At 44.1% G+C, this 72089-nt stretch overlaps 3 protein-coding genes across 3 annotated transcripts; 2 read left to right on the top strand and 1 right to left on the bottom strand.

Annotated features, from left to right (window-relative positions):
* Positions 1 to 17816: 17816 nt before the first annotated feature.
* Positions 17817 to 19764, top strand: LOC123154781 (uncharacterized membrane protein YMR155W-like). The gene has a single exon (XM_044573416.1). It carries the CDS (start codon positions 17828 to 17830, stop codon positions 19640 to 19642), a length of 1815 nt encoding a protein of 604 aa, XP_044429351.1. The 5' UTR covers positions 17817 to 17827; the 3' UTR covers positions 19643 to 19764.
* A 4979-nt stretch (positions 19765 to 24743) lies between these two features.
* On the top strand, positions 24744 to 26696 carry LOC123154833 (protein DETOXIFICATION 16-like). The gene is made up of 7 exons (XM_044573461.1): positions 24744 to 25531; positions 25603 to 25689; positions 25784 to 25840; positions 25934 to 26172; positions 26268 to 26386; positions 26480 to 26564; positions 26644 to 26696. The coding sequence occupies exons 1-7, from the start codon at positions 24744 to 24746 to the stop codon at positions 26694 to 26696; spliced, it is 1428 nt and encodes a 475-aa protein (XP_044429396.1).
* Positions 26697 to 27676: 980 nt separating this feature from the next.
* On the bottom strand, positions 27677 to 38115 carry LOC123154779 (villin-3). The gene is made up of 24 exons (XM_044573415.1): positions 37885 to 38115; positions 35601 to 35720; positions 35188 to 35287; positions 34720 to 34788; positions 34384 to 34626; positions 34096 to 34273; positions 33886 to 34018; positions 33592 to 33754; positions 33098 to 33245; positions 32891 to 32991; positions 32597 to 32752; positions 32122 to 32190; positions 31967 to 32035; positions 31725 to 31862; positions 31475 to 31603; positions 29929 to 30076; positions 29793 to 29803; positions 29568 to 29708; positions 29353 to 29481; positions 29196 to 29261; positions 28493 to 28817; positions 28179 to 28408; positions 27909 to 28089; positions 27677 to 27804 (listed from the first exon to the last, which is right to left on the bottom strand). The coding sequence occupies exons 2-23, from the start codon at positions 35654 to 35656 to the stop codon at positions 27976 to 27978; spliced, it is 2916 nt and encodes a 971-aa protein (XP_044429350.1). The 5' UTR covers positions 35657 to 35720; positions 37885 to 38115; the 3' UTR covers positions 27677 to 27804; positions 27909 to 27975.
* Between the last annotated feature and the right edge of the window lie 33974 nt (positions 38116 to 72089).

Raw genomic sequence — 72089 nt, 5'->3', positions numbered from 1 at the left:
GAGTATCAGCTTTTGGTCCAACGCTGCTGAATACGTCAGGGGCAGGCGGACGATCGATAATATAAGGTACATACGGACGGACGAAACCAAAGACGGACGAAATTACGATAGTAAGAAGCAATAGCCCTTTTATTAGAGGTATAGATATAGATAGATATAGATATAGATATAGATAGAAGGATCTAGGTTAGGGTGTGTGTACATGGCTAGGGGGTTAGCAAGGCGCAGGTAGAGGGGGGAGCTATGCCCAGGGTGCAGGTGATAGGAGGGACCTATGCCCCACCGAGGAGAGGTGGGTAGGGTAGGGGTGGGAGGTATGCCCGGCCGAGGGGAAAGGTAGGGCAGGGTTGGGGGGCTGGGAGGTATGCCCAGCCGGGGAGAGGCGGGACGGGGTAGGGGTGGGAGGTATGCCTGGCCGGGGAGAGGCGAGGCGGGGTAGGGGAGCGGCAATAGGGGGGTGTATGCCTGGATGCGTGGGACGGCAATAGGGGGGAGCTATGCCTCCCAGGAAAATGAGTTTCAAAAATTCCTCTTATATAAAAGAAGGAAAAGAGAGGATATGATTGTGGAAAAGATAATTATAAAATATGATTATGGGAAATGAAGCAGAGTTAACAGAACTGAGATCACACCTATTTTCATTTTCTTTTTGACATGAAATCGCCGGCCTCCAAACGAAGTATATTCTCGCATAGTATATCGCCAGGCCGGGGGTAGGGGCAGGAGGACGGGATGCCTGGCCGGAGAGCCGGGCTGGGGGTAGGGGTAGGAGGGGGGCTATGCCTTGCTGGAATGTATGTTCACTTCCAGCAATGGATCGTTGTCTTCTCCTTGTATGCAACTCGCTGATTCTTGAGAGGGAGCAAAGACAGACTCTGACCGGAATGTGTCCAGTGTATTTGGTATCTTGAGGAAAAATAAGAGTGCGAGTCTAGAGAACCTCGTTTTGAACAGACCATCATTTGCCCAAAAGGTTTAGAACAGGCCATCATTTTCCCTCGTTTTGAACCTCGTCTTTCCATAGTTATCTCTAGTTAAAGATGGCAGCAGGGTGGCAATGAATTGATGACAATGGGCACCATATAATCTGCAAGGACTTTCTCGTATGGTGTCATTTGTGTAGCACTGCAGAGATGCTTGTGTATTTAATTTGTCTGCTGGCCTTGCACAAATCCAAGAAATGCAGCTGCTGCTACTGCCATGGGGCCAGGAGAAGTTTCCTACAGCAATTCTGTTTTCAGATTTGATTATAGAGATGGGAAGGTACAGTTTCTGCTCATAGAAGTCTCTTTTCGTATTTGAATATTTGACCTGGATAATCAATCTCATGTACATAGTGGATTCCTGCAAGAGCAGTACAGAAATAGTGGATGAAATGATGCTGTGTTTGACCTGGTGGACAATCAACATCGATATTGTTTAATATTTGACCTGTGTTTGCTGTATGTAGAAAGAAATAGTGCCCGATAACTTCTCCTTTATATAACTGTAGGTGCTTGAGCAGTAGAGATTCCTTGAGTTGGAAAGAGAGCAATAGCAACGTAAATAGACCCACTTGGAACTCTCTAGGGCATGTACAATGGTTGATAAAATAGTCTTATATTATAAAGTCTTGCATATAAGATGACAGAAAAACATGTTAATGGATCATCTTTTAGTCTTATCTTCAATAACTAGTTATTCCTAAAAACGTGGTGATAAAAAAGGTTTTCGTCGAACTGAGGTTATGGTGACATTGAAATGGCACACGGACAGTAACCAAGAACCACCAAAAGTCTATAAATCGAACCAGCATCAACACCTCAAATCAGCTCCTCAAGCCCCAGTCCTGAATCAGCTCAGCAGAGAGATGCTCTGCTTTAGTAGTAGTAATAAGCTGAATAAGCTTATTTATTGCACGCAGTGCCACAAAATTCATGTTGTGTATGATGTTAAGCCTGATCATTGAAAAAAGAACATGAACATCACCTTCTAACTTCTCAAGATCAGAGGGGGCGAGATTAGCTTCTGGTATCACTATCACACATCCAAAATCAACAGGGAAGAAAACCTTCCGGTATCACTATCATACAATCGATGCACACACATACATGTGGTTGGAAACGGTGGCGGAGACGACGCACCGTGAGTAGAGAATATGTAAGCGTAAAACAACCTTCGGTGGTTGCCTCCTGATCACCATCCCAAATACATTGGGTATCTACAATAATCTGCATCGACACAGCCCGGAAAAACAATCCAAAATGTAGCTATCTATTGCTTGTACAAAATTAACCTTTGTTATAAGCATGACTTTCCAAATTAATTTTATCCAACACCACAGTACATTGAGTACACAGTCCCCAAACACGCACAAAACATATGGAGAATACATGCTCGAGAGTGATGCAAAATTTAAAGTCGGGGAGCTCATCTGGTTCTTGCCACCCAATACGACGGAAGCAACGTCCATCGCGTCGGAAACTGCTGGCCATGGCCAAGGAAAGTGGAGACACCGGCCGGGAGTGTCCCCTGAGAAAACAACCATCCTCTTAACCGCAAATTGACATATTGTAAAACAGATGCATTATGCGTAATACTTTAGTCTGCTAGAGAAAAGGAACAAAACGAAGTGAACATAACCCCACGTATTGTCAATGTTGTTTATTCTGTGGTGTGTGCGGACGCCATGCTTAGCAAGACAACAAAATGGAATGACTTCAGCACCGTTGATCCTGGAGGGTGCTTTGCTGAAACAGAGATCCTGGGGCGGGGGCACGTATGCATGTAGCCATATGATTGAGCCAAGATTCTTAAAGTGATTTGTGATTAGAGCTTACTAGTCGTCCACCCGTGCATTCGCACGGGCTAGTATGAAATGGAGAGGACTATATAAATATGTCTTGGAAGTATGGAGTTATATCGATAGGTATTCTATGGAATATTTGCTTCAATAGTTAATGGATTGGACGATATATGTATGCATTGCAACTTGTTTTTGTATTCTCATCTATGAGTTGTCTTCTATTTATTTATTTTAAGCATTACTCATTGGAGGTTATTGCTTCATCTATGCCACATGAGTTGTTAGAGTTTTTTTTTTGGGTTGCCACATGTACCATTGCAATGGATATTTCATCTGATTAGTAATTTCAGACATGGCTATCTTTGGAATTGATACATATAACACCAAAAGCATATTTCCATGATGAGATTGACGCGTTAGGGGTCAGAGTGCTAGATAAGCTATGTGCGGATTTAGCACCACACAATCATGACTCTGACGAAGATGATGTTCCCTTACAGACTGAGGATAGTAATATTTGTGAACCCGGTTATGAGGACCGGGCGACAGAACCTAGTAAACCTAAGCGTAAGTGGAATCGGAAGATCTATCCAGATTCCGCCGTTCGTAGGAGTGCTAGGATTCGAACCACTAAAAAATTCCATGATAAATTATGAGAGGAATATTTTGGAATAGCAGAGGTCTGAAGGACTTGGCTAAAAGAAGATTCCTTGCTGAGGCAGCTTTAGAGCAGAGGTTAGATTTTGTTGCTCTATCGGAGACGGGTAGAGATAACTTTGCACCCCAGTTCCTCTCTTCGTTGGTGGGTGATATTGACTTTGATTGGCATTGCCTCCCTCCGCGTGGAAGGTCGGGTGGTATCTTACTGGGTGTGAGATGCGATTCGCTTGAAGTCCGAAGTGTAGTGATGGGCGACTTCGCGGTGAAGTTTCGAGTCAGGTCTAGGATAGATGGTTTTAACTGGGCTTTGGTGGCGGTATATGGTGCTGCACAGCCCGAGCTTAAAGCGGAGTTTCTGGCGGACCTGGTTCGTATCTGTGGGGCAGAACAACTTCCAATTTTAGTTGGAGGTGATTTCAATATCATCAGGAGGAGAGACGAGAAGAACAATGACAATTTTGACGGCAGATGGTCGTTCATGTTCAATACTATTATTGAAAGCTTGGATCTGAAAGAGATAGAGCTTTCCGGTAGAAAGTTCACCTGGGCTAATGCTTTGCCACACCCAACCTATGAAAAGCTTGATCGAGTGCTTGCGAGCGTGGAGTGGGAACAAAAGTTTCCTCTGGTTACGGTGCAAGCTCTTTCAAGGGGCATATCTGATCATACCCCATTGTTCGTCGACTCAGGGGAGCCGAACCATGTGGGTAACAAGAACACCTTCTCCTTCGAGATGTCATGGTTTGAACGTGAGGGGTTTTTGGATTTGATCACCCGGGAGTGGGCTAGAGGTCTTGGAGGCAAGACTGCGTTAGAGCGTTGGCAGAATAAAATTAGGCATTTAAGGAGTTTCTTACGGGGCTGGGCTAAGAACCTCAGTGGTGTGTATAAGATGAAAAAGGATAGACTCCTTGCTCTTATACAGGCCCTGGACATACAGGCCGAATCCAATATCCTAGCGCCAACTAAGCTTCAGGCTAAAAATGAGGCGGAGAAGAGGCTGAAAGAACTGCTCCGCGAAGAAGAATTAAAGTGGGCTTTGCGTGCTAAAGTATGCAAAGTAGTCCACGGGGACGCGAATACTCAGTTCTTCCATTTGATAGCCAATGGCAAGCAAAGAAAGAAGTGTATCTTTCAGCTTGAGCAAGACGAGGGTACCATTTTAGGTCAGGACAACCTAAAAGCATATATTACCGACTATTATAAGCAGTTGTTTGGACCTCCGAAGGATAATTGTGTGTCCCTCGATGAGTCCAGGACTGAGGATGTGCCTCAGCTTTCGGCTGCCGATAATAATATTCTGCTTGCCCCGTTTTCGGAGAAGGAGGTGTTTGATGCCATTGCGCAGATGAAAAACAATAAGGCTCCCGGTCCGGATGGATTCCCGGCAGAGTTTTATAAAAAGTGCTGGCACATTATTAAGGGGGATTTACTACCTATGTTCAATGATCTGTTTTGTGGCCAGCTTCAATTATTCCACTTGAATTTTGGGACTATCACACTGCTTCCCAAGAAGACGGACGCAGTGAGGATTGAGCAATTCCGGCCGATTTGTCTCCTTAATGTTAGTTTCAAAATTTTCACCAAGGTCGGGACAAACAGACTCACACAGATTGCGCATTCTGTGGTGCAGCAGTCTCAAACTGCTTTCATGCCGGACAGAAACATCCTTGAAGGGGTCGTCGTCCTGCATGAAACACTCCATGAAATCCATTCCAAAAAATTAGATGGAGTAATTTTTAAGGTGGATTTCGAGAAAGCGTACGATAAGGTCAAATGGCCATTCCTCCAACAGTCATTGCGTATGAAAGGTTTTGACGAAGCCTGGCGCCGACAAGTTGAATCATTTACGCAAAAAGGTAGTGTGGAAATTAAAGTTAATGATGACATAGGTCACTACTTCCAGACATATAAAGGCCTAAGACAAGGATATCCGATGTCCCCTATCTTGTTCAACATTGTGGTGGACATGTTAGCAATTTTGATAGGAAGGGCTAAGGAAAATGGTCAAGTAGGGGGATTGGTACCTCATCTAATTGATGGAGGAGTATCAATCCTTCAGTACGCTGATGATACAATCATCTTTATGGAGCATGACTTGGCCAAGGCGAGAAATATGAAGCTGGTGCTATGCCTATTTGAACAATTGACCGGGTTAAAGATTAACTTTCATAAGAGCGAGTTGTTCTGCTTTGGTAGGGCCAAAGATGAACAGGAGGCTTATCGGCAATTGTTTGGATGTGAGTTGGGGGAGTTACCCTTTTCTTATCTGGGGATTCCAATCCACCATCGTAGGCTGACTAACAGAGAGTGGAAGTGCATCGAGGATCGGTTTGAGAAAAAAATGAGCTCTTGGAAGGGTAAGCTCATGTCATACGGAGGCCGATTAATCCTGATTAATTCGGTGCTCACGAGTATGCCAATGTTTCTCCTATCATTCTTTGAGGTCCCAGTTGGGGTTAGGAAGAGACTGGACTTCTATAGATCGCGCTTCTTTTGGCAGGGTGATGAGCTTAAAAGAAAATATAGGCTTGCTAAATGGGACATCATCTGTAGACCGAAAGACCAAGGAGGTCTAGGTATTGAGAATCTAGAAGTTAAGAATAAATGCCTTCTTAGCAAGTGGCTGTGGAAGCTCTCATTGGAGAATGACGCTATGTGGGCTCAAATCCTTCGCAACAAGTACCTCCAGACGAAAACTTTGTCCCAGGTCAATGTTAGGCCGACCAATTCGCCTTTCTGGAAAGGCTTGATGAAAGTCAAACAGTCTTTGTTTAATAGGACGAAGTTTGTTATTGGAAACGGCACGAGTACACGTTTCTGGGAGGATACTTGGCTCGGCGAGACACCATTGGCCATCCAATATCCGTCGTTATACCGTATTGTGCAACGACGTGAGGTGTTCGTTGCATCGGTCTTTCAATCGATTCCCCTTAATATTCAGTTCAGACGTACGCTAGCGGGCAATCGTTGGGAACAATGGCTCCATCTAGTTAGGAGACTGATGGAAGTCCAGCTTACACAACAACCCGATGAATTACGTTGGAAACCGACTAAATATGGAGTATTCACGGTTAAATCAATGTATATTGATGTTATTAACTCACACCCCATTCCTACGTCCAAGCATGTTTGGGATGTCAAAGTTCCTTTGAAAATAAAAGTATTTATGTGGTTTGTTCATAAATAAGTTATTTTAACGAAGGACAATCTCTTGAAGCGTAATTGGACAGGACCTACTAGGTGTAGTTTCTGTGATCGGGATGAGACTATCAACCATCTCTTTTTTGATTGCCCGTTAGCCAAGGTACTTTCGCAGACGATCCACATTGCTTTTAGTATCACTCCACCGAATTCTGTTTATGCGTTATTTGGGACATGGCTTAATGGGATTGAGCCTAACTTAGCGAGACATATTCGGGTTGGAGTTTGTGCTTTACTGTGGACTATCTGGACTTGCAGAAATGATTTGGTTTTTAACAGAATATCATGTATACATTTTTTGCAGGTCATATTCCGAACTACGGCACTGATCCGTTCGTGGTCGCTACTCACCCAGACGGAGGCCAGGGAGCATTTGGTTACTGGGTCTTTCCGATGGGAGATGGTAGCTCGGGATATTTTCAACCGGTTTGGATGCGGTCATGTAATAGGATAGCTTGATCTCCTATCTATTTTTAGCCAGCCGGTTGTGGCGTCTTTTCTAGGCTAGTTGGTGTTTCTAGCCCCTTTTTGGCTCTGTGTGAGCTGTTTGTGCTTTATTTTTTAAGACCTTTGGAACCATGTGGACACTACTTTTTGGCTAATAAGAGAGCCGTATGCATCTTTCTGATGCAGAGGCCGGGGAGTCATCCCTTTTCCACAAAAAAAAATCATCCTTTCTTCCTCTCTCCCATCGAATTAAAAATAAGGTCATGGAGAATATAGACAACTTCCAAAAAAAGGTGCAAAAAGAATAAAGAATAGCACTCTACAGGAAACTTGGAGTAGGGTGCGTCATATCTGCAGGAAGATATATGTCTAGGCTAAGGTGGTTACGGAAGGGCTTCAATCTGCTAAAAACATATATACTTGGTGATTTTTCTTTGATAGCACATAATTGATAATGATATAAGCTGGAACATGTTGCCTTTTAGATTGAAATCAAACTGGTCCCAACGCACACACGGCTAGCACTCAACAAAGCAAAAGAGAAAAAAACCACCAAAGCATGAAAAGCGTGTGTAGCTAGCAAACATAAGATTTGCACTTCTTTTTCACATGTCATTTGTTACTTATTTCAAATATACATAACTGAACTTCGCAAAACTAATGGAAAATCGAATCACCTTGCTGCCATGTTGTTTACTTCCATCAAGTCATTTGCCATAAGTACTTTTGAAAATCAATTAGCCTGGTATGTCCGGAGAGCATGCTCCACCAACTACGCATGTAAAAAACCAGTCTTTGAGGCCGCGTAACTGCCCCCGCGTCGTCCTCCTCCTAGGGCGACTCGGGCGGCCAGAAACCTAGCCGCCGCCGCCGCAAACTCCCTCCTCCTTTCCCTCCGCCGCCGCCGGAAGACGCCGCTGGGCTAAGCCTGGGGGCCGACGGCGGTGGCGGGGGATCTCCTCTCTCGCGCGTCTCCGGGGTGGGGCGGACCCCAAGGCGTGTGGTGGCACGACCGATCTGGGATCTACGGCGCGGCGGATGGCTGCAGGCGGCGGGAGGCCGGCCTGTCCTCGGACGGCGACGACTAGGCGCGGCGGATGGCTGCAGGCGGCGGGAGGCCGGCCCGTCCACGGACGGTGACGGCTTGGCGCGGCGGAGGCCAGGGCTGCAGGCACGGCGGATGGCCCTTTGGACCGCGGCGGCTGCGGTCGGTGGCGGTCGGCTTGGCTGCGGTGGCGTGCTTGCTGCCTTCAGATCGGCGACAGCGGCGTGGAGGGCCTGGTGGTTTCGTCGGCGTCACCTCCGATCAGATCTGTTCTGACCGGTGCAGCCGGCGGTGGTGGTCACCTCTTCCGTTAGATGTGGTCGGCCTGAGGCTGGTTGTTCGGATCTCGGGATCCGTCATCTAACACCAGCTGCGAGTCAGGGAGACGTAGTAGCCGGTGAAAACCGAGCCGACGGCGGGCGATGGTGGCGTTCCACGTCGTTACCTTGATGAATGCATCGTCATGTGACTACCATTGACCCACTCGTGTTCCAGACCGGACGATGGCGGCACTGCGGTGTCGTTTCTCTCTTGGGAGCATCGTTTTGTGGAGCAGCGCTGGAAGTCAGAGGCAAGAGATGGAGCGGCTTCGTCTTGCACGGAGCTTCGGTGGAGATGTCAAGTCATGCCTGACCGACAGGTGCTATGCTTGGTCATGCCTGGTCGGCAGGTGCTACGCATGACATATTCTCCAAGGGCTTCAAGCTGTGTCGGCTGGTGATACTTGGCAGCATGGCGCTGATGTGTATCAGTGGCGACCGCGACGTGTTCAGTTGTTTGCGCAGGGAGGAGGTGCCGTTGGGCGCCGTGGTGGCGTCGACGATAGCTGGACCAAGCAAGGTGGATGCATCAGTACAGTTCTGAAGATGGAGCGGTGGCAGTTGGCGGTGGCGGCCTCTGAGAGCACGCCGGACCAGTGTGTGCCCCTGACCCGGCAAGTGGCTAGGTTGGGGTCTCAGGTCTTAGATGTTAGGCTTGGCTGCGATGTCTGTTTGGTATTAGGTCCAGGCTATCTGCGTCCCTTCATCAACTGGATATGTGTAGCGACAGTTTTTTGCTTAGACGACGGCTTTAGTCTTACTGTTGTATGAATTAGTAAGGTCCTGTGAGAATAATTAATAAAATGGTTGTATGCATCATCCAGATGCAGAAGCTGGGGGTCATCCTCCTTTTCTAAAAAAACGCATGTGGCTATAATATTTATTATTGTTTCTTCTCTCTTCGTACATGAACCTTGAAAAATGCTCATGAATGGAAGGCCCACTCATCCATTTGTAGATTAATTATGGGAAAATGGAATTTTTCATACCTTGTTTCCAGGTAAGTCCATGTGTCATGTTATCGTAGGTGGTAGCTAGCAACCATCTAATCCCTAGTGCCTCTTCCTCGGTTGACATCAAACAAATATTACTGGAATGATGGAAGCGAGGATGTATCTTACTATATTGTCCTTAATCTTAATTAGTGTACCAAGATTAAAACTAAGAAAGTTCTAAACCATATAGGGAAACTTTTGCCAAACACGGCATGTCTAACCTCATCACAGCCGTTGCTCTCCATGAAATCACTGCTACCTGTTTTATTGAAGAAGACATGCTAACATCCTTGTAACCTTCTTGATCTTGACCTCCAGGCATTGGGCATTTTCCAAAGTCCACGGGGTATGAAGAGCGCCATGAGGATAATCACCATCAGCGTAATCAAGAACATGGACGCCACTTGAACGCCATCCCGTGATAATTTGTATCATGTGATTTCATGGCTTCATGCATCTCGGATGGAATGTGACATCAATCAGTTCAGAATGGCATCGCTGTTCTTGGCTGCAGACCACTATACATGGCAAAATCAATGGCCTAAACCATACATAATCTTGACGTTGCAGCCTTGGAAGATGATGTTTGAGATGTCTAGATGGACAGCACATCAACATTTATGTTCCATTGGCTACGGCCTAAAAAGGAGGCAACGCCTATAAAACGAAAGATCTCTCCAATGACACAGAAGAAGCATTAGAAAACATAACAGTAGAATAGTCATGAGATGACCAGTTTCCAAGCCTAAGACATCAAGAAATACATGATTATCAGTACGTGGGGAGTAGGGTATTACTAATTAACTGAGTTTCCAACATGAATCCACTATGAGCAATAACAAAGCTTGCCACAACTCACATGTTCGTCATTGGTTACACTTCAAATAACATGTTGCCAACCGACTCTCCTCCTTGTTGTATTTCTTAGCACGACAATGATGTGAGACTGATTAGGAGGAGTCCGAGCTAATTCTCAATGATGGCAGCCATGATGTGCGCCCCGTACAATTTAGAAGAAAATGAGAAAATCTTTGTAATGATATTCGAAAGAAATTTACAAATTAGAGTATCAACAAAATGTAGTATTGACTTTTTCATTATGAGAAGCTTGAACTGTACGTACCTTCCAGCATCTAATCACTCAGTATAGCAATCTTTAAATGGTGAAATGGCATACGCATCTTTATCACTCAATTAGCATATTCACTGTACAAACCAACTGACAGGTACGATACCTGATGGCAACTTCAATCTGTTTAGTAAAACATCACGTATCAACTAACCATATAATAAACTAATTATACAAACTGAAGAAAAAAGGAAGAAATCATAACCTAAAGCAACATGTAGTCTGGGCGCTCGTACTATTGGAAAAGCATTCAATACTCCTGCTCAATGATGACCTCTGTGACCATGAACTCGGCTGCACAAACAACACAAATTTAAAAAATCAGCACAACCCGATCTTCTCAGCTTCAAGACGCCAACCAAACTTCAGTCAAAGCTGATCAAGATCATCATCATCGTGCATGAAGTCCACACAAATAAATCACACAAAATAGGGCGCCTTTGTCAGATCGAGAAGATTGAATTAATTATCTGATGGTTTACTTGGCTGTGACTGACGCTGCAGAGAGATGAGTCCACAATAAGATGGTTGGAAGGACTCGTAGTTGGACTGTGATCCCACGGAGAGTTCAACATCAGCGACGACCAGTTTCCCATCAAGCTTGCCTGGGGCTGCTCTTCTGAATTGAGGGAGACCACGGATACCTGGCAAGGAGAAGAACACCTCGCTCGCCATAATGATGCGGCCGAGGACCCGCACACGGGGCAAGCAGCAGAGCAGAGGACGGTGAGTTATCCTCGATGGATCCTCTTTTTCTTCGAGGAGAATCCATGGCTGGATGGCAAGTGGCCGACCGAGAAGCTAAATTATGTCGTTGTTCTTCCAGAACAATCGTCGTGTTACATGAGAGATGCAACGATGCACGTAAGAGTCTGGGATTGTTTTTTAACAGCTACACTATATGTTGTTGTTTTCTTAGATCGCAAGCCTCAAGTTGTAGGAAGTACGATATACAGGTTATTCACGTACCCAGTTTTTTTCCAGATACATTACGTTTTTTTTCCTTAGATTGCAAGGCTTATATGAGTGGATCTACACCGTTATAATTCGGCCCCAACAAATTAATGTGGTAATTTTTAGGGAGTCTGTGATTAGTATAGGCATAGATAGAGGTATAGAAGGCTCTATTTTGTTTGGGCTTTTGCTTCTGCTTTTGTAGCTTTTTCACTTTGACCAAAAAGCTATAAAAGCTCCTAATTCTTGGATCCATGCAGCTTTTGGTATAGATTTTGGCAGAGAGTGCATGCCCTACCCATCCCATCTCCTCTGTTTTTTTTTCTTTTTGACTTGTAAATTTGAATCCATTATATCTTTTGAATTAAAATTCCGGTTTATTTGTTTGCATATTGATGTTCCTTGTGATGATGGCTTTGAAATAAGACGAATTTAGAATATATTTCGACACGTTTTTAAAATATCGTTAAGTTTCTATTGCTGGAACTTCATAAAAATGAACAATAAAATCTGTAAGTCTCATAACTGAGACTTAAACTACCCGCAAAAGAAAAAACTGAGACTTAAACCATGTGAGCCCCAAAGTTTTGACAAGCTTCAAAAACTTAAGCAAATGAAACTTTGTAAACCTTGGTGAAACTTAATGAAACTTTGTAAAACTTAAAATTGTGACTATTTTTTTAACATTTGAAACTTCGGTAAGTTTTTTTGGAGAAAATGTGTCTAAATGCTTCAAAATCCACCTTATTCAAAAGTACTCATTGCAACGAACACAAATATGCAAACGATACTTAATTTGAACTTTCGGTTCAAAAGATACAATAGGTTCAAAATTTAAAACAAAATGAAAAAGCCCGGTGGGTGACGCACGCAACTCTGCCAGAAGCTGGCATGTATGGACCCCGGTGGAGTGATTTTTAATACCATAAACTAGTGCACCAGTCAAATGGATGGCCGCATGCATGTGTGCCAGGCGTGCGTGCCCCTTTGCAATTTTCTCGATTAAAAATTCCAATAAGGAAAATAATAGACGATGACGATGATGGCATTCACGATCAAATGTTGTCTCTCACAGTGATTATTGTGGATCGTTTTTTTAGGGTGTTCGTCCAGGATCTTGACTAGCCAGAGCTAAAGAATAAACCTGTTAGCAGCCACCTAATCTGAATCATAATGTACTTAGCCGCCACTTGAATTTAAATGGTTTGGACAGAGAAAAACCGCGAACCCCACAGTTGCCTGGCTAAATAGAATTAATACATTGTATGACTAAATAGAATTGGACTAAATACTCCTAAATATAATATATACAATATAGCGCGACTGTTCTTGTTAGTATAAATATATGTTTTCGCAGAAAATGAGTATAAACTTATGTTTTAGCTATAGAGCATGACACGGCTAAGCTAATTACAGCTAAGCTCGCGATCAATTGTTGAATCTCACAGCTCACACTGATCATGGATGATCTTTTCTTCAGGGTGTGATCATAGATGATCTAAAACTAGCTAGAGCTAAGAAAATACCTGCTAGCAGCCATCTAAGAGCATCTCCAACAGGCGCATGGTTGCAGCGCGCACTAAAAAACTTTTACATTGCGAAATAGCGTTGGTTTGAGACCAATGTGAATTGTTGGAACCAATATCCATAGTTGACATATATGTGTCATCATTAAAACTACAAAGTATGACAAAGGAAACTAATCAAGCTATCCATATGTATACATTTATCTAAAACAACAACAACAAAAGAGGGGGGGGGGGATCATACCTTGTGGGCATTTCCTCAAACACCTTGTGAGCATCGGCTGCCGGCGCAACAAATTGCGAGCTCTCCGGCGCTTTGGGCGGCGGAGGCGCAGCCGGTCGCGCTGCAGGATTCTTCTTTGGGTGCCTAGAAGCGTCGTCCACTTTCCTCTTCTTTTGGGATGCCGTCCCCGTCGCCGCCGCCGCCTTCGATCAGCTCGAGCCGGAGCCCCGTGGCTTCAAGGTGGGTGGTGGCGAGACGCTACCCTACAAGGTCGTCCAGGGCGCCATGAAAAGGCTGCGCACGAGACCGGTGCTTTGAGGAGGAGGGGCGCCGGCGGCGAAGCCGAAGGTCAACCCCGCGCTAGGGTTCGCGACAATGGCGGAGGGGTCGCGAGTGTGTGGGGGGGGGGGGGTCGGGGGGATGTCGGCGCGGCCTTCCATCGGTGCAATTTCGCCGACGTCGGCGCGGACCAGCCGGAGAGGTCAGGGCAGCAGTTGGTTGCTCGCGCGTAAATCTTCGCTATCGAGCACGCGGGAGCTGGCTCCCGAAATAAGCAGCGCACGATGCCATTTTCCCCAACGCGCTGAACCAACTTTACCGCGCGCGCGATTTTAGTGTGGCTGCTAGAGTGCCAGATTCGGTTCTGCGCGCAATATATTTGTTTCTTACAGCGTGCGGCTAATCTAGCGCGCCCGTTGGAGATGCTCTAATAGGGATCATATCATAATGCATGCTTAGCCGTCGCATGAATTTGAATTATTTTGCCATGTGAAATAAGTAGCCAACCGCACAACAAGAAGATAAAAACGTCGGATCCACAATTGCTCAGCTCAATAGAAGGGAATACATTTTTGCTAGAATCGTTCTAGATAGAAAGGACCGATTTGTTCTCCTTGGAGATAAACCGCCCACGCCACGGCTCGGCCGAAGATGCCACTCGTCCCATGAGCGGGTTGAAAGCACTCATTGGGATTTTTGAGTCGGCCATCGACATTCCCAAGTATGTAATGGGGAATGAGGCCAGTCTGTAGTTTAGGTTGTCCGCAATCCGTTGTTGTTCCTCCGCTAAAAATCCTAGGACGACGACCTCACTCTTATCAAAGTTAATCTTTAGTTCCGACATAGCCTCAAAGAAGAGGAGCAGGAGCTTAAGATTCATGATCTCTAGGTCTGACCCCTTCACCATAATCATGGTGTCATCGACATATTGTAAGTGAGTGACCCCTCCACCAGGGATCAAGTGCCCAACTACCCCCGAGAGATGACCTGCCATCCTAGCTTTATCCAGGATGCCTGCTAAAGCATCAAACGAGGTTAAAGAGAAGTGGGGAAATTAGATCCCCTTGCTTAACTCCCGTAGAGGACATAAAGAATGGACCCACCTCTCCATTAATATTAATCACTATTTTACCAGACCGAACCAACGACATGATCCAAGAACACTGTCTTTCTTCAAAGCCCCGACGCTGAAGGACTAACAGAAAGAAGGACCAGTCCAGACAATCATAGGCCTTCTGAAAGTCCAACTTGAGGAAAACACCCTTATGTCCACGTGTCCTAACCTCATCAATAATCTCGTGAAGGGCCAGGATACTGTCATGGATCTGTCGTCCCTTCAGAAATGTCGTTTGAAGGGGGTGATCCAGCCCCTCAGCTACATGGGCTAGTCGTGTCGCGCGGACTTTGAAGAAGATGCGTTGAAGTAACATTGATCACCCTGATAGGTTTGAAGTGTCTAATGTCCGTAGCCCCAACAACTTTGGGGATCAGGATAATAACACCAAAATGTATTGAAGACATGTCAAAAGTCCCAATATAAAATTCATGAAACATTGGCATGATCACTGGTTTCAGGACATTCCTGATTTTTTTGGAAGAAGGCCACGATCAAATGCTGGATCTCACAGCTCACAGTGATTATCGTGGATCATTTATTTAGGGTGTTCGTCGAGGACCTTAACTAGCCAGAGCTAAAGAATAAACCTGTTAGACTAGCCACAGTTGGAGTAACTTCAGCAATAACATCGAGTCCAACTTAGCAAATTTGCTTATGTGGCAATGAGTTAATGAGGAGAGAGGTAGTTTGAGTAACTTGGTTAGTTACTGTAATATCACATGTCCTAATGCAATATGAGTCTATAACCTAATAAATGAAGCTTTGCATGACACCACACTTCACTACCCACTATAAAGGTAGTAACATAGTTTAGGGATATGTGTATATTACTAGTGTATGTTACTCTCCATTCTGGCTAGTCTTAGCAGCCCTCTAATCTGAATCATAATGTATGTTAGCCCTCACTTGAATTTAAATGGTTTGGACATGCCAAGTAACTACCAGGCGCACCAAGAGAGAAAAAAATGCAAACCCCACAGTTGCCTGGCCAAATAGAATTAATACGTTTTATTTTATGAATAAATAGAATTGGGCTAAATAATCCTAAATATAATATATATACTACTATATAGCGCCACTGTTCTTGTTAGTGTAAATATATGTTTTCGCAGAAAAGAGAGTATAAACCTATCTTTTAGCTGTCCAGCATGACACGGTCTAAGCTAATTACGGCTAAGCTCGCGATGAATTGTTGGATCTTACAGCTCACATTGATCATGGATCATCTTTTCTTCAGGGTGTGATCATATAGGATCTTAAACTAGCTAGAGCTAAGAAAATACCTGCTAGCAGCCATCTAATCTGGATCATATCATAATGTACGCTTAGACGCCGTATGAATTTGAATTATTTTGCCATGTGAAATAACTAGCTAACCGCAGAAAAAGAAGATAAAAACGCTATCAAACAATTGCTCATACCACCAACATATATAGAATGAATACATTTTTGCTACAGTAGAATCGTTCTACACAGCACACACTTGTATATCTAACTGATTTATCTATGTAGCATATCTAGCTAGCTGTCCTACTCTACAGCCCATCATATTTGTGTCCATTGGACAGCAGCTGCGTGATATACACATCATGTGCTATAAGCAATCAAGATCAGGCACACCACCTTCCCAGCAAGTCAACTAGAATCAAGTGGCAGGACGAAAAATCCATGGAATCACCTCATCATGCGGGGCACGAGCATTAAACTATGTTAAACCAACCCTAGCCGTATCTCCAAGCATTCCATCTGTCCCAATACTATATTCCACAATATCGTTGGACATCTCAACTCCAGTTTGCTCAATAACTGACTATCCATGCTTGCAGTTCACACTCTTATATTATTTAGTTCATTTCTTCTAGCTAGCCGTGCTAGAGCTGTCTATGCCCCCTTAATAATCCTTCCCACGTGCACCTCGAGCGTAAGATACTCCTTTAATTATTTAGAGCACATACATTTTCAGACGACAGAATATATTGGTACAAAGTAATATCATAGAAAAATTGATTATCCAACCTCATATATAAGTTCGTTCCCGCAAAAAAAAACTGCATTTTATGTCGTGTTATATAGCAAGTGTTGGTTAATAGCATCTTCAATGGCTCATGTTAGTCCTTGGTGATTTATCATATCGGATTTTTGACGATGACAAGCTGGGGAAGTTATTTCTTTAACAGGAAATGATCATACCACCAACACACAAGGTTGTTATTTGTCAGCTAATAATATCTTATTTTAGATACTCCAATCTCTACTCCTATAAGAGACCTCGTTCTTGATGATGGTGGTTTGTTTGTCATCCATTATTTATTTTTCATTCGATCTGCATCAAGCGAACGCAAGGTAAGCTCTGCTACTTTTGCACAAAGACCCCACCACTTAGATTCACACTTTGCAGAAAACCCCTTAGTCCCCCATCCACCTCATGCAAATGAAATAAGATGAATAAATTTTCAGTGAAATCTAACATACTTTTAGAGGTATATATACCAAAAACGAGGGTGATGTTTTCTTCAAGTTTGTGAACATGTATTACTAGCCTATTTTGGATCTGCTACAGTTAATCGCACTGACACTTTAGTAGTCAATGTCAAATTTCAACCATAACTAAAGTAGCATTTATTTTATGTTGGTCACCTTGAATTTGTCTTAGGCAGGCCGTTTCACATGGTTAATTCCAAAACGCAGGGAGGGACGGAAGAAAAAGTTGGCCAACTGAAAGCAACGGGGTATAGGCCAAATAGTCTTTGGTCAACTCCATGCTGTGCCGGCGGTGCTGGATTTAGTCCACATCCACACACCTTAGCCGCCACTAATCCTCACACAATGCTGCCCATATGGACATGGTAAAATACCCTCTCTTGAGCTTGCCGGTGAACACCAGATGCAGTAGCATCCAATCAAATCTCGGCAACTTGACCGAAAGTCCACTATACCAGCTACACCTTGCGGTGTACTTGTCATTTCTCCAAATCTTTTGGTTGCCCCATTGGTCATAGCTGTCTCTCTCGGTCCATGAACTGCTTACCATCATGCCATGGCAAGAATACTAGTCAACTGGTACACACTAGTCGTCACGTCGCTATAAGTAGCAGAGCTCACACTTGGTGTTGTACCTATCTTTCTATCACCAATTCTCAGAAATGGCCGGCGGCGAGGGGGCTGCGGCAGTGATGTGCACCCCGGCGTTCGTGGGGCGGGTGCTGCGCAGCCGGTGGTACGTGGTGTTCGCGTCCATGGTGGTGATGGCGGCGTCCGGGTCGACCTACATCTTCGCGCTCTACTCCAAGGAGCTCCGGTCTGTGCTGGGGTACAACCAGCAGACGCTCAACACGCTCGGCTTCTTCAAGGACCTGGGCACCAACGTCGGCGTCGTCTCCGGCCTGGTGCAGCAGGTGGCGCCCACCTGGGCCGTGCTCCTCATCGGCGCCGGCATGAATTTGGCGGGGTACCTCATGGTGTACCTAGCGCTGACTGAGCGCACGGCGGCGCCGCCCGTCTGGCTCATGTGCATCTACATGTGCGTCGGCGCCAACGCGCTCACCTTCTCCAACACCGGCGCGCTCGTCGCCTGCGTCAAGAACTTCCCCGAGAGCCGCGGCATCGTCATCGGCCTGCTCAAGGGCTTCGTCGGCCTCAGCGGCGCCATCTACACGCAGCTCTACCTCGCCATCTACGGCGACGACGCCAAGTCCCTCGTCCTCCTCATCGCATGGCTCCCCGCCGCCGTCTACATCTTCTTCGTCCACACCATTCGCGTCCTGCCCTACCGGCGACGCGCCGAGGGCGATGAGCCCAACAGCAAGCCCTTCTTCTGCTTCCTCTACATCTCCATCGCGCTCGCCACCTACCTCCTCGTCATGATCGTGGTGCAGAAGCAGGTGCCCAGCTTCTCCCACGCCGCCTACGCCGTCGGCGCCACCGTGCTCCTCCTCATCCTCTTCCTCCCCCTCGGCGTCGTCATCAAGGAGGAGTACGCCGCCGTCTCCCAGCTCGAGGAGTCTCTCCAGCAGCCGCCGGCCATCGCCGTCGAGGAACCAGCTGCAGCAAGCACGAAGAAAGAGGACGACGAGCCGTCGTGTGGTATGAAGGGCTGCTTCACCAACATGTTCAAGCCGCCGGCGCTGGGGGAGGACTACACCATCATGCAGGCGCTGGTGAGCGTGGAGATGCTGGTGCTCTTCGTCGTGTCGGTGTTCGGCATCGGCGGCACGCTCACGGCCATCGACAACATGGCGCAGATCGGCCAGTCGCTGGGCTACCCGCACAAGAGCATCAACACCTTCGTCTCCCTCATCAGCATCTGGAACTACGCCGGCCGAGTTGGCGCCGGCTACATGTCTGAGTTCTTCGTTGCCCGGTACAGGTTCCCGCGGCCGCTGGCACTCACGGCCGTGCTCCTCTTCTCCTGCGTCGGCCACCTCCTGATCGCCTTCGGCGTGCCGCAGTCCCTCTACGCCGCGTCGGTGATACTTGGTTTCTGCTTCGGCGCGCAGTGGCCGCTGCTCTTCTCCATCATCTCCGAGGTCTTCGGCCTCAAGTACTACTCCACGCTCTTCAACTTCGGCTCCGCGGCCAGTCCCATCGGCGCCTACGTGCTCAACGTGCGCATCGCCGGCCGCATGTACGACGCCGAGGCCGCCAGGCAGCACGGCGGGCACGCCGCCGCCGTCGGCGACAAGATCTGCAAGGGGGTGATGTGCTTCAAGCACGCGTTCCTCATCATCACGGGGGTCACGCTCGCCGGCGCGCTCGTCTCGCTCGTGCTCGTGTGGAGGACCAGAAACTTCTACAAGGGTGACATCTATGCCAAGTTCAAGGTGGCGCCCGTCGTCGCAGCCGCCGATTATCAAGGAGGGGAGACGGTGGAGGGCAGCGTCGTTACAGAGGAGGACGAGGCAAAGAAGCAGGGGAAGAACAAGAAACTGCAGGAGGTCAACAATGACGAGTTCAAGTGATAACTAACTAATTCGTTCGATTAAAACAATAGTACTTAGTTTAGAGAAGATGTGGATGAACCTGTAATGTTTCTGATGTTACTCTCTGTCAAATTAATGTGGTAATACGGTTTCCAACTTTCCACGGCAAAGACTCTTCTTAGTATGGTACGACCAGGCATGCATGTGACTGCAAATAATTCTAGCAAAGATCGTGACAGGATCATCATGAAGATCGGTGCACGGGATGGGGTGTGACAGCACTCCAAAATGATTTCAAAATATCTTTTCTTGGCGAATTGATTTTTTTCCACAACTTCTACGAAGCGCTCAAAACATTTATACGTTGGGTGTGGCTAGGTCACCAAGTCTAAGTAAAGTGGTATAGTATGTAAAAAGAAAAAAGAAAAAATGAAAAGCATTTTTGCACGAATCTCCATGCAAAATCAAAGAAAGATACTATTGACTGAGACATAACGAAGTCTAGGTCGACTGAGACATAGCAAAATTGTTTTTCGTTTGTTTGCCATAAAAATATTTTTTATTATTTTTAGGTTTTATAGCTAAGAAACATGTCATCCCTAGCTTGAGGTATCCCGCGCATGGTTTTCAATTTCAGTTTCAGCAAAATTTCACCAATCAAAATCACTGAAATTCACTAAATTTCAGTTATTTCAGTTTGCATTTCAGCCGAATGACCGAAATATTCACTTGAATTCAATTGAAAATTTGAAAATTTGAAAAAAAATATTGAAAAATATTTGAATTCTTGTGTTGTACTGAAATTGCTGAAATATTTTGGCTGAAACATAATATTTCAGTGTCTACTGAAATTCAATGAATTTCGCTGAAATCTCACTGAAAGTGAAAACCATGATCCTGAGTGCAAGAGGGCTCTGGTGCTTGTTGTTGCTTGCAGTTGCCGTCTCCTCGGCACCTGCACCACTGTCGGATATGGTTTCTTTGGAGGTTGCATCGATGGTGTTAGCTTCCACACCGCCACTTAGCCTTGTGCTCAACCTTGACCGAGAGATGCAGATGCACATGTATGGGTAGGCATGTAGTTTCCTGGTGAATCCTATATACTATTTACTTAATCCTCACTATTTCTATATGAGGTGTATTTCTAATATCTTAACATGCACACGTGTCATATCATGAAAGGGCAACCGCATGTGAAAAATATATTATTGATTGACCCCAAGCAAAAATTCCACCTCACCACACATGTCACATCATCAAAGGTGCACTACATGCATTTGAGAAGTTTTCATTATATTCTTATATTTAATAATTATTTTGAGCTATACAAAATCAAATACTCAGCTATACAAAATCAAATACTATATCTAATATGTACTTTTTTAGTTCATATAATATCAATTCGAATATTCATTTTTCATACAATCAAATTTCTCGAAATATATTGCAACTGATTCCGTTGCAACGCACAGCGCATCATCTAGTCTCCATGTTATGTGTTCTCTACATCGAGCAGCATTATGAGACAACCAAGCAGAACGCACATCAGACACGGTGGAAAGTTGACGGACTTGTTGACAGCAGTGATTATACCCTCTTATGTGAAGGGTATGTTTTTCTTCACCATTGATTCAATTAAGAGGGATGTACTGAAGTGGAACCCGAAAAACAAAGGTCATGATGACATTACGTGGGATATATCCTGTTGTGTCAAAATTTCAATGTTCCAAATAGTCAAATAAGTTTCTTATGCTCGACGAGCACGTGGGAAGGATTATTTAGGGGTTGAAGACAGCTTTAGCCAAGCTAGCGAGAAGTACTGGCCTAAATAATACTACAACCGTGTGATTAAACTGCAAGAGCATGGATACCATCAATTATTGAGCAAACAGGAACTGAGATTTCCAACGATATTGGGGATAGAATACTGAGGTAGAACGAGCGCTTGGGAGGTATGATTATATGTTTGGTTTATCATAGTTTAATGCTCCGTGCCTTACATGATGTATTTTATGTATGTCCAGCCACTTGATTCTCGTTGACTTGGGAATGTGATGTGCCTAATCTTGATTGGCGGCACGACGAGACGACTTCATTTTGTAGGAGTTTCTGTAGTTGTAAGATGGTGTCTTGTCCGATGAGCAAGCGATGAAACACATCAAGTATGACAGCTACGTGATATTAGCGTAAGTTATAGGTAGAACATTTTTATTCACCCACAAAATGTACCTTTTCTATTCAGCTGGCAAGTGTGTGGCTGGCTAGTGTCTTCACATGGCACATGTATTTAAATCCAGACCGCGGCTAAGCTACATTATTATTCAGATTTGATGGCTGCTAGCGGGCAATATCTTCACCATTTATTATTTTTTGATTGAAATTCTTATTGAAAGTACATACACTTAGAAGGCATTAAGTTTTCTTAATTTTTGTTTATTATATTTATATCACATAAGAATCATTATTATAACTGTTGTATTTTCTCTCCATAAAAAATCAAACATAATCCAAGAGAATTGATTAGAACTTTGACAAGCACGCCAAGCCCAAAAATATATTGCAATATAATAATGTTTAAAAGTTTAAATATAGTACATCTTCTGATTTAGAGAAGTGTTGCATTAAGTCATAAAACTTCTACTGATGGTGAAAACTGAAAAGTATAGTCCTATAATATGTGTAAGGAGTGTGATAACTACCAAACTTTATGTTTATAAGCAACAAATCCGAACGATTTTCAGATTCGTGAGCTCCTCCTTTCCTTTTTCTTAATGTGGCTGCCGTGGTCCAAGGAAAAGCAATGCATGTATTTGTACCTCCAAAAGTAAGTGCATGCATGTAAGACAAATTTGATGAGCTGATGTCATCAAAGATTCTTTCAAAAATCAAAATTCAAAATGTTTGGTAGCTTAAATCATCGCTCTGATTGAAAATCCGTTTCCATGTAAAAAATTCATCGCGACGAGATCATCGAAACGAAATCCCATGTTGGTATGCTTCCACGACTTTTTCTTCAGGTAAGAAGTTACCACGCGCGTGCTACACAAGTTATCATGTGGGTTGTGCATAAATTATTATGCTGTTTACACATAAATTACCGAGCACAAAAATAGTTCCTCCAATCTTCTCTTCACATGTACATGTGTGCATGCATTAGAGGGGGAAAAGTTGATGTCATTCTAAATTCTTCATATTTTGAAGCTTTAAAATATTTTATAGCTCAAACCGTCAATCCATCAAAAAATTGTTTTCACATAAAAACTCCATCTCTGTGAGGCCTACGAAACTAGATACGATTTTGATATATTCTGACAACTTTTTTTCTACAAATAAATACCAGGCATGGGCTAAGTAAATTATCAGCTTGGATGTGCGTATATTATCATGTTATTTATACATGAGTTATGTGGTACGTTTTCAACAACTTTCTTTAGAATAAAGTTACTGTGGTGTTTGTGCGTGAATTACCATGCTTGTGGTCCATATATTACCACACTATTTACACACAAGTTATCGAGAATATGTTTTCAGACAACTTCCTTCCCCGAGGTCAAAGTTACCACGCTTTCGCAAGGGAAATCGAGCGGACGGCAGAGCTTGGCAAGTGAGTGCCCACGCAATTACATGCCCCTGCGAATGTCCTATCAAGTGAAGTTGCAATTGTGTGTGCAAGAAACTTATGTGGCTTAATCCATTTTTTGGGTAGGATTACATGGGACCTGTATATGCATTCCGTGTCAAAATTCCTGTGTCAGAAGTAGTCAAATGGGTATCTTACGCTCGAGCTGCACGTTGGAAAGAATTATCTAGGGGCCATTGACAGCTATAACCAAGCTAGCCAGAAGCAATTAACTAAATACTACTACCATAAAGACATGCGAACTGCAAGCATGGATATGATCAATTATTGAGCAACTGGAATTGAGATCTCCGAAGACATTTGGGGGTAGAGTACCCAGACACAACGAATGCTTGGAGATACGATTAGGTTTGGTTTATTCTAATTTAATGCTCCGTGCCTCGCATGATGGATTTTCCGTGCAGCCACTTGATTCTAGTTGATGAATTGGAAAGGTGGTGTGCCTTTTTTAAGCGATAGCAGTGCCCGACTTTAAATTGATAAAGTCAAGAAACCAAAGATAACAGACATAACACCGAGCTAGATAAAACAATTTCTATAGCTCAAAAGCAAAGATCACAAGGCATCCAACACACTATAGTTTGAAGCTAAGGAGCCTTGTATAAATGTCAATCTGATGATCAATGAATGACACAAGTTCATTAGTCTGATTACATCCCGTTCTCCATTCAACACTTACAATCCACCACCGACAATTCAGAGGGTTGTAGAAATCAGATCTTCCCGCATAACGAGTCATTGGTAATATTTGTTTTTGTGTGTTGACACATATTTATAGATTTACCACTCGGAGGTAGGTCTTATTTATTTTAGAGCTTGCATAGGGTTCCAGAAATTTTTTGCCTACTCAACACAGGGCCTACCACTGAAGAAGAAGACTCCTTGGCTTCATGGTGCGTGATATTTGATGGGTCGTGGTTGGTAGACTATCGAGGCTTGCAATGGGAATTGCCTGGTGCTACACACCTGATGTGCGCTCCATCTGGTTAGCGCGAATAACCCAAATAGCAACCGACAATATTTGTTTTAAGATTGCTCACCACATACACCATGTGGTCAGCAATCCTGAATATGAAATACAAGATACAACTTTGCCCGCCAAAAAAAATGATACTACTATATGACACCATGAGCTTGCTTTTGGAAACATCCTAGTAAGAACACCCACCACACCCTGTTAATCTATGAGTTGCTTTAATTAGTTAATGCGGCCCAAAACCAAAGTGGCTACCAAGTTGCATTCCACGTTATCATTGTTTTTGGCGGGAAAGTTATATTTCACATTGTACAGTAGGTTTCTGTTTGGTTTACTCGCAGTCTCAATCACCGCACCAACGTCTAGTGCTTGGCAGCGACTGTAGAAAATCACTACAAATGTAACATTTGCTACGCAGCTTCCACAGATTCTGTTGCAGTACCCTGCTTCCTCTGTTCCTCACAATCTTATTACTCCAGCACCCAGCTCTCAGCTGAAGGCAGTAAACCGTAAAGATGACAAGCATGCAGAAGTCGGGCGTGGACGAGCAGCCGCTGCTCGGACCCGCGGAGCGGGACGAGCATGCGGCGGCGGCGGCGGAGGCGAAGCGACTGCTGCAGCTGGCCGGGCCGCTGGTGGCGAGCGGCATCCTCCGGTACGCGCTGCAGCTGGTGTCGGTGATGTTCGTGGGCCACCTCGGCGAGCTGCCCCTCGCCGGCGCCTCGCTCGCCACGTCCCTCGCCAACGTGACCGGCTTCAGCTTGCTGGTGGGCATGGCGAGCGCGCTGGACACTCTGTGCGGGCAGGCGTTCGGCGCGCGGCGGTACGGCCTCCTCGGCGTCTACAAGCAGCGGGCGATGCTGGTGCTGGCGCTCGCCTGCGTCCCCGTCGCCCTCGTCTGGGCCAGCACCGCCCGGATCCTCCTGCTCCTCGTCCAGGACCCGGCCATCGCCGCCGAGGCCGGCGCCTACGCGCGGTGGCTCATCCCGGCCCTCGTCCCGTACGTCCCCCTCGTGTGCCACATCCGGTTCTTGCAGACGCAGAGCATCGTCGTGCCGGTCATGGTCAGCTCCGCCGTCACCTCGCTCAGCCACATCCTTGTTTGCTGGGCGCTGGTGTATAAGGCGGGCATGGGCAGCAAAGGCGCGGCGCTGGCCACCGCCGTCTCCTACTCCACGAACCTGGCCATGTTGTCCCTGTACACGAGGCTGTCCGGCGCCTGCAAGAGGACGTGGACTGGGTTCTCCATGGAGGCCTTCAAGGAGCTTCGCCAGTTCGCCGAGCTCGCCGTCCCCTCGGCCATGATGGTTTGGTGAGACAAAACCCTCAATAATTCTTCTTAATCGTTGGATGCTAGCATACCTAATTCTTCTTAATGTGCAGCTTGGAATGGTGGTCGTTTGAGCTGCTTGTGCTGCTCTCTGGCCTGCTGCCTAATCCTAAGCTTGAAACCTCAGTATTATCGATATGGTGATCAAACCAAGAGACCTTTTTATAATCCACAATTCACCAATTTTTTTGCCTTCCCCTACTTCTCTGAGTATTGCATTACTGAATTGTGCAGTCTTAATACCGGCGCTCTCATGTTCATGGTGCCATTGGGTCTCTGCGCAGCCGTAAGGTGCAGTGAAACTTTCAAACAAAAATGCTTAGTGCTGCATATGTATATGCTGATGGGTGTCTGTCTCTGCTTTTTCCTTCATTTGCAATACAGCACGCGCGTTTCCAACGAACTCGGCGCCGGCAGGCCTCAGGCAGCGAGGCTAGCAACCAGAGTGGTCGTGTGCATGGCCCTGCTTGCAGGCTCCGTGATCTCCATCACCATGATTTTGCTACGCAAATCCTGGGGTTACATGTACAGCAACGAGGAGGAAGTCGTCACATACATTGCCAGGATGATCCCTGTCCTGGCCATATCTTTCTTCATAGATGGAATCCACACATCTCTTTCAGGTACATAGATGAAATTCCCCACATTGTCACAGATTTACAACAATATCAAACATAGACACATAGTGACATGATCTTTGTCTGAACATCACAAACAGGTGTGCTCTATGGATGTGGTGAGCAGAAGATCGGCGCACGTGTCAACCTCGCCGCGTTCTACTTGGCGGGCATCCCCTTGGCCGTGTTGCTTGCATTCGTCCTGCATTTGAACGGGATGGTACGTACTATGTCAGAATGAACTTAACATTGTGCCGGGAAACTACATGAATATGCCTGAAAGAACGAAATTGTTGTGGCTCCGAACCAATAGGGGCTTTGGCTCGGCATCCTCTGCGGCAGCCTCATCAAGCTTGTGTTGCTCGTGTGGATCGTACTTTCTATAAACTGGGAGAATGGGATAATAGCTTGCAATTTGCGCAGCACCATAGAATTTTCCTTTGGACAGCAATGCGTGACCCCTCTTTATTTGGTTTCAGTCAACTAAGGCAAAAGACATGGTGTTAGGAACTTCTCTTCCGTTTGCATGAAGATCCTTCGGCTGATTGTTATGTGTATAGACAGGCCAATTTGCTTCGAGGAGTGGGTAGAAAATGTGAATATTGTGGGCTAAGATTATAGTGTCACCAGCATCACTTGATATTGTCAATTATTTTTCTCTTGTTTTTTGAGAGAGTGAGATTGTTAATAATTTTGTAAGAAATTGTTTATTTCCTATTGACTATTTCTGTCATGCGGAATATATGCTTAATATATACTTTGCATTTAGCATAGTTGGAGATGTAGAGCGTATTTTGTTGAGGAATCACACAATGTCACTGTAAGGAACACAGGAAGTTGCCGCTGATAGCACTAGTATATCTCTGAATCTGAATGAAGTAGCTGATACAGGGAGGAAATATTCGGAGAAGGGAGACAGGGGAAGGAGAGGGAGCAGGTGAGAGGGAGGATAACCTTCTGAGAAGTAAATTTGAGCAGCTGCTCCTCAGAAATAGAGTTGCCAATAAGTTAACAACCCCTAGAAAGAGGTCAATCAAAAGGACCCGAATATCTAGCTAACGTCAGATTTTTAGGCATGGCAAATCAAACGTTTTTCATCGCAATTTGTGGTCTTCGAGGATGACAAGTTTAGTTCACGGGCATGACAAATCTGCCTCAGCTCATTTTTTTGACAGAAAATTGCCGTGCTTGTATACTAAATTTGTCATCCTCGCGCCAATATAAATTGTCATGAAAAACATTTGTTTTCCCATGTCTAAAACATTTAGGTCAGACATTTCCGAAAGAATAGGGATTGTAAGTTCGATCACAAAATTGCACAGGGAATGAGCACTTTAGACAACAAACTTGGAAGTATAAGACAACAGCCAACGTTTTACATAACACTCTTGGTACACCATTTTTCCACCGCCCAAGTTTTCTGACAGAAGGGCTCCTTCGCCCGGTTCATTCATTGCCTAACTTACATCATATATATATATATATATATATATATATATATATATATATATATATATATATATATATTTGTAACGCTACTGTCCTCAGGACACCCTCCAGCTCGAAAAAATGATACAAGCCTGTAACTATTCCTTTCTATCTCCAATTCATGCATCAGCAGAACACCTGCTAGTTCACCTAAAAAAGCACCGCAAATGTCAGGTTTCAAAAGGGGAAATGATTGATTGCAAGCAGATATAACATTTGCAGATCCTGATGTGCCTGTGGCGAATGAGATTTACCTTTGAAACATCTCGCTGCCGTTCATTCACTACGCAGATACAACAGCCTGTCACACAGAAGAAGGTTTTAGAACAGCTGGAGCGTGATCTTGAGCCTAGTCTGCTTCCACTTTGGCAGCTTGGCAAAAGCCTCCTTCGTCATCCCGAATTTCTCCCTGAACTCCGCCGAAGACAGGTACATCTGCAAGGTGCCAATGCAGCCGTGTTAATTAGACTGTCAGGTATGGAGGAGGCGTAGATGATATGGGCGTCATGAGAACAGTAGGATACCTCGCGCCTGGCTTGATCAATGGCTGTGGCAGGATCGGTGGAAGATGTCCTCAGGCGATCATAAGGGTACTCAGGAAGCCCTTCCACGCCTTCCGGTTGACCCTCCTTTGCATCTTCCTGTTTCGCTGGAGTTACAGTCTGCCCATCCTCCACAGCAGGGGTGGTCTCCTTGGCATTTGCCTCTGGTTCAGGTTTGCTTGCTTCAGGTTGGTGTTTGTTTACAGCACGACCTGCTTTGGACAATGATAAGTTCATAGCAGATAAGATGTTTGCAAGGTAGTAAAATGTATTCCTTGCCGAGAATGCTAGCATACCTTTCCTTGACTTCGGTATCAGATTTCGCCTAGGCTGCTCGAACAAAGCGGAGATTGCAGCGATTGATTCAGACCTCTGGTGTGACTTCACAGGTTCAGGGGAAGTCCTTGGAGTCGTCCTTGGAGACGGCTTTGTAGCAACAGGTGGAGTTGACAGATTTCGGGCATTTGGGTTCTCAAAGTTGGCAGCCAATGCAGTGAATGATGGCGACCTTCCTCTAACTCTTACATGGTCAGGACTGGAAGACGTAGTTCTCCTGTGAGGTTTATCAGGTACAATGCATCTTCCAGTGTGTGATGATGATGCCGGTCTTCTTTTAGTCTTCTGCCAATTACATAACCAAAAGTTCAGCTTTATGAGAAGGAATGCATATGCCACCTGGTAATGCCATTTGGGCATCTCATATGTTCATACATGATACAGTGTTCAACAAATGCTCAAAATTTACGTCTGATGGTAGTAGCATTTTTATCCTGGCATCTATGTGGTATTGGCTTAAAATATACTACTAGCAAAAACATAGACAATCAGCCAATGGCATCACGAGGTTATTTCAGTTAGTCATGACTAATGAGTACCACCAATATACAAACATTCCTATTACTAATGTTCCAATGAAGAGTGCTGCAATAACTTGGGAGAAATATACAGAGAGAAAATTTAGGAGATTCAAAAGGAAATCAAAAGCTACAGAAGTCTTACATCTCTTATTGGTTTTACTCCATTCTTCACTATAGACAGCCTCCGTTCAAATGAGTTACCATGCATCTGAATCATTTATAAGACAAAACACATGAGGTTAGCTTCTGAAGTTTACACGATAGAAAAAACATATGAACCCACAAGGAAAAATGCTTACAGCTGATTTTGCAGAGTCCCAAGTGAAGAAGAACCTTGTGAAAAATTGGGGCTCACTTCCTTCAGTGATAACATAAAGTGGCGTTTCTTGTGACAAGTTTTCCATTAGAATGTCAAGTTCAATAAATTTCTGGCGGAAATGGAAGCTTCGTGAATCCAGCGTAAACTAAAACAAACTTTCTATATACACTGAGAAACCATGATATTCTCACATACCTCTCCAATGCTCAAAGCACGTGCTCGTATATTTGTGTCCACATGTTGTCCAACCCATATAAAGAGACATGAATGACAGTCCAAAATATATATGTCCTCTGTCATCATATCATCTTGTGTAAAATTGAATACCTCTCTAGCCTGCAACATCAGCAGACCACCATTAATTTCTCATCATGTTTTCTTATCTTCATAATAATAAGTATAAACTTTAGAATTGCTCACCTTAAGCACCCCTTCATTACCCCAATGTATGCCACAGAAAATATTAATTCAAAAGGAGAAAACGAGTAAGTACAGTACGTCGATAACTGTCTAAGAGAAATGAACGGATACGAGAAATGTTATGAACTTTTTTTACCTTTTGAAAAGGTACAAGAGAACAAACGAGAGTCACTTTCTTGATCTCTCGCAATCTTCTGCCTTGGGTACTCACACTTGCTTCCAAGTAACTTCCAAAATTGATCAGATTCTGATCCTTCCTTGAGCAATCTTGACTGGAGATTTGGCTGTGGATGAGCAGAATGGAAAGGGTCAGTGTTATGACATACATGATATATGTTTGATGCCAGTCGTGCACAGAAATTGGATGTGTTACAGCTAAATAAACTATGGTATAGAAGATGTGCTCTAATTATAATCTTGCCACAAAACTTCAGCCAAAAAAAAAACCTCCCAGAAAGTTTAGGTAAATCTGACCCTTCCGGTCAGTGCCAGCAACCCAACCGCTGCGGTAGCACTACTCACCGGTGCGTTCACATGCCGTAAAGGGCACCAGGTTCTCTGACGAGGATGTTGGGTAGGTCAGTGCCATGGTTGGTCAAATGTTTCGAAACATCAGAACGAATACATGGCGCAGTTCTTTTGCCCAATTCTCCCAGAATCTTGAGAATCGGACCTCCCCTAAGATTCTCCCAAATCTTAAACTCATACCTTTTTGACAACCCTAGCAAGTTAAGATCTAAATAGCTATGATTGTCAAAAAATATGGGTTCAAGATTCTGGAAGAATCGACCAAAAGAACTGGGACACAGTGTGTTGGAGAGGTGCGTTCCACAAGCAGTTTCAAATTTAATTTCACTTGGGAGCTATGAAAAAACATAGTTCAGCAACCAAAAAAGTGAAACGTATAAAAACGGGAGATTACTGAAATTGATGCTGTGTTTTTCCATAGCTCGCGTGTGAAATTTAATTTAATTTTGAAATGTTACAATGTTTGTGAAACATGTTACAGTGTATATTTGACAGAACTTTTGAAACATCAGAATGATATTTTCCAATTGATTTTCACATGTTTCCACCAAAACTTGGTTTCCACTGGATATTCTCTCGGCTGTGCCTCGGGGACTACATTAGTGGAAGGGTGGCCCACCCACAGCTGCACGGAGCATTTACATGTTGCAAGGATCAGGGTCAGGGCCAGGGCCCGTGGCGTTTAGGTCGGGTAGGATAAGGAATGCTCGCTGGCACTGAACTTATACACATAGGGTCAACCGTCCAAGTCACCAGCGAGGATGGGCACCTCATCAGCACCATTGACGATGGTGCTAAGTAGTGCTAGGGTTGTGCTGCCTCAATGCCAGGGTGGCCAGCACTGACCTAAAAGGGTCAGATTTGGCTAAAGTTTCAGGAAGGGGTTATTTTTGGCTGAAGTGTCGTGGCAAGTTCAGAATTGTCAATTTTAACCAGAAAGCAATAAAATGTAAATCATCTCCACAACATGGTTCAGGTTCTTATAGTGACTAAGTGTCCATAACATTTTATAAAAATGAAAACTAGATAAGATTGGGAAATAGAAACACATACAGATAAATTAAATATCATATTAAGTCAGTCAGCGTGATGTGGCAGCATAGCAGCTCATTTGAATGATCAAACACATTTGCACGACATGATCGTAGTCATACCTTGAGCACATCTAGCTGCCTCTCGGCAAGCCCGTGGTCCATTGAGGAGCTTAGGTTCCCAACCCAAGTAAATAGTGTGTCTCCATCATGTAGTATGTAACAATAAGAAGAGTTCAGCGATGGTGCTGCCTGGTAAGAAGTACAATATCAAATTTAAAACATCTGGCATAAATAGGAGCTAAGATAAAATGGACTTAATATCATGAGCACAATGCCATGTCCAGTGAAGATAGACTGAAACCGAATGTACCGTGTCAACTTGAATCGCTTGCATATTTTCCGGTCCTGAACCTTGAACCCGGAAAAGTGCAACACCGTTGTCCGAATATGTATCATCCTCAGTGCCATTTTCTGAGACATATTTTTTGTATCCAGTACTAGCACCACCCTGCATTATTGAGATTTTTTCACAATGTAAGGGTGCATATATTGTCAGAGTAAAATGATACATTTGGCAGTGAAGCTTAACAGAAGAGTTAGTAAAAGGCAGACCTTGAATATAACCAAGTTCTGAAATATAGTAAAGAACTCCATGGACTCCTTTCCTTCATAAAGGCGAACCTGTGATAACCAGAGCTTTTTTAGGTTGAAATAATCAAGCATGATTTTACGATTTTTTCAGCCACAGACAAAGTTGATTATTTTACCAGAACTGCCTGGAATTTTAGTGAATCAACCATCGCATGAGCAAGGGAAGTGGCTGCACTCCTCTCCTCCTGTCGTCACAAAAAAAACACATGATTAGTTAATTATTCTCGAGCTTGAGAGCTTTCAAGTATGTCTAGAAATGTGGCCCACTCATATTCTAATTAATCCAATGTTTTTCTCCATAAGAGAAAAGGTATGCTCGATATATTCGCACTTACCACAACACAAAGGCATCTTGAAATATTGTATATAGTACATGTTAGTACAGCATGAAGAAAAAAATATCCAAATTGTAAAGGAAGGCAGTGATTGCTGTCATGAATCTCAGAGAGAAACAAATCCGGGGAGGCAAGAGAACTTGCAGTTTACTAACTCCCATTAACCAGTAATCTATCTAGTACATTTTCATGATCTTATACGTTACTTTTGTCTCAGAAACTTACACTCAAAAGATAGCACATGTTAAATAGTTACCTCAATACTCTTCTGGCCAAACCAAGTACCGATAAGACAATTCTCGCCATCACCACCACGGTAGCTATATTGGAAGATATAGCAATCTCCACTGTAGAACTTGCATTGTTCGTAGAACGAAAGGAACGTCTTTTCACAATCATTTACACGCCAAACCTGACAAGTGTTTTCCCACAACAGTTCAACAAGTGTTTTCTCACCACCGCTCAACAAGCAATAATGCAGCAGCTATAACTGCGAAGTATGTGATTGGTCTTGTTGCAAATATTTAGCAAGAAAGGAAATTGGACTGACCTGTAAGTTTCCTGTGCAGTCAATGTGAGCTTGAGACTCTTCCTTCAAAGGAGCAGCTTCTGCCACACCCCTAACATTAAATCCTTGGCGCTTCAGAAGGGCTACAAAAAATTATTTATATATCAATAATTTTAATAGTGTTAGAAAAATAAAAAATATATAATCCATGATTAATAAGAAAAAGTAATCCATGATATCGATTCTAACCTGCAACTTTTCCTCTGCTTTCAACTGACACAACTGTCTCAACTTTCTTGGGCCATTTACTGAACTTCGACCGGAATATAACCGTCTCAAATCCTTCCATGAGATGAATGATGTGAGATCTTGGCCGATTTCCTTCACGGAGTAACTCCTACATAAGTGAGAATACGAGCACCATCATGGAAAAGTTAATACTTGCCACTGCAAAAATAAAATTATTAATCTGGGCCTAACAAAAGCATTAGGTGGCCACGTTTCCATAAGCAATTATATGGTTCATCACCATAGTGATGCATGCCGTGTCTAACTTAATATCTCTGGGATCCACCTGTTGTAGGATTTTTCCCCCTAACGATAGTTAAGTTGTGGAAACCAATTAAACTGCCTTTGAACCAGAAACTCTCAATCATATATGCCACTCCATTAATCTAAGCTGCTAAATTATCACCAACCATAAAAATTATTCAGTCCAGAGAGCAGAAACAAGAAGATGTTACCTCAGCGGCCAGTCCTGCTTGTTTCCTATCTTCAAGTACTGTTTCTCTACCCATCCAGACATAAAGTTCAGATCCACAGTCCAGAAAGTAGCATTTTGTTGAATCTAGCAGCTCTCTTGTTAGATCTTCACAATCCAAGGGAAATGTTTGGCCCTCATTTACACTGAAAATATAAAGAAAAATGATATTGATTAGTAGGGGAAAACAGATATGCAACCTAACCACAGATTTAGGAGTGCATTTACTGTAGAAAGAATTGAAATCCCCTATGATATGTTTCCTGTAATATATTACCTGAGCAGCTTTGAAGGGAAATCATTATCTTTTCCATCGAGCTCAGAAAATGTCTTTTTTGGCAGAGGAGCAAATCCAGCAAAGAGACCCCAAAACTCACCAGCATCAGCGTCTGCCATCAACTTTCCATCATCTGTTGAAAGAGTAAATTATAATTCTGGAAAAAAGGACTTTGTCCAATTTAGACCTTTTGTTCAAACATGAACTTACCAACCACAGCCACATCGCATTTTCCTTCATGGTTGGCATCTTTGAGGTATTGCACAACCTCCAGGGCTTTAGCCCTCTCTTGAATACTCGAATTCAATCCATTGAATTGGAATATCTTTGACTTAGTATCCAAGATAAGTATGTCATCATGGTTCAGTGATGCCCGTGCAAAAGGAACCTGTTATGGGGAAGAGCAACACGGCATGTTAGTTTGGTAGCTATCACAGAAAATGGCAGTGACAAAATACAAGCAGGAAATTTTTACAGGGGAAGCAGATTTTTTTTCACCTCTTTAACCTGGACAGTGTGTTTTCCTTTGCAGACAAATAATCGTGCCACATACTCCCGCTCATTGACTACAGCCTGCCTAAAACCAGATGCAGCTCCACCTTCCACTGGTATGATACAAGGTTTAAAGTATGAAAGAAATCTTTCAGTCTCATTTCCTTGTACTTCACGGTATTGTACAGCACGTCCACCAAGAGCAGCATCCAGTTCCACAGTCTTGATTGCAGCTATACCAGCTTCATCCTATTTATTAATTAAACTAAAACAAGTGAATTTGCCATTTCATTAACTAGGATATCTGCAACTAGCATGAGAGATTGAAATGTAATAGCAAACCTGACTGGTATCTTTCCCAAGCCAATAATGGATCTCTTGACAAAAAGAACCATTTTTGAGGGCGGACGTCTGTTCCAATGATAAAGTAATTAATAATCTCAATATGACAAATCAATACAAACAACTGCATTCTCACTACTATTACAAACAGAGTAATTAATTCCTAAAGAGGTGGCATATCTCCAATACGCTGACGATATTATCATCATCATTATTACATCACATAAAAAAGATGTGAAACAATCAAACATGTTAGAAAATAATAACTGCATCCAGTATAAGATTGCTTCATTATGGTAAGAAAGGAGGCAGGATAATTCAATATTCAGTGAGGTTGAGATCAAATACAATCTTAGGAATGAAATTAGTTACATTGTTGACAAACATATAGATCTCTAGACCAATTTCTCTTACATAATTAATCACAGAACTTAGGCACATCTACACAATACAGAAAGGGTAGAGTACCTTTAATATTATATAAGAATCTCCTGTGAAAAATTTCCCATGTGATTCCCTGGGAACAGGAACAGCCTGCAACTTTTCGATTCGCCATATCTCCAGTCCACTAAGGGTTGTTAAGGATGACTATCCACGGATAAGTTAACAAATATTATACAAAGCAATGTAATTGTATACCAATTGCAGCATCATGCTCGCTAGTGTATTAACTAAATGTGATATTTTCTCAAGACTTCCAGCCATCAAATGTGTAGCTGACCTATGTGTACTACAAATTTCCTATTGAATACACATCATTAATTTAAAACAGCACCGCATAACAGTAATGAGAAATAAAAATATATGACATAGACCAATATAGGAAAAATAAGTCAAAATTATTATGTAATTCAGTGACCAAATTAGCAATTGAAGGATACTCCTTTTGGCCTGCCCCTTTGAAGACAGGATCCACTTCCCTTATTGAGATCACCATAGTTCCCCTAGATTTTGACTAGTCTAAAGTCTCTTTTGCTTCGATACAGAAGAGAAGGCGTGTACTGCAATAAAAAAATTCATAAGTAGAAATTCCATATGCAGCAGCGAAAGCTTTAAAATAATCTTGAACAAGAATATTCACAAACAGTACAAATTACTTTTCACATACATATTTAGCTAGCAAAAACTCAAAAGCATAAAATGCTTCCTACTCAAACAGCTCACTGAGAGCAGCATGATACCAAAACCTTGAGAGCTTGCCCATAACAGCGGCAGCAGTCCAGAAGGCTTATTTTCGATACAGTCGAAGGTTTAGCTATTACAAAACAGATCCAATGTCAACCATCTTGGAGTATACACCAAGAGTTGCTCATATCCAATTGAGCATGTAGTGCAATACAAACCTAAGATTTGCGATGACCAGTTAAATTAATCGATTTCCAATCACTAGCTAATTTACTGAATTTGAGACAATAAAGAGAAGATCTGGACACATGTCTGGTATTCAATAAAGCTGCGCCCGATCTGAAACCGCCCACACCCGCCGGTGGAAACGAGATGCAGGTATGCACACCTGGACTCTGTATATGGACATGTTTAAGAATCCACTCGCTGTCAAGTCATTAGCGCCTAAAATTTGAGGTTCTAGGTTCTGAACATCCTTAAGATGAATCCACAAGTCCACAACAGAGGCAAAATTTGATCAACCAAATGGTACGAAGTCAAAGCACACATCATACACTAAGATTTATCTAATCGGTAAATAAATACAAACTTAGGTAAATGTTAGTGTAGGCCTGGGTGATTAATCTAGACAATACGTGTTGGTTTTCCTGCCAAAGCAGCATCGCTCGTCTGTTCTGATTGTCTCTCAGTTCTCAGCTTGTGGAGCCAACCTGTGCAGCAAGGGCACGGAGCAGAGCGAGGGTGAGGCTGAGCAGCGGCGGCGGCGGTGGCGTGGGAGAGCGCGAGGCAGTGGATGGCGAGGACGAGGAGTCTTCCTGACGGTCGCCTCATCTCTGGACGGACGGTGGTTGGGTTCGCATCCATTCCGCCAGCCCCTGTTTACGGAGCACCAGGATATGTCATATGTGACCCGCGCGGGCAGGCTTGGCGGCCGATCGGATCTGGGCTGCCGGAGCGCGGACGGGGGCCGCCGCGCTGGGGTGCTAGTGCCGCTGTGACCCGTGATTTGGCATGCGCGGGCGCCGAGGCTGCCGGGATCTGGGCGGGGCGTTCGGAAGGCAGCCATGCGCGGCGAGCAGGGGAATGGCCCGCTTGGAGTGGGAATGACAGCGGCGGCGCAATGGGCAACGGCGACGAGAGAGCACACACGAACGCAATCTAGGGCGGGGCGGGGCGGGGCGAGGTGCGGACACCGGCGGCAACTTGGGTGACGGCGGTGGGTGCAGCGGGCGGCGTCGGCCAGCGGAGAGGGAGGGACACAGGAAGGAAATCGATCTCTTTTCTTTCTTGGATCGCCACAGGCCCACAGCGCCAGAGAGTCGTGGTATCCGGCCCAAATACGATAAACTACTACGACTTTACTTTTTTATTCTCTTCGTACTTAGATTTTCTGCAGTATGCCTGAATTCAGGACCGGACGCCGTCAGGACCGGAGCGAGACAGCAGTTGCAAACAAAAATCGACTTCATGCAGCCACTTCAGGCAGACAAGATTGTCTCAAAAAAAAAAAACTTCAGGCAGACAAGAATTACCCCTCAAAAAGAAAAGAAAAAGGGCAGACAAGAATTGAATCGAGTTCAGATCCAACTCACGGAACAGTTTCTCTGCTAGGCCTGACACCCAGCTTATACTCGACGACGACACCGACGCCATGAATCAGGTTGGAGCCAACGTCTCCAGACAAGAACTGAATCGACTTCCCGCTGCATAGATCCAACTCACGGAAAGAAAAACAACGACGGAAACTCTAGCTACAAACGCCGCCTCCGCCAGACAGATCACGACGGGCACCGGAAGAGAAACGAAGCGGAAACCAAAATCCTAGAAAAACTTGGACAGACGACGGACGGTCAAAACGGCCGGCCGTTCCTCGGCGAATTGATACCCGCGCCCCAGATCCGATCCTCGGCAACTCACGTCGTCGGCCCCGAGCCGCCCGTCGCACCTTCGGCCCCAACGAATCTCTGTCGCACTCCCGATTCCCGTCGAAGCAAAGACGATTAGCGAGGAGACACGGTGAGGATTCGTTTCGGTCCATACCTTGGGGTCGGGGTCGAATCGCGGCCGGCCGGTTGCTGTCGCCGCCGCCTGCCGGCTGGAGTTAGCACTGGGGAAACTGACGCGGGTTTACCCGGCTAGCCCGTCCGTGCAACGCGCCGGCTGCACGGGTAGACTGGGAGGCGAGCCGGCGGCCGACTGCGGAGGAGGAGGGATGGGGGGCGGAGGAGCACGACGACGAGACGAGACGGGATGCGACGGGAGGGAGGTGCAGGCTGGAGGCAGTCTGTGGGTGACGGAATTCTTCGGGGGGTCGGCGCTACATATATCCGCGGGACAAAAAGACAAGGGTGCTGCTGCGCCGGCCCTTACCTTGTCCTGGCCGTAGATGATGGATCGGACAGTGTAGGAAGCACCGGTAGGAAAGGGGCGGGGCTAGGGTTGAAAGGGCCAAAACTAGGCAGGTGCCTGGAATTTGAAAAGGGGGAGGGCGGGGTGGTGTATTTGGTCCAAAAGTTTTTTCCTTTTTGCAAAATAATAATTCTTGTATTACTCAAAGATTAGGGATTAAAATCACGTCTAATAATGTCCAATCCGCCCGTCCTCAAGACCAAATTCAGGCCACATTGTTGTTTGTTTGGTACTGCGATCTACCAAAGGTCGCCATGAAATGACTTGCGCAATTTGCGGTTGGGCGGATATGAGTGATACAAGAACCACGTTCGTTCGTAAAAATAACAACTGATCTCTCTAATCGGAAAAGCATATTTCGATTCGTTGATCTCCGCGCTCTTCATCATTGATGGCGTAAAATTGTGATGGTTGTCATTTAACTGCAGTCCTCGGCTATCCGTTATACCGCTAGTTAGTTCTGGCGCGAAAAGAAATTTATTTATTTTATGACCGTCAACATCGAACTTATGGAAAGACCACCGACAAATGAAGAATGCTTGGGCTCGCCGCCGGAAAACTGTTAAGAATTTACGTAATCTCATAGAACAACATCATTGTATCACACAATTACGTGCACCGGGCTACTTCACACATGTATAAAAAAATGGCGCGAAAAGTTGTCCAACTTCGATAGCAGTTCAAGTATTACGCCGCTAGGGACATGTTATAATTTGGCACACGAACACGCTGCCTTAGAAATAGGTATCCGTTGTGCCTAGGTATAGGTAGGGCGCGAAAAGTTGTAGCGCATCCGGCAGGGTGTAGGTTAGCCAGTTATGAAAAATTTCAATCTATGGAAAGTGTTTACTCACCACCAAAGTTGGCCTGCCAAGGAAAGCAAATCTGCACCGGTGGTTTCTTTAGTTATGGAAAAGCTGTCCATTAAATACTCCATAGATATTCCAAATAATCCATGATACGCGCGATTTTCACTGCTGATGTTTTAGTTACCCGAGTGCAATGAAATGTTAATTTTAGGGAACTATTTAGTGGCCAGCCTGGACATTGCAAGGGTGCCACCCAGAGTTACCAAAAATGTGCTGTACATGGACCATCTGTAAGTATAATCCCAATTAGGCGCTGGGATAAAGCGATTGGTTGTGTACCACACTTGAAAGGTGACTAAGACCGGGATCCCATAGTTAGATAGGCTATCACATTCACTGGACCTTCTGGTTTGATCAGTCTTGTCCGATCTCAACCCTGACCAACCATGACCGTTGGATATTTCATGGATCAACATGAGCCATTGGAAATTTTACCGATAGCAAAGGTGGGCTATTCGGTAGTTTTGATGGGAGCAGAATGGACATTTCGCATCAGGAGATATGAATGACAGCCGCTGCGTGCTAAGGGCATCTCCAGCCGCGCCCCAGGAAGGCCTTCCCAGGCGATTTTTTCGCGCCGGCGCCGAAAAAACTGCCCAGTCGCGCCCCTAGGAGCCCGATTTTCGCCGGCTTGGACCGAAAACAGCGCCGGCGGACCCAGGCCGAACCCGGCGCGCTGGCGGGCGCCCGGGGCGCCGGGGCGAGCTGTTTTGGCGTGAAAAAGCCGTGGGCCAGCCGCGTCAGCGACTCGGCGCCTCGTCTTCCCCCAACGGCCTCGGTTTCCGCGGGGAATCAATTGCAAGGCTGCCGCCGGTCAGCCTTGCCATTGATTTCTCACGGGCGGCGCGTCACAGGACGGCGCGCCGACGCCTCCCCTTCCTCGCATGCGTACACACGGGCGCAGCGCGGCTATAAAAGCCGATGGCCTCCACTCGCCTGTGCCCACACCAGCCCCGCCCCTTGCTGCCGTCCAGCCCCTCCCTCTCCCTACCTTTCCCGAGCACCGCCGCCCAGCCCCTCCCTCTACCTCTCCGGAGCCCGCCCAGCCCCGCCGTCGCCATGGCAGAACGCTTCCCCAGAGACGAGGCGGCGGCCAACGGCTTCGGCCGCCGTTCGCTCCGCGAACAGGAGTCCTGACTCCTGTTCCAGGCGAACATCCCGGCGCCGCCGGACATGCGCGCCAGGCCGACGGGGTGGAGACTCAGCGCCGGGGGAGTGCCCATTCCCCCGTTGCCCGACGCCGCGGCGAAGCCGAAGTACTTCGCCGAGGAAGTCGAGGTCGTGCGCACCTCCCTCACCGACGCGCAACTCTCCCTCCCCCAGTACGCCGCCGACAACCACGTGGCATGGGCGGCGTATTTTGAGCGCCGCCAGCAGCAGTGCTTGGCGTCCACGAACGGCGCGCCGGTGGTCGGCGGCCGGCAGAACAGCGAGGGGCGCCACCTGTGGTGGGGCGTCCCCGGCCGCACACTCGAGGGCGTGCTCACGTACCTCGAGGGCGGCAACGACCCGCCGTTGGCGTACCCCTCGGCGAGGGTGGCCGCCCCGGCGCAGCACCGACGCGCCGGGCCGTGGGTGCCATGGAGGTTCGGGTCCTCCTCCTCCTCTTCTTCCTCCCGATCCTCGTCGCACTCCTCCGGCACTCCGGCCCTGCTCGGCGTCAAGGCCGAGCCCACGGCGGAGACGCCGCTCGGCCGGCGCACTCGCAGCGCCGGCATCGTCATCAACGAGGGCGGCTGGCGTGGCTCCCCCTCGTCGGCTCCTCCGCGCTTCGTCAAGCCAAAGACGGAGCCGGGGCTGGCGCCGGTGAAGGCGGAGCCGGGGCTGGCGCCGGTGAAGGCGGAGTTCGAGGACGACGACGCGGCCCTAGAATGGGCGCGCCAGGACTCCATTGCGATGGAGAAGGCGCGCCGGGAGAAGGAGAAGGAGCGCCAGTGCGCCGCCCTACGCCGCTTCGAGGAGCGCCGACGCGGCCGCGATGAAGGCGGGGTCGTCGTCTTATGCGACAGTGACGACGACGACGACGCGCCACCGCCAGTCTGCCATGGCGACGTCGGGCAAGGGTCCAGCAGGGGCGCCTACGTCAAGGAGGAGAAGGCCGATGACGACGATGGCGGTGACGGCAGCGACGACTTCAGCCCCTTTCTTTTTTTAGATTAGGTTAATGTAATGAAAATGCGCGAATTTCGCCGAAATTTGCCATGTTTGGCCGAAATTTAACTAGTTTTTATCATAAATTCGCCGAACGGTCCTTCTTTTTTTTAATACGCGTCTGGGGGTGGCCCTGGGGGCCGACGGCTGGGGACCGACTCGCCCCAGGGCCATTTTTTGCGCCGGCTCACCCCCAGGCGGCGCTTTTTGACGCCCCCTGGGGGGCCAACGGCTGGAGATGCCCTAAAATCCTTTGTCCTTGTATCCCTCTCCCACTTACCCCTTCGTGGCTTAGACTATATATACTCCTCGACCTCCACCTGGTTAGGGTTAGCGTTGTGATAGCTCATATTAGAGATAGAGCCTCGCTCATCCATACGGATCTACTCCACGAGAGAGGCCGCGGCCTCTACGGAGAAGATCCACCTTGGATTCAAGACCCCTCATGGGAAGATCCCCTCGTGGATTCAAGACCTTCTCATGGAGAAGAACCGGTTACCTCTTCTATCGTCCTTTGTTGACTTTGGATCGTGTATCTCTCTTTGTGTTTCGAGGATCTAGCACATGTGTGATCGTTCTTGTTGGTTTGAGTGATTCTCTCGTGTTTCCCCTCGTGTTCTACGTGTTCTTCGCGGGATCCGCTCCTTTCGTGAAAAATCGGCCATCTAGGGTTCCACCCTACATCATCTTGGTATCATGAGCCAGGTTGATCACGATTTCGGAGCCTCCCATCTTCATTTTCTAGCTTGATTTTGTTGTGTTCTTCCCTAATTTTGAAAATCCCCACCAAAAATTGCCCCAATTTTTTTGTGATTTGTTGGTTTGATGAAGTTTTGTTGATTTTGATCCATGGATCTGCTTGGTTTCAAGTGGATCTAGCATCTCCCCAAGTTTCCCCACTTTTCATCCGCGAAATCTCATCGATTTTGACCCCAAGTTTCCCGGATCTGAAATTTTGCGTTGACCTTGACCCATCGGACGACCGGCGTTTTTACGGACGTCCGGACCCCCACGAAGCACCGGACGTCCGTCATCCACCGAACGACCGGAACCGGCCAACAAAACGAAATTAGCGGATTTCCGAGCCCGACTGGACATCCGTCCATTCCGGACGTCCGTAACCTGTAGTTTCAGACTTCGGCTGATTCTTGTTTCGGCCATAATTAATTCATCCGAACTCCGATTTTGATGTTCTTTAGCTCGTTTTGAAGCTCTTGACATCCCCCTTCCCAAAAAAAATATTTCCAACATCTTTTGACACCATAATTTTTTTGAAACTTTAACATCTTTGCCTAGGGCTTCCATCATATCATCCGCTACACCACCACCGACTTCCGCAACCTAACCCATTGTGATCCCTATAGCATTAGTGGTTGTTTGAGTTGTGATTTGAGTCTCCTAAGGTGTTTCGGCTATTTAGGGACGGTTGCTTCTTCCTCAACCACCACCACCACTACCTCATAGGCTTACCCACCATACACTTCCGCCACACCAACTTAACCCAATTTTGTTTGAGTTGTGAGTTGTGTCTCCTAAGGTGTTTCGGCTACTTAGGGACGGTGACCTTAAACTCTGACTCACATAACCCAATAACCCTCCACTTCCGCATTGCCTACTCGCAAAACCCATCATTGCATTTCCGCAATCCCATTGAGCTTCCGCAACCACCACCGCATTCCCACTACCACCATTTGACATTTGACGTTTGTGATTTTGAGTTCGCGGTTTTTCCGTTTCCTAAGGTGTTTTGGCTACTTAGAGACGAGTCTCCATCATCTTGGTATCTACATCAAGAACACTGCCACTCATCATCGCCAAGGACGGTAACCTCCATATCATCTTGGTATATATCGTGGTATCCCTGCATTGTATATTCCCTTGCCATTGCATTGTTAACCCGTAGCCCATTTTGTGTCACTTGCCTATCGAGACTAGCCTTTGAGTATTGCCGGCAATGTTACTTGTGCACATTAGTGATCTACACCATCCATTGCATACATACCATATCATATTGGTATCATATCATCCCTTGTGTCACAAGATTGTTCTCGTATATACCCAATTGCTATCTTGGTTTGTGCATTTCACAAAGTGGCCATACAAAAAAAAGAATAAGCTTTTAAGCAAAAGAGAAAGAGCAAAAAAGCTTGTAAGCAATAGCCATAGCATCATACCACATTGCAGATAAGATTGTCATATCCGATCATCTTGGATCATACCACCGGAACATCATACATAGCATACTTGGGATATAAAGTTGATACATTTTGCATCTTATAGGTTGTGCGCAAGTGTCATATCCGCCTATTGAGCAATCGTGCTAGCGCCTCTCTTGAGTTGTGCAACACGAGCGTTTTCCGTGGATTCCATGTTTTGTGCTCATCCTTGGTTGCACGACCCATTTATCTATCTGTGTATGTGTTCCCGTGTGCCATTCATTGCTATTAGTCTACTTGTTTCACTTGCAAATTTGTGAATCTCTTTCAACATTATCGACTCTTGCTAATATTTTGCATCAAATTTTGTGCCACTATCCTCACCGAGCTCCACCATAAGCCTTATTTTGTGTAGGTGTGAGAAACCGACAAGAATTGATACCAACTGTGCTATTTCCTTGTTACATCATTGAGTGATCACTAATCCATCTTCAACATCGGTCAAGGTACATTTGGTATAGTTCTTCTCCTTTCTCCACTCATATTTGCTCGAGTATTGTGATGGATAGGCAAGGCATTACATCTTCGGTCTTCCACAACAACAACGGCGTGAACAACTACATCACCAAAGCGTCAATCTTCGATCTACAATGACAAATGCAAGGCGCACAATCAAGATTGCGGGAGCGCATCGAGAACCTCTCCATCAACATTTGTCACTCCGAAGCAAGGAAAAGGGACTAAATCGACAACAAGCTTTCCACACAAAACGAGGAGCAAGATGCAAGGATGGAGGAGATTCGGACCTTGTTGATGAACCGTTCTTCCCCTTCATCATCCTCAAGGCGGCGACGTTCAAGTCACAAGTCTTCGGAGCGCAAAAATGATGCAAGCGCAAGTTGTCCACGTCCACATCTCCATGGCGACCACCATCACGTTCATGATCCACCTCGTCATGAAGGGCAAGTCACCTCCATATTTGTTGATTATGCTCACACATGTCATGCTCGATGGACATATCATACACATGCCAAATTTGCATCTTATGCATGGATTGACTCACATTATGATTGCCTTGTTGCATCTTGTATTCCCATGTCATCCATGATATATGAGCTTGTGCATTTCCTTAGCAAATTTGTTGTGATCTTTCTTGATGGCATCTTCATAAATCATGATCATATTGCCCATCATCAATTGCATGATCACATACTCATATTGAGCACCCATTACCATGTTCATGCTTTTGATACACCATCACATTATGACATCATTTTGCACAATGGTTGCATTGATCACATTCACAACACCTTTGTGCATACATCAAATGCTTTGCATATCATTCTCTATCATATGAAGCATACTCCAGTAGGTGTATTTCTGAAACTTCACAATCTCTCCATCTTACATGTAGATACGACTAACTGACTGATAGTATTATTATGAGCTACGACACAGTCACTCCATCTTACATGTAGATTAGTTCAAACCGATAAACTTTAATACGAATTGGCTAGTCTGTACTAACACACAATATTGGTGATCTGTGAGAAACTGAGAACATGGTGACTGCAAAGTACTTTTCCTATTCTACAGTCTATCAACACCACTGGAATCAGCAAGAGGAATTTCTTTTTGAACGACACCACTCAAATTTGCAGTACCCAAAAAGACATTCGGCTCAATAAATCAACTAGTACAATGGAATAACAATACCAAGGAGAAAACCATCTTATTTCTCTCTGTACGCTCAAGCGTTCAGAAACAGATCAAATTCAGATTTTAATCTGAAACGTACCTAACTTGGCCGATGTTGAGGCAGGGCAACGAGGAGTGACTGTTGCAGAAATGGCGACCGGTGGCTGACTCCTACATAGAGACAATTGGTGGGCGGCGGTTGGCGAGTGGCTCGTCAGCGCTGGCGGCGACTTGGACAGGATCTGGAAGATGGCGCCCACACTCCCAACTCGCCGGATCTAAGAACCCTCGCCCGGGCAGTCGGCGGCGGCGCTGGCGGCACCGACAACCGAGGGGGCAGTCGGCGGCGGCGCTGGTGGCACCGAGGGCCGAGGGGATTGAGCGGTGGTTTTCTTTTTGTTCTTCTGGTCTCAGGCTAATCGAGGAATATACACGAACTGTTTTTTTAATCCTCTTGTATTATCCAACTAACATGTTGGCGACACAAGGCGATGCACACCACGTCAGCGTAAGTGGTAATCCATGACGGTCTGACTTATATATATATATATACATATATATATATATATATATATATATGTATAAAATAAAAACTAAGCCCGATCAGGCCCAATTGTTCAATCCCTGACGATTTGCGTGACAGTTTCGGTCGGGCCGTCCTTACTGGGATGCCCAACGCAGGCCCATCCACGGCTCACTGATCGGTGACAGTTTCCATGACGGCAAAGTGAGGACCGTCATAGACTGTGATGGATTACAGGACCATCACCCATAAACTGTCACAGATAAGCATGTTTCTTGTAGTGCATCTTGATAAGCTTCATGCGCTTTGCCACGAGCAATCTTGCCGAACGGATTCATACTTACTTGATGGACACTTTGTGTGCGCCAACCATTGTATTTTCGAGTGTCGCTTGTGTTTGCTCTTTTTGCATGTCTATCCCTCCGGAGACACCTTGGAGTACTTGGATTGCGCCATGTCTTCAACTACTTCCAACTACAAGTCCGTCCACGACCGTTTCCATGCTGGCAACTATTTCCATGGTGATGAGGATCACGATCCGAGGTCGGATCTTTCCCAAGGGGGGGGGAGATGATGCAGAGCATCCTACGATCAATCCCCATGTCCACTTCGACCACTCCCCATGACCCAAGGATACATAAGGTGAGACCTCTATACACCATTGGATACAAGGTGAACTCGCTCCTCTCCGAACCATCACTGTCCTCATGTGAGACATGGCTACTACCTCAAACATATGTGCTATGCATGACCAGGAACCAAGAGGAAGACCATGGGCAAGACGGCGAGGACACCAAGTGCGAGGAACAAGAGAAGGAGCTGCCCGGAGACTACAGCCACCGGACGACCGGTCTGGACCAGACTTCCGATGCCTGGAAGCCGCACAAGCCAGAAGGCCAAGCCCCAGCTCTACAACGACCGGACGACCGCTAGCCGCCGGACGTCCGACACCCTTCAGCGCGCGGACGACGGACGTCGCGCGGACGACCAGTGCCACCTTCACAGCACGATATTAGCGGATGTCCGAAGACTTCCGGACGGGCGTTTGGACCATTCCGAGCCACCGGACGTCCGACCCCCACTAGACGTCCGGTACCTGCCTGTGCATAGCTGCGGGCCTTTGGCCTTGTATCCCTCTCCCACTTACCCCTTCGTGGCTTAGACTATATATGCTCCTCCACCTCCACCTAGTTAGGGTTAGCGTTGTGATAGCTCATATTAGAGATAGATCCTCGCTCAGCCATATGGATCTACTCCACGAGAGAGACCGCGGCCTCTACGGAGAAGATCCACCTTGGATTCAAGACCTCTCACGGGAAGATCCCCTCATGGATTCAAGACCTCCTCACGGAGAAGAACCGGTTACCTCTTGTATCGTCCTTTGTTGACTTTGGATCGTGTATCTCTCTTTGTGTTTCGAGGATCTAGCATATGTGTGATCATTCTTGTTGGTTTGAGTGATTCTCTCGTGTTTCCCCTCGTGTTCTTCGCAGGATCCGCTCCTTTCATGAAAGATCGTCCATCTAGGGTTCCACCCTACATCACATTCCAGATACCAAGCATACATTTTGCCCATGCTAGACGTGGGGCAAGGCTACCTGGTGGGGCGCGTGGGAGGCCGACACTGGTCGCAGGCAGCCTCACTAGAGGAGGCACGTGGGAGGTCGGTGCTAGTCATTCGGGGAGGCGGTTGAGAGGTGGAGGTCGCGAAGTGCCCGGGCACGAGCACATGGTGTGTGTGAGAGAGATGTGCAAGGGGGAAGAAGTAGGGAGTTGGCGATGACAACATGGGAGAGCATCCCAACATGTGGAATTCGCATGGCAGGAAGCTCTCAGGCGTTGGGGCTTAGGGACAGGAGCTCGCGGTAGCGACAGGAAGAAGAGAGGCTGGGGATGTGTGAAAGAGAGATAATCAGGCTTTCGAGAGGGAGAGGTGATTTTCTCATGGTCCTTTGTTTTCTATTTACCATTCATATGTGTTCCTCCTTCTGTCATGTAAGGTGTTTATTGGATAATTTTTTCCCTCTTATAAATTTCATGTCAAGTAGCTGTTAATCCTGCAGTATACATACTCATTTTTTCATGCACTGTCTACACTAGTACAGGAACCCCACACTAGCGGCGTGTAGCCCACACACCCCTAGTTTCTCATCTTTGGAAAGTGGTTACTATTGGCGTGCCAGTTGCAAGCCGCTAGTAAGCCACCTACTTGTGGTGTGTTGGTAGCACGCACCTAGTAAGACACCTACAATTGGCATGCAATAGGGTGGCATGTCACGGGTAGTAAGAACACTATCGGCGTGCTAGTTGCACGCCGCTAGTAAGTCACCTACTTGTGGTGTGCTGGCAGCATGCCGCTAGTAAGAAACCTAGAAGTGGCGTGCAATAGGATGGTAGTAAGAACACTAGTGGCATGCATTTGGATTGCACTCGGTGGGTAGTAAAGAACATTAATGGCGAGTATGAAGGCGCACACCACTAGTAAGTTAGAACACTGGTTGCATGCTTACTTTCTGACACGCCACTAGTAGTTTCTTCAGAGCAAAAAAAAATCTACCATGACAACATTTTTTTGCTGTCCGACTGTTGTGACAACGTTTGCACATATGATTCATATATTGATATAAAAATATGCATTAAATAGATAATTTTGTGTATAACATTTTACATGAATGAAATGATCCAAATGGAACACATACATAACACATTTATTATGCATACATTCACATTCCGATTTTGTAAGAAACATTGTCTAGTTTCATGGGGATGACTCGGTCATGGGGAGGCGGCTAGTAGGCAGAAAAAAGATATGAACCTATGATGTGTCGTAACAGAAAAAAATATGATGTGTCGATGAACCTATGGACTATGGTGTGTCGTAACAGAAAAAGTATGAGCAAAGATCATACCAAACATATAACAACATACATAAAAAAACCGTCTATATAACCTTAGATACAAACATAGCACATGGCAAAACATAGCAACATTTGCCCATACCACTACTAGGAAAAGACTTATAGCTGACACCAAATTAATGACGGGAACGGACAGGAACCCGCATTGCTAATTTAGAAAAGTAGCAGTGGCTGGTAAGAACTCATTACCACCACTCAAATATGTAGAGCAGTGGCAGGCAGAAATAACGACCCGCCATAGGTAAACTCTTATAAATACCCCGCATAGTCACAAACAGTAGTGGTGGGTGGTGCCAGACACCCTCCACTGTTATATAAGGTACCCGTGACGGGCTCACTGTACTACCCGCCACACGCATATTTCGGCAACTTGCGCCAACCACATTAGGAAAATATCAAAGGTTTGTATTGGCGGGCACTTTAGGCTGCTGGCCAGACTGCTACAACTATGACTAGTGGCAGGTATAATTAGGATGCCCACCAATGGAGAGTCACTAGCGGTGGCGGGCGTGCGCCCGCCACTGATGCGGTTTTAGCAGTGGCAAGAGGTCAGTGACGGGCGCCCCTCAGAGCCTAGCCCGCCATTCTGGCCTTTTTGCACCCGCCACTGCTAGGCATTCCTGAAGTAGCATACCAAACCAAGCACCGGTAGAAATTTGAGGCTTGGTAGTATTTTTTGTTCATTTTTGAACACTTGGACTCGCAAATGCTACCATGGCAACATGATGTGTTCATTTTTTTGCTTCCATGTGGAAGCAAAAATGAACACTAACACTTTGGCTTAGAAATGCTGCCATGGCAGCATTTTCTGTTCAGTTTGGCTGCCATGGCAACATTTTGTCACAAATGGCTCATTTACTGCCGAACAAGAGTACTTAAGCCTTGGGCCTCATATTTGTTTTCATGAAAGCATCTTTAGTTTAATTTTGCTAACATGGCAGCATTTATGAGCGGAATGGCTCATTTTGCTGCCACACAAGAATTTTTATGTTTCAAAACCTTGAATAAGTACTAAGGTTAAACATAGTATGTCAGTTGAAGCATGCATCATAAAAACTTAAGTAGAAACTACAAAAAAGGTAGGTAACTCTAGATAGTCAAGTTTGGAACAACGTTTGAAAAACAACCACTATTGTTTTACACAACACCACGATTCCATTGTCAGACGAAGAAGGTCTAGCTATTCGCATGTAGGCGGGGATCACTCGGGCATGTCGTCCCTATGTCCCTTTTGCCGGGACCATCACTCATTAATTTTTGTGTGGATGTGGAAGATCCCATTTTTACTGACGCCATACTTCATGATGATCTGGGCAAGGATGTGTTGGATTGATCCAAAGTTGACTCTGTGATAATTAGGTGCAAGTAGCTCCAAGGTTTCACCCCAATTGGTGACGTCCTCATTATTTTTGAAGGTTTTTGTAATGTCATGTGTATTCGTCCATGTGGTTCATGATGTAGTAGATGACTGTGAAACTGTTATTGTGCGGTTGTTGAATGTAACAGAAATTTGTGTTGTTGTCGAACTATATCAAGCCGACACCGTTCTTCTTGATGCAATCTCTGATGATTCTTCCCTCCCATGAAAGTGGAAGAGAGTGTGAACTAGAACCCCTTCAGTTTGGTGTAGTCCCTCTTCACTATTTGATTCGAACCCAAGATATAAGAACTAGAAGACTTTGGGAGTAGAATGATGAAGATCCAGTGGTCACTGTGCAAACAGTATAAAACATACCAATATCGTCAACCTTTGTATGCTGCAAGGATAACCAAAATATATGGAAGCATATTTTCATTGGTGGTTGCTAGAAATTGAGTTATGTCATAAGGTAGGGCATGAGATGATGGCCCACCAGCTTATTTTGAACCAGGAAGTTGGCAAGGTAGTTCTTCATTTTTTTCTACACCTCCCCGACCGTGAAGGCTATTCTCGTCCATGTGGTAATTGGTAAAGGCCCCCCACCACGATCAACATGTAGCGCCCATAGCCATACTAAGTTGCTTCTCGGTTGACTGAGGAGGAAGATCTCCCCAAAATCAATATAAAATTTGTCTGCACGGAAATCTTTGGCGAAGCCAACACCTGATCGAAGGCATGTTCACCGTGTAAACTGTGCGATATTCAGGTTGAGTGAGAAACATGACTTTGGTAGACTGTTCTGTATTGAAAATATTGTCATGAAGAAACCTCATATCGAGCAATAGGGTCTCATACATATGACTCGGTACCATAGGTTCAGCAGGGAAATGGTCCCATCAGAACCGAGAATGACGATCCTTGATGTTCTTCTAGATCGATTTCTGGCTGCCACCGCCCGTGTTCGAATAGTCAGTCATCCCCCCCTACTTCCTCGTATTTTTGGTACAACTCCAGCTGGGGTGCCTGCCATAGCATCTCGGACGAACCCGTGCAAGGTGCAAGGAGTCACCTGCACTCTAGAGAGAAGTTTATCATTATGAGTGTCGTCTGTTGGCGATGTATTAGACAGGAAGTTCGTTAAGGTTAGTTGCAGGAGTCATGCAGTCACCATAGTCATTGTAAAAACTAAATGATACCCCGCACGTTGTTGCTGTAATTGTAGTAAGGAATAATAGATATAAATAATTTGAATATACCATTTTATTAGATTGAATGATGCACGATTGTGTAGAAAAATACAAAAGATTTTTTTAAATAAAAATATGAACATTAGCTAGTGTTTCAGTTTCCATTGACTAAATACAGCGATGACCCCGCCATCCATCTGTACATAAAATAATCTCACTCGCAAAGACCAAATAAATATACTACAATTCAAATAAGCATTGGAGATCTGCTTGGCAGGTGATAATGATTCTGCTCAGCTGCTCGCATCATAGCTCACTTCTTATCTTCATCCGGTGAGGATAACAAACATTAAACAGCCACCCGCATTAACAGGGGCCACTGTGCTGGCACTTGAAAAGTGAAACAAAACCGTGTAAGAAGAGTTGCATGATGGTGAGAACAGAAACATATCAGGTGTTACCATAATTTATGCAAAATGATTCAACCCGTACTATATTATGTGAAAGCAATATTACAAAAAGTTAGCGAGAAAATAAGTTTCAGAATAAAATAAAGTGGTGATACAGTTTGACTTGGTATGGCAAGACCAGTCAAGGGAGAAGACTTTTAAACTTATCATGGTGATGAACTTTGATTCAATAATTGAACATGGCATTCCATAAGCATTCTATGCATCCTTTCTATTCTATTCCAATTAATACAATAATAGTCATGGTTTTGTAAGTCGGGAAAACCTGTTCCAAAACAACAACATGTATGTTAAGTCAAACAACTATGAGAATGAAGAGGGATTGGTAAAATAAATCTAATCAATTGCACAAAGCCAAAGGTGTAGAAGTGAAGCATTTCAATAGCAACCAAAGAATAACAATCTATAACGTCACTTATAGGAGAACATGTTCTTACTTCTATAGATAGGGAAATTAACATTTCAGAACACAATCACAAAAGTTGTCATCGTAGATAACATATACAAAATCATACGGAAAAAGACTTAATATATCGGTTACAACTTTTAGGTCCATGCAAGACTAATGAGAATGGACCAAACAATTCTGTTGACATTCCATCAACTGTTTTTTTCCGTCTTCCTTCAACTGTTCAGACCTCTTGTCAACATTCTCGGTTCCGCATATATATGATGAAGTAACTCATGGCATTAACATATGAGAACGATTGCAAGACAACTGCAAATCTAGGGAAAGGTAACCTGCGAACAACAAGATGTTTTGGTTATGCATAAATACATTCAGCACAGACCAGTATTTACCAATAGTAGATATGTTGAACAAGAAAGAAGATTATGGGCGTCATACCATCCAAAAAGAGTGGCGCATTTCTGTAAGGTAATTTCTTCAGGTGTTCTTTTTAACGATGCATGATACTACAATCTGTGCAAAATTTATGCCATCCTACTAACAGAATGGAGGAGTATGAGTTACCTCCAGTGAATGGCATCCTCGCCTATCTCGAAGAGATTCAGTTACATGATTCTGCAACCTGCTAGAGCAAATCAGATAAGTAGCAAATATGCAATGAGTTTATACCATTTAAAACAAAGCAAAGTTGATACTTGAATTTTAAGAAAACACTAAATAGTTAATTCGAGGAATCAACCTGCATAGAAGGATATATACACACACGCCAAGATTTGACAATACAATACCCAAACATCAGTACATGCATGGCATCGCGTACTCTTATTCATTGCTTCCGGAGCTAGCCACTTAGGTAATCACTTCTGGTGGGGAGTTGTGGCAGCGTGAGTTTGTTCAGTGCTCGTGGCGCTAAGGGATGGGATCAATCTACGCAGTACGCAACGCACACATGTGTCAGGTCCAGCCGGCGGCAGATGACAAGGTCAGGTGGGTGAGGCGACCGTGTGGTGAACATCTTGATGGCCTAGCCATGGCGAATCGAGAACGGCGGCGCTGAGCGGAAAGTTGCCGAACATGTTCAAGTAGGAGAAGGATGGCGACACTGCATGCGGTGACTGCACCACAGAGGCGGGCGTCACCGATTGACTGGTCTAGAAGCCTCCACACTCCGCCTCCTCCTCGAGATTTATCAGCAGGCGACGGGCCTCGACAGTCGGCACTTCAAATTCGTTGTCTTTGTTGGCGCAGCCTCGACCTTCACGACGCAGCCTGCCACTGAGCCTCCGGCGGGTACGTGCACGTACAGTGCTTTGGCCAAACCAAGCTACTGGATCGATCTTTGGAGTTCACGTTGGAGAGGTAGCTAGCTAAACCAGCGATTGGATACGTCGGACGGCTGCACAGGAAACTCACATACACGAGATCGTATTCTTTCCCCCCCTCTGCCTGCCATAGCTTCCCTGGGGCTTTTCTGCTTTATTTATATCACATGACTACATAGACTCCAACACAAATACGAGCTAGTACTTGCCAACCTTGTGCTATCTAACCGTCTAACACAATGACTCATCTAACTTGAGACATACGTTTGAAATACCTAACAATCTCTCCCTAATCCAAACTTGTCTACTAATCCACGACAAGTCTAATTGGCTCTCCCCAATTTTAACTTGACGAATTTACAGACCAACTCAAATATGCCTTGGACTATCCAGTCTTGCTAGTAACCAGTGGAAAACACCACCCGGTGGACTTCACCATCCACCCTAGCAAGATGCATGCCGGCTCCTTGTGCATCACACCACCCCGTGCACTACACCATGCACTCTATCCTCATGTAGAGACATGGCCTTATTGAAGAGACTCACCTTCGCTGGTTTACCACCCCCATATACTTGAACTTGATCCTCCCGTCGAGAAACATAGACGACTTAGACTAGACTGAGAAAACAATATGTAGACTTCACTAATATATTAAAAGCACAAAGACATGACTCTTAACCTTGTCACCGTTCCCATCCTCAGAACAATCTCGGATCATCATGCACATCTCCCGCCACGGCCTGGTATGCCACTTCCTTCTTCTTCTTCCCATTAGGACAATCTCTCTTGATATGTCCGAATTCTTGACATGTCCAACACTGAACGTTGGACTTAGGAGGACCTCATCCACGCTCCCTTGCTATCCACCACGATCTTGTCAACAAAAGTTGTTCACCATCTTGATCATCATGGACATAACCCTGCAGTCGTTCCTCATGAACCTTCAACCTTCCTATGACTTCCTCCATGGTCATCGTCTTAAAATCACCAAACTGCTCTATAGCAGATGCAATCTGAAGAAACTTTGATGGAACCGCTCGAAGAATTTTCTTGACAACATTAGTCTCACCAAACTTTTCTCCAAGTCCTCTTATCCCATTGGCGATGGTTGTCATCCTAAGAGCAAAGTCATCGATTGATTCAATGTCTTTCATCTTGAGCCTATCAAACTCAGATTTGAGGGTTTGCAATCTCGTCTGCTTGATGCGATCATCTCGAAGACGATTCGTCTTTATCGCCTCCCAAGCCTCATGTGACGTCTCCTTCTCAGCGATGAAAGCAAACACATCATCCGGGGTACTTTGATAGATAGCCGTCAACGCCTTTTGATCCATCGTGTCGTCCACCTTGCCGGCAGCGGCGGGCTACACAACATCCGAAACTCCTTGTGTATGCATCAACGACTTCATCTTGATCGCCCAAATCGAGTAGTTGCTCTTCGTCAACATCGGGTACGTGACAACCACGCTTCCTCCTTTTTCCGCCATGATCTTGATCGTCGCTCCATGAAGACGCAGCGTCCACCTGACGATGTAGAACTTGGCTCTGATACCAATTGTTGGCGCAACTTCGACCTTCATGACGCAGCCCGCCGCTGAGTTCTTCCGGCGGGTACGCGCACATACAATGCTTTGGCCAAAGCAAGCTACTGGATCGATCTTTGGGGTTCACGTTGGAGGGGTAGCTTCCTAAACCAGCGATTGGATACCTCGGACGGCCGCACAGAACACTCACGTACACGAGATCGTATTCTCCCCCCCTGCCGTAGCTTCCATGGGGCTTTTCTGCTGTATTTATATCACATGATTACATAGACTCCAACACAAATACGAGCTAGTACTTGCCGACCTTGGGCTATCTAACCGTCTAACACAATGGCTCATCTAACTTGAGACATACGTTTGGAATACCTAACAATCTTTTCCTAATCCAAACTTGTCTACTAAGCAACTCGACCACGACAAGTCTAATTGGCTCTCCCCAATTTTAACTTGATGAATTTACAGACCAACTCAAATATGCCTTGGACTACCCAGCCTTACTAGTAACCTGTGGAAAACACCACTGGTTGGACTTCACCATCCACCCTAGCAAGATACATGATGGCTCGTTGTGGATCACACCACCCTGTGCACTACAACATGCACTTCAGTCTCGTGTAGAGAAATGGCCTCATTGAAGAGAATCACCTTCGCTGGTTTACCGCCCCCACATACTTGAAGTTGACCCTCACGTCGAGAAACATAGATGACTTATACTAGACTTAGAAAACAATATGTAGACTTCACTAGCAAATTAAAAGCACAAAGACACGACTCGTAACCTTGTCGCCGTTCCCATCCTCAGAACAATCTCGGATCATCATGTACATCTCCCACCACGGCCTGGTACACCACTTCCTTCTTCTTCTTCCGATTAGGACAATCTCTCTTGATGTGTCCGAATTCTTGACATGTCCAGCACTGAACGTTGGATTTAGGAGGACCTCGTCCACGCTCCATTGCTATCCACTGAGAACCCACAAGTATAGGAGATTGCAATATTTTTCGAGGGTAGAGTATTTAACCCAAATTTATAGATTCGACATAAGGGGGGCCAAAGAATATTTGAAGGTATTAGCAGCTGAGCTGTCAATTCAACCACACCTGAACATTAATTATCTGCAGCAACGTGATTAGTAGCAAAGTAGTATGATAATTTTGATAATAGTAGCAGTAGCAACGGTAAAGGTAACAGTGATAGCAGCAATTTGGTAGCAAGTGTGACAATGATGATAGCAGTAGTAACTTAGCAAGAACAATATAGGATAAATTCGTAGGCATTGGATCTGTGACATGTTGGATGATATTCATCATGAGATAGTTATAACCTAGGGCGATACGGCAGTAGCTCCTGTTGGTCAATATAATGTAGGCATGTATTCTGTAAATAGTCATACGTGCTTATGAAAAGAACTTGCATGACATCTTTTGCCCTACCCTCCCATGGCAGCGGGGTCATATTGGAAACTAAGGGATATTAAGGCCTCCTTTTAATAGATAACCGGAACAAAGCATTAACACATAGTGAATACATGAACTCCTCAAACTACGGTCATCACCGGGAGAATTCCCGGTTGTTGTTACTCCGGGGTTGCTGGATCATAACACGTAGTAGGTGACTATAACTTGCAAGATCGGATGTGGAACATGGATATAATGGTGATAACATAAACGGTACAGATCTGAAATCATGGCACCCGAGCCCAAAGTGACAAGCATTAAACATGGCAAAGTCATAGCAACATCAATCTTAGAACATAGTGGATACTAGGGATCAAGCCGTAACAAAACTAACTCGATTACATGATGAATCTCATCCAACTCCTCACCGACTAGAGAGCCTACGAAGGAATTACTCACTCCCGATGGGGAGCCTCATGGAATTGGCGATGGAGAAGGGTTGGTGATGATGAAGAACGAAGACCCCCCTCTCCGGAGCCCCAAACGGACTCCAGATCTGGCCTCCCGATGAAGAACAAGAGGTGGCAGCGGCCCCGTCTTGTGGATCGCGATAATTCTTTCTCCCTGATTTTTTCTCCGAAAATAGGATTTTATAGCGTCGGTTTCAGGGTCTGCGGGGCCACCAGGTGGGGACAACTCACCTGGGCGCGCCAGGAGAGGGGGCGCGCCCTGGTGGGTTGTGCCCACCCAGGTGCCCCTCTCTAGTGGATCTTGACTCCAGAAATTCTCATTTATTATGTAAAAAATCCTCGCAAGGTTTTGTTCCATTCCGAGAACTTCTATTTCTGCACAAAAACAACACCATGGTAGTTCTGCTGAAAACAGCGTCAGCCCGGGGTTAGTTTCATTCAAATCATGCAAACTAGAGTCCAAAACAATAGGTAAAGCGTTAGGAAAAGTAGATACGTTGGAGATGTATCAACTCCCCAAGCTTAAACATTTGCTTGTCCTTAAGAAATTCAGTTGAGAAACTAAAAATGAAAAAGAAAAACTTTCACAGACTCTTTTTCTCTTGTTTGCATAAATAAACTTAAACAATATCCAGGTTTTCAGCCAACATTATAACTAACCATGCCGACAATAACTCTTAAAGATTATTTTAACTCATATCAATGACATAATCAGCTAGCGAGCAATAATAAGACATCTCAAATGACAACACGTTGTCAAAACAACCCTAATATAATATGGCAATAGTGGTATCTCGCTAGCCCTTTCTGAGACCACAAAACATAAATGCAGAGCACCTCCAAAGTCCAAGCAGCGACTAAACATTGTAATTCATGGTAGAAAAATTTAGTCATGATGCAACCAACATTAGCTACACACAATGCATAAGTCATGACAACTGTGCTCTCAGGTTCTAGCGCTTGTTTTAGAAGGCGATGACACAACATAAAAGTAAATAGATAGTCCCTTCGCAGAGAGAAGCAGTGATTTGCAGATGTGCCAGAGCTCAAGTTTTTAAAATAGAGATAAATGATATTTTGAGACATGGACCCTTCTTATTTACTTCACAACCATCAGTTATCAATATCTTCCATGCTAAGCACGCTAGTGGCGGTTCCCAAGCGATAAAAGTTAAGGTTTTGACTCCATTGAGAGTTTTTGTTTGATTATTTGAGAGATTAACTCTTTTTGTATTTGCAGTTTGAGACTGGGCATCCCTATTACCGCCCTTTTCTCGTGCGATGTCGAGTGAATAAATACTCGACCTAAGAATAACCCGCTTGGCATGGAAGATACCGACCACCTCCTGTCGTTCCATGAACGATCCAGGCACACAAAAAGGATATATTTTTAGAAGTTTTTAGAGGTGGCACATGCAAATTTACTTAGGACGGCAGTGTAATACCGCATATAGGTAGGTATGGTGGACTCATCTGGAATAACTTTTGGGTCCAAGGTTTTTTGATGTACAAGCAGAATTCCCACTTAGTACATGCGAAGGATAGCAATTAGATTGAGAAGCGACCAACTAGAGAGCAACACTGATCATGATCATGCATTATGCATAAGTAACATTGGACACAAGCATGAGTAGGATATGAACACCATGAACATAAATATCATAGAGGCTATGTTGGTTTTGATTCAACTACATGCATGAACATGTGACAAGTCAAGCCACTCGAACATTCATAGGAGGATACCATATCATCATACTACATCACAATCATTTTAACGCAATGTTGATATCCAAGAGAAATCATTATTCACTCACAGCTACTTATGCATGGCATGAGAAATTATAATCTATAATTGCCATTGCAAACATGTTTAATCATACTGGGCTGAATCATGGATAATAGGTTAAACATATTTACACAAACAGAACAAGTCGAGTTCATACCAGTTTCTCTCTCCCACGACCAGTTCATCGAATGTCGTCATTATTGCCTTTCACTTGCACAACCGAATGATGTGAAAATAATAATAGTGCAAGAGTGCCATGGACTAAGCTGGAATCTGCAAATATTTCATTCAATAAGATAAGACAAGGTAAAGTGTGCTCTTTATTAGTTCAACAGTTATTCATATGAGAACCACTCAACATTTTCATCGTGGTCTTCTCCTCGGTACAGCTCGAATAAAAGGAAAAGAAATTCAGAGAAACACACTGAAATATTTTTGGAGTTTTTGGTTTTCTTCAACAAGCAAATAAAAGGGAAAAGCAAAAGCAAGAAAAACTATACCCGGGAAAGCTCCCAGAAAGCAAAAGAAAAACAAGGAATTTTTTTGGGTTTTCTTTTTAATACTACTATTACAACTAAGCATGCATAGAAAGTAAAATAACTACAACTAATTTTTTGGTTTTTCTAAAGTTTTTCAAACACACAAGAAGAAAGCAAGAAAAATAAATCTAAGCATGGATGATACAATGAAAAAGTGTGAACACCGACAAGATGAATAAGTGGACATGAATGAAATTTCGGTGAGAAACACGTACTCCCCCAAGCTTAGGATTTTGGCCTAACTTGGTAGCCGATCAATAGCCTGGATAGTAGTTGGCGTGGTAGCTCACAAAGGCTCTCGATGCGGATGCCTCGGCCTGCCATGTGGCCTCCACTACTGCGTTGTGAGCTCGAGCCTCGCTCTCAAGAACAAAATATCTTCCTTTGCTGTGATAGTCAAAAAGAGCAGGCACAGACAAATATGTGTGCCCAATAGATGTTTCGTTAAACAATAGATTATAAGTGAAGTTATCAATTTTTCCTTTAAGGATCTTATGATATTTTAAGGTGTCGAAGTCCAAATACTGCATGTGTAGGATAGGGTCAACCGGCAAAGGTGCAACACCCAGCCATCGTGGTAAACGTGTGGCATAAATTCCACCATAGAACCAGCCACTATTAGCGTTATGCTGAAGTCTGCGTGCAACAATCGCTCCAAGGTTATAATTCCTTTCACCGTGAGAGCGGTGTGTATGAGGCTCAAGTCTGGAGCACAAAGTTTACTATAGTCTTGTTTGCCTACTATACATTTCCCGTTAAATAATGGAAAATACTGAATTGCGGGAAAATGAATTCTCTTTATTCTACCTTGTGTCATTCCCCTCATCTCACCGTTACAAAGAATAGTCAAGAATGTTTGATACTCAGCCTGTGGCGGTTCGTCAAGCGAACCCCAGAACGGGAGTTTGCAGTGTTAAGCAAAATTTTCTAGTGAGATGGTAAATGGATTATCATAAAGCATAAACGACACCCTAGACTCACGGGGATAGAATTTAAATCCTTTGACAAACGATTCAATAAGAATATGGTATTGTTCGCACTTAGCTGAAATGTAGGGACCGAGACCGACATTGTGAACATATTGCTCAAATTCCTCCTTAATGCCCACACGCATCATATACTCATCGCAAGGCCATAAGCATGTTTTGGTGGCGACATCTCGTGTGGAACTTTCACTTGGTTCGACATAAGACCGGGGAGTAGAACTGTCACTAGAAGAGGCCCCCAAGGATCTCCTCCTCGAAGAACTCCTTCCAAATAGGTTCATCATGTTCGCATACAATTTTCTGAAAATTTTTGGGTGACAAAAATTTGTCAACAAAACTTTATTAGATTGATAGCAACTACTCATAGGGATCCATAGAGGCCATAGCAAGCATTCAAACTACTTAGAACACTAAGAATTCAACATGCAAGCTCATCTACAGCAGCACCAAGAGTAGCTAATTGGACAAACGAAAACTAATTATTCAAAATATAAACCACTAAAACGAAAACTAATTGGACAAACGGTGGAGTCACATACCAAGCAACAATCCCCCGAAACAGTTTCGGAAACGGAGCTTCGAGCAAAGAGATCGAAATCTGCGGGTTTGAGAGCAAGAACACGGGAGAGAGAGAGAGCAATGGTGATTTTTTTCTGGAGGTAGGTGATGATGTGGTATAAAGAGATAAGTGAGGGGCCCACATGGGGACCACAACCCACCGGGGCGCGCCTAGTGGTGCTGGCGTGCCCAGGTGGGTTGTGCCCACCTGGTGCACCTTCCTCTGATGTTATTTGCACCAAAAATTCAGAAATATTCAGAAAATATCGTATTAAATTTTCAGGGCATTCTGAGATCTTTAATTTTTGGGTCATTTTTTATTGCACAGGAAATTCAGAAAACAGATAAAACATGGCATTTTATTTTATTTAACTAATAAAAACAAAGAATAAAAAGTAAGGATAGATGGTAGTTCTTACTAAATTCATCAACTTCACACCGTTCAAAAATGATCCATTAATAAGGTTGATCAGGTCTTATTAACAACCACTTTCGATTAGCATGAAACCGAAGAACTTCCGTAAATCACTAAGTTACCTCAATGGGGATATGAATGTCCCCAACAATAAGCATTTCATATTTCTTTTTGACAGTAGGTAGAGGTACTTGAAAACTTGCAATAGTGATTGTCGAAGATTTTTCAATAACATTAATACCATTCACTTGCAATTGTTTCTTCGGAAAGTGCACCATATGCTCATTACCATTAATATGAAAAGCGACCTTTCTTTAATTGCAATCAATAACAGCCCCTGCAGTATTCAAGAAGGGTCTACCAAGGATAATCGACATGTTGTCATCCTCGGGCATCTCAAGTATAACAAAGTCAGTCAAAATAGTGACATTAGCAACAACAACGGGCACATCCTCACAGATACCGATAGGTATGACAGTTGATTTATTAGCCATTTGCAAAGATATTTCAGTAGGTGTGAGTTTATTCAAATCAAGTCTTTTATATAAAGAGAAAGGCATATCACTAACACCAGCTCCTAAATCACACAAAGCAGTTTTCACATTATTCTATTTGATGGAGCATGGTATAGTTGGTATTCCCTCATCTCCAAGTTTTTTAGGTACTCCATCTTTAAATGTATAATTAGCAATCATAGTGGAGATTTCAGCTTCCGGTATTTTTCTCTTATTTGTGATGATGTCTTTCATATACTTTGCATAAGGAGGGATTTTAAGGATATCAGTCAAGCTAGTACGCAAAAAGACTGGCGTCAGCATTTTAGCAAAGCATTGAAATTCATCATCATCATCATTCTTCTTAGCTGACTTAGGTGGAAAAGGCATAGGTTTTTGAACCCACGGTTCTCTTTCTTTACCATGTTTTCTAGCAATGAAGTCTCTTTTATCATACCTTTTATTCTTAGGTTGTGAGTTATCAAGATCAACAGGTGGTTCTATCTTAACATCATTGTCTGGTTCCTTATTATTTGGTTGAGTATTTTCATGAAGCTCATCATTATCTTTTTCATTATCACTAGGTGAGTGTTCATTACCAGACAGAGTTTCAGCATCAGAGATAGAAGTTTCATTATCATTATCAGGCAGTTTTTCTATTTCAGGTTCACTAGGAGCATGTGAAGTCCTATCATTTTATTTCTTTTTATTTTTAGAAGGACTAGGTGCACTAATGTTAGCTCTTTGTGAATCTTGTTCAATTCTTTTTGGGTGTCCCTCAGGATAAAGTGGTTCCTGAGTCATTTTACCTCCTCTAGTTGCAATTCTAATAGCAAAGTCATGTATATTGTTATTCATTTCATCAAGCAATTCTCTTTGAGATTTAGCAACTTGCTGTAACTGAGTTTGAACCATAGAAGCATGTTTTCCAACACCTCTAACACCATTTTATATTCTAAATAACAAGTCACTCAAGCGAGCAATCATATCAGAATTGTATTTCAATTGTTTCATAATATTTGCATTGAAGTGATCTTGTTTTCTAATATAATTTTCAAACTCATAAAGGCATTGGCTAGGATGCACATTGTGAGGATTGTCATTACCATTGAGTTTCATAAGAGAATTTACCTCTACCACCTTAGGCAGTGGTGCTGTATTAAGCCCATGTATTTCTTCTATAGGAGGTACATTTTTAATATCCTCAACTTTAATAACTTTCACCTTCATAGATTTCTTTGCCTCTTGCGTATCTTCAGGACTGAGATATAATATACCCCTCTTCTTCGGAGTGGGTTTAACGTGTGGTTCAGGAAGAGTCCAATCATTATAATTTTTCAATATGTTATTCAATAATTCTTCAGCTTGTCCAATAGTTAGTTCTCTGAAAACACAACCAGCACAACTATCTAGGAAATCCCTAGAAGCATTGGTTAGTCCATTATGGAAGATATCAAGTATTTCATTTTTCTTAAGAGGATGATCAGGCAAAACATTAAGTAATTGGAAAATCCTCCCCAAGCTTGTGGGAGACTCTCTTCTTTAATTTGCACAAATTTAAATATTTCCTGTAAGGCAGCTTGTTTCTTATGAGCAGGAAAATATTTTTCAGAGAAGTAATAAATCATATCCTGGGGACTACGCACACAACTAGGAGCAAGATTTTTGTACCAAGATTTAGCATCACCCTTTAATGAGAAAGGAAATAATTTGAGAATAAAGTAATAGCGAGTTTTCTCATCATGAGTAAAAAGGGTGGCTATGTCATTCAACTTAGTAAGATGTGCCACAACAGTTTCAGTTTCATAACCATGGAAAGGATCAGATTCAACCAAAGTAATTAACTTTGGGTCGACAGAGAATTCATAATCCTTACCATCAATAAAGATAGGTGAAGTAGCAAACTTAAGATCACATTTCATTCTAGCATTTAGAGATTTTTCTTTATACTTGCATAATAATTTCTCTAGGTCATCTCTGTCACTGCAAGCAAGAATATCTCCAGTTGTTTCTTCACTATTAACATAACTTTCTGGTACCTTAGGCAATTCATATCTAGGAGGGCCAGTTCTAGGAGTTTCAGTTTCAAGCTCATCATCAGATTCAACAACATCATGTTGTATAACTCTAGAAATTTGTTTATCAAGAAAGTCACCAAGTGGCACATCGTCATTATCAAGCAAGGTACTAGCATCATCATAAGCATTATCCATGGCAGAAGTACCATCATCAATAACTTGCGACATATTAGAATTGATAGCATGTTGTGGTGTTGCAAGTTTACTTATAACGGAAGGTGAATCTAAAGCAAAACTGGATGGTAGTTCCTTACCTCCCCTTGTCTTTGAGGGAAATATCTTGGTCTTATCATCCTTCAGATTCTTCATAGTGATAATATGATAATAATCCCAAGTGACTCAACAAATATAGCTATGCTCCCTGGCAACGATGCCAGAAAAAGGTCTTGATAACCCACAAGTATAGGGGATCGCACTAGTTTTCGAGGGTAGAGTATTCAACCCAAATTTATAGATTCTACACAAGGGGAGCCAAAGAATATTTGAAGGTATTAGCAGCTGAGTTGTCAATTCAAACACACCTGGAGATTAATTATCTGTAGCAACGTGATCAGTAGCAAAGTAATATGATAGTTTTGATAATAGTAGAAATAGCAATGGTAACGGCAACAGTGATAGCAGTAATTTGGTAGTAAGTGTAATAGTGATGATAGCAGTAGTAACTTAGCAAGAAAAATATATGATAAATTCGTAGGCATTGGATCGGTGACTTGTTGGATGATATTCATCATGAGACAGTTATAACCTAGGGCGATACGGCACTAGCTCCAGTTGGTCAATATAATGTAGGCATGTATTCCGTAAATAGTCATACGTTCTTATTGAAAGAACTTGCATTTCATCTTTTGTCCAACCCTCCCGTGGCAGCGGGGTCCATATTAGAAACTAACGGATATTAAGGCCTCCTTTTAATAGAGAACCGGAACAAATCATTAAAACATAGTGAATACATGAACTCCTGAAACTACGGTCATCGCCGGGAGAAGTCCCGGTTGTTGTCGCTCCAGGGTTGCCGGATAATAAAACGTAGTAGGTGACTATAACTTGCAAGATCGGATCTGGAACATGGATATAATGGTGATAACATAAATGGTCCAGATCTGAAGTAATGGCACCCGGGCCCAAAGTGACAAGCATTAAGCATGGCAAAGTCATAGCAACATCAATCTTAGAACATAGTGGATACTAGGGATCAAGCCGTAACAAAACTAACTCGATTACATGATGAATCTCATCCAACTCCTCACCGACTAGAGAGCCTACGAAGGAATTACTCACTCCCGATGGGGAGCATCATGGAATTGGTGATGGAGAAGGGTTGGTGATGACGAAGAACGAAGACCCCCCTCTCCGGAGCCCCAAACGGACTCCAGATCTGGCCTCCCGATGGAGAACAGGAGGTGACGGCGGCTCCGTCTTGTGGATAGCGATAATTCTTTCTCCCTGATTTTTTCTTCAAAAATAGGATTTTATAGCGTCGGTTTCAAGGTCTGCGGGGCCACCAGGTGGGGACAACCCACCTGGGCACGCCAGGGGAGGGGGCGCGCCCTGGTGGGTTGTGCCCACCCAGGTGCCCCTCTCTGGTGGATCTTGGCTCCAGAAATTCTTATTTATTATATAAAAAATCCTCGCAAAGTTTCGTTCCATTCCAAGAACTTTTATTTCTGCACAAAAACAACACCATGGTAGTTTTGCTGAAAACAGTGTCAGTCTAGGGTTAGTTTCATTCAAATCATGCAAATTAGAGTCCAAAACAAGAGGAAAAGCATTAGGAAAAGTAGATACGTTGGAGACGTATCATCCACTATGATCTTCTCAACAAAAGTTGTTCACCATCTTGATCATCATGGACATAACCCCGCAGTCGTTCCGCATGAACCTTCAACCTTCCTATGACTTCTTCCATGGTCATCATCTTGAAATCACCAAACTGCTCTCTAGCAGATGCAATATGAAGAAACTTTGATGGAAATTCTTGAAGAATTTTCTTGCCTACATTACTCTCATCATACTTTTCTCCAAGTCCTCTTATCCCATTGGCGATGGTTATCATCCTTAGAGCGAATTAATCGATTGATTCAGTGTCTTTCATCTTGAGCCTATCAAACTTAGATTTGAGGGTTTGCAATCTCACCTGCTTGATGCGATCATCTCCAATATGATTCTTCTTTATCGCCTCCCAAGCCTCATGTGACGTCTGATAACCCACAAGTATAGGGGATTGCAACAGTTTTCGAGGGTAGAGTATTCAACCCAAATTTATTGATTCTACACAAGGGGAGCCAAAGAATATTCTCAAGTATTAGCAGCTGAGTTGTCAATTCAACCACACCCGGAAACTTAATATTTGCAACAAAGTACTTAGTAGCAAAGTAATATGATAGTAGTGGTAACGGTAGCAAAAGGTAATGGTAGCAAAAGTAGTGTTTTTGTATTTTGTAGTGATGATAGCAATAGCAACGGAAAAGTAAATAAGCGAAGAACAATATATGGAAAGCTCGTAGGCAATGGATCAGTGATGGAGAATTATGCCGGATGCGGTTCATCATATAACAGTCATAACCTAGGGTGACACAGAACTAGCTCCAATTCATCAATGTAATGTAGGCATGTATTCCGAATATAGTCATACGTGCTTATGGAAAAGAACTTGCATGACATCTTTTGTCCTACCCTCCCGTGGCAGCGGGGTCCTAGCGGAAACTAAGGGATATAAAGGCCTCCTTTTAATAGAGTATCGGACCAAAGCATTAACACATAGTGAATACATGAACTCCTCAAACTACGGTCATCACCGGTAAGTATCCTGATTATTGTCACTTCGGGGTTAACGGATCATAACACATAATAGGTGACTATAGACTTGCAAGATAGGATCAATAACTCTCATATATTGATGAAAACATAATAGGTTCAGATCTGAAATCATGGCACTTGAGCCCTAGTGACAAGCATTAAGCATAGCAAAGTCATAGCAACATCAATCTCAGAATATAGTGGATACTCGGGATCAAACCCTATCAAAACTAACTCGATTACATGATAAACCTCATCCAACCCATCACCGTCCAGCAAGCCTACGATGGAATTACTCACGCACGGCGGTGAGCATCATGAAATTGGTGATGGAGGATGGTTGATGATGACGACGGTGACGGATTCCCCTCTCCGGAGCCCCGAATGGACTCTAGATCAGCCCTCCCGAGAGGTTTTAGGGCTTGGCTGCGGCTCCATATCGTAAAACGTGATGAATCCTTCTCTCCTATTTTTTCTCCCCGAAAGCAAATATATAGAGTTGGAGTCGAGGTCGGAGGAGCTCCAGGGGGCCCACGAGGTAGGGGGCGCGCCCCCACCCTCGTGGCTAGGGTGTGGGCCCCCTGGTCTTCATCTTTTGCAAGGATTTTTTATTATTTCCGAAAGATGTTCCGTGAAGTTTCAGGTCATTCCGAGAACTTTTGTTTCTGCACATAAATAACCCCATGGTAATTCTGCTGAAAACAACGTCAGTATGGGTTAGCTCCATTCAAATCATGCAAGTTAGAGTCCAAAACAAGGGCAAAAGTGTTTGGAAAAGTAGATACGACGGAGACATATCAACTCCCCCAAGCTTAAACCTTTGCTTTTCCTCAAGCAATTCAGTTGATAAACTGAAAGTGATAAAGAAAAACTTTTCCAAACATTGTTTGCTCTTGTTGTTGTAAATATGTAAAGCCAACATTCAAGTTTTCAGCAAAGATTATGAACTAACCATATTCACAATAACGCATAGGTCTCAAGTGTACTCATATCAATGGCATAATCAACTAGCAAGCAATAATAATAAATCTCGGATGACAACACTTTCTCAAAACAATCATAATATGATATAACAAGATGGTATCTCGCTAGCCCTTTCTGAGACCGCAAAACATAAATGCAGAGCACCTTTAAAGATCAAGGACTGACTAGACATTGTAATTCATGGTAAAAGAGATCCAGTCAAGTCATACTCAATGTAAACTAACAATAATGAATGCAAATTACAGCGGTGCTCTCCAACTGGTGCTTTTTAATAAGAGGATGATGACTCAACATGAAATTAAATAGATAGACCCTTCATAGAGGGAAGCAATGATTTGTAGAGGTGCCAGAGCTCGGTTTTGAAATAGAGGTGAATAATATTTTGAGCGGTATACTTTCATTGTCAGCATAACAACCAAGAGATGGCAATATCTTCCATGCTACACACGTTATAGGCGGTTCCCAAACAGAATGGTAAAGTTTATACTCCCCCTCCACCAACATGCATTAATCCATGGCTTGTTCGAAACAACGAGTGCCTCCAACTAACAAGAGTCCCAGGGGGAGTTTTGTTTGCAATTATTTTGATTTAGTTTGCATAATGCATGGGACTGGGCATCCCGGTGACCAGCCATTTTCTCATGAGTGAGGAGCGGAGTCCACTCCTCTTGAGAATAACCCGCCTAACATGGAAGATGCGGACATCCCTAGTTGATACATGAGCTATTCGAGCATACAAAACATGATATTTATTTAAAGGTTTAAATTTTGGCACATACAAATTTACTTGGAACGGCAGGTAGATACCTTATATAGGTACGTATGATGGACTCATATGGAACAACTTTGGGGTTTATGGAGTTGGATGCACAAGCAGTATTCCCGCTTAGTACAGGTGAAGGCTAGCAAAAGACTGGGAAGCGACCAGCTAGAGAGCGACAACAGTCATGAACATGCATTAAAATTAATCAACACCGAATGCAAACATGAGTAGGATATAATCCACCATGAACATAAATATCTTGAAGGCTATGTTGATTTTGTTTCAACTACATGCGTGAACATGCGCCAAGTCAAGTCACTTAAATCATTCAGAGAAGGATACCACCCTATCATACCACATCACAACCATTTTAATAGCATGTTGGCACGCAAGGCAAACCTTTATAAGCTCCTAGCTAATTAAGCATGTCACAAGAAATTATGATCTCTAGTTGTCATTACAAACATGTTTATTCATAATAGGCTGAATCTGGAACGATGAACTAATCATATTTACAAAAACAAGAGAGGTCGAGTTCATACCAGCTTTCTCATCTCAATCAGTCCATCATATAATCATCATTATTGCCTTTCACTTGCACGACCGAATGATGTGGATAATAATAAGAGTGCACGTGCATTGGACTAAGCTAGAATTTGCAAGCATTCAATAAACATGAGAAGACAAGGCAATATGGGCTCTTTTGTTAGATCAACAATAATGCATATAAGAGCCACTTCAACAAGTTAATTATGGTCTTCTCCTATCGACCCCTAAAGAAAAGAAAAGAATTAAAACTATTTACACGGGAAAGCTCCCAACAAGCAAAAGAAGAACAGGAAATCTTTTTGGGTTTTCTATTTAATTACTACTACAAGCATGGAGAGTGAACTAATTAGAAGCTAGAATTTTTTTTTGGTTTTTCTTAAGGTTTATTAAACACACAAGAAGAAAGCATAAAAAGGAAAATAAACTAGCATGGATGATACAATGAAAAAGTATGAGTACCGACATCTAGCAATGAGTGTGCGAACATGAATGTAATGTCTGTGGGAAATACGTACTCCCCAAGCTTAGGCTTTTGGCCTAAGTTGGTATATGGCCACGGTTGGCCTGGCGGATATCCATAGTAAAAGTTGGGGTCGTACTGAGATGCAGCGGCTGTCGCCTCCTGAGCTGCAGCGTGGTGGCGAGCTGCCTCTGCCCTCCTCTCGTACTCATCTGCCTCCTCTCTGGTAATAACATATCTTCCTTTTGCCTGATAATCAAAGAAGGCAGGAGCAGGGAGAGTAATAGGACAACCCGACGTCTGTGATACTGGAGAGGTGATTCATTCCTCTTGACAAACTGATAGTGAACCATAGCATTAAAGTCTAAGTAAGCAGGAGGCAATTCAATATCATCATTACGTATGGTTACACCAAGAAAATCAGCTAAGCGGGTTGCATAAATTCCACCAAAGAAATCTCCATTAAATCTATTAAGATGCAACCTACGTGCAACAATGGCTCCCAAATTATAAGATTTAACTCCTAACATAGCACTCCTAAGAATACTGAGATCAGGGACACACATGTGACATGCTTCATCTTTACCATTATGCATCTACCTATGAAGAGAGCAAAATAATGTATAGCAGGAAAGTGAATGCTCCCTATGGTAGCTTGTGTTATATCTCAAGATTCCCCCATAGTTATACTAGCAAGAAAATCTCTAAATTCAGATTTGCGAGGTTCCCTGACACTACCCCATTGTGGAAGTTTGCGGGCAGTGGTAAAATGCTCTAAGTCCATAGTGTAAGAATTTTCATAAAGATCAAAAAGGACAGTTGGAGAATTATGTGAAGATGAAAATTCAAACCTCCTCATAAAGGAACTAGTGAGATAGTGATACTGGCGGCACTTTTCTTCCTCGAAGCTCACAAGATCAGCGTTACGCAAATATGTGTTAAATTCCTCCTTAATTCCCGCTTGATCCAAAAAGTTTTTCGAAGGCCATTCACAAGGACGCACTGGAGCATCTCTTGGTGGTTCTTCATCAGCATCACGCATTGCAAGCCTGGCTCCTTGCTTCCTTGAAGAACCACCTTGGTACATTTTCTAAGCATATTTGTTCCTCTGAAGAATTTCTGAAATTTTTAGTAACTTCAAATAAAAGTAAACCAAAATTAACAAAATTGATAGCAACTACTCCTACAAGTGCCTAGAGGCAATATCATGCATCAAAACTACTTTTGACCATATAAATTTGACATGCAAGCTCAAGAACAGGGTCACCTAAGTAGCACAAATTTGCAATGAATAAAGCACTAGAACAAAAACTAATTGGACCAATGGAGGAGTCACATACCAAGGAACAATCTCCCCGAGCAGTTTTGTGAGAGGTGCTTCGAGTAAGGAGATCGAAAATCGCAGCAAAATGAGCTAGAACTCGTGCTTGAGCTGGATATTCATGTTTGTGGGAGGAAGAAGACATGTGTGGGTGCAGAAATAAGTGGAGGAGGGCCACCATGGGCCCATGAGGCAGGGGGCGTGCCCAGGGGGTAGGGCGCGCCCTCCACCCTCGTGGCCAGGTGGATGCCCCTCCTGCTGTGTTCTTAGTGCCAAATATTGTCAAATATTCCAGAAAAAAATCATATTTAAATTTCAGGGCATTTGGAGAACTTTTATTTTCCGAGTATTTTTATATTGCACAGATAAATCAGATAACAGACGGAAAATACTTATTTTTATTTTATTTAATATAAATAATAAAAAGTAGAAAGAGGGTACAGAGAGTTGTGCCTTCTAGTTTCATCCATCTGATGCTCATGAAAAGGAATCCACTAACAAGGTTGATCAAGTCTTGTTAACAAACTCATTCCGAATAACATGGAACCGGAGAAATTTCGGATAACACTATGTTACCTCAACGGGGATATGCACATCCCCAATAATAAGAATATCATATTTCTTGTTGACAGTAGGAAGAGGAAATTCAAAACCTCGAAATATAATCAATGGATTTTTTCAATAGAGTTGATACTATGAACTTGAGGTTGTTTCCTCGGATAGTGTATCATATGCTCATTACCATTAACATGAAAAGTGATATTGCCTTTAGTGCAATCAATAACAGCCCCTGCAGTATTCAAAAATGGTCTTCCAAGAATAATAGACATACAATCGTCCTCGGGAATATCAGGAATAACAAAGTCCGTTAAAATAGTAACGTTTGCAACTACAACAGGCACATCCTCACAAATACCGACAGGTATAGCAGTTGATTTAGCAGTGATAACCCACAAGTATAGGGGATCACAACAGCTTTCGACGGTAGAGTATTCAACCCAAATTTATTGATTCAACACAAGGGGAGCCAAAGAATATTCTCAAGTATTAGCAGCTGAGTTGTCAATTCAACCATACCTGGAAACTTAGTATCTGTAGCAAAGTGTTTAGTAGCACAGTAATATGATAGTGGTGGTAGCAGCAACAAAAGTAAAGACAACAAAAGTAATATTTTTGGTATTTTGTAGCGATTGTAACAGTAGCAGGGGGAAAGTAAATAAGCGAGAACCAGTATATGAAAAACTCGTAGACACCGGATCAGTGATGTATAATTATACCGGATGCGGTTCATCGTCTAACATTCATAACATAGGGTGACACAGAACTAGCTCCAATTCATCAATGTAATGTAGGCATGTATTCCGTATATAGTCATACGTGCTTATGGAAAAGAACTTGCATGACATCTTTTGTCCTACCCTCCCGTGGCAGCGGGGTCCTATTGGAAACTAAGGGATATTAAGGCCTCCTTTTAATAGAGAACCGGAACAAAGCATTAGCACATAGTGAATACATGAACTCCTCAAACTATGGTCATCACCGGGAGTGGTCCCGATTATTGTCACTTCGGGGTTGCCGGATCATAACACATAGTAGGTGACTATAGACTTGCAAGATAGGATCAAGAACTC

Source organism: Triticum aestivum, chromosome 7A (genome assembly GCF_018294505.1).
Source record: "Triticum aestivum cultivar Chinese Spring chromosome 7A, IWGSC CS RefSeq v2.1, whole genome shotgun sequence".
Classification (NCBI taxonomy): domain Eukaryota; kingdom Viridiplantae; phylum Streptophyta; class Magnoliopsida; order Poales; family Poaceae; genus Triticum; species Triticum aestivum.
Note: the sequence above shows the minus strand (reverse complement) of the source record. Positions and strands in the feature narration are given on the sequence as shown.

Coding starts and splice junctions, on each gene's coding strand:
- LOC123154781 (XM_044573416.1), top strand. CDS start 17,828: ATGGCCGGCGGCGAGGGGGCTGCGGCAGTGATGTGCACCCCGGCGTTC.
- LOC123154833 (XM_044573461.1), top strand. CDS start 24,744: ATGCAGAAGTCGGGCGTGGACGAGCAGCCGCTGCTCGGACCCGCGGAG. Junction 25,532..25,602: donor CCCTCGGCCATGATGGTTTG/GTGAGACAAAAC, acceptor CTTAATGTGCAG/CTTGGAATGGTGGTCGTTTG. Junction 26,387..26,479: donor TCCTGCATTTGAACGGGATG/GTACGTACTATG, acceptor CCGAACCAATAG/GGGCTTTGGCTCGGCATCCT.
- LOC123154779 (XM_044573415.1), bottom strand. CDS start 35,656: ATGGTGATCTCAATAAGGGAAGTGGATCCTGTCTTCAAAGGGGCAGGC. Junction 35,288..35,600: donor AAAGGGGCAGGCCAAAAGGA/GTATCCTTCAAT, acceptor AACAACCCTTAG/TGGACTGGAGATATGGCGAA. Junction 32,753..32,890: donor ACTGCACAGGAAACTTACAG/GTCAGTCCAATT, acceptor AACACTTGTCAG/GTTTGGCGTGTAAATGATTG.